The following is a 68,520-nucleotide window of genomic DNA, read 5'->3' on the forward strand; positions in this document are numbered from 1 at the left end:
TGCATCATTTGAATCTTTTCATTTTTAGTAGGTTAGATTATTGAATAAATAATGAATAAATAATAAAAATAAAAAGATTAATGAGAAACGTTAGTGATAGATTCATGAAGTGACATTGATATCTCTGTAACAGGGGCTCATATGAAGGTTTCCTCATGCTGTCATTTTTCTCACTACCTGACATCATACTCTACCTTTATTCTCTTGTTTTAAGGTCCTGATTTCCACTTTCTGTTCAGCCACTGAGGCAGTCAGCTCTCTGAGCACAGCATGGATTTCCTGTGGACAGGGTTGTTGGTTTGAAATCTGCTGGTCAAGAATTTCATTATCTGCCTCTGTCTGATTTGTGGAAACAGAGCAGACCAGAAGCAACAGCGAGAACTTCAGCGTGATCTCCATTCTGTCAGTGAAAACTCAATAGTATCTGTGTGTCATCTGCAAACCTGACTGACTTTTATATTACACAGTACAGAGGGGAGGTCACTGTAGCATTAGATTCAACCTTATTCTAGTGAATCAGTGACTAATGTAATCTTTATGACTTCAGATGCAGTACAAGGAGAAGAACAAGTGAGTATCAATGATTGTCAACTGATAGTAAAACATGAGCATGTGTGTTTCCACCAACTGACCAGAGCTTAGAGGACAAATATCAAAATGTGTGCTCAGATACAGATGTTTAAGCAGCTGTGAAAGAACATATCTGGAAGTTTTTGGCACTGAGGAAGTAATTGCCTTTGATTATGGAATTCCTCTAATAACTCAGAGCAAAAATACTCTAAGCGACAAAATGCATAAAGTAATCTTTACAACTTTTACAAGGTACAAGACTACAAAGAGATAAACAAGTGAATGTCAATGATTATCAGCCGTTCATAAAATTAATCAGCACGTGTTGTTTTAGAAAATCCAATGTGAATGTAGGAACCATGAAGGTCACTGACATGGTATAACTTGAAGATGAACTTCTACTCTTCATGTGTAACATGACACTTGGTTGACCACCCTTCCCACTCCAGTTCAATAAAACCACAGCTGTGCTTTTTTGTTTCTTTCTTCTCTGACCACTTAGGTGAGAAAGCTAGTGTTCAATGCTTTTCAGAGAATGAATTAATCTCTGACCCTTCCACTCCAAGCACTCCTCCAGATGCAGTGAACAATCTTATAAGCAATACAAGAGCATGCTGAAGAGTCTTGGTTGCTAAATACAGCAAAAGTATTCGGGCCCCTTGAATTTTTCCACATTTTGTCACATTACAGCCACAAACATGAATCAATTTTATTGGAATTCCACGTGAAAGACCAAGACAAAGTGGTGACCACGTGAGAAGTGGAACGGAAATCATACATGATTCCAAACATTTTTTACAAATAACTGCAAAGTGGGGTGTGCGTAATTATTCAGCCCCCTTTGGTCTGAGTGCAGTCAGTTGCCCATAGACGTTGCCTGATGAGTGCTAATGACTAAATAGAGTGCACCTGTGTATAATCTAATGTCAGTACAAATACAGCTGCTCTGTGACGGCCTCAGAGGTTGTCTAAGAGAATATTGGGAGCAACAACACCATGAAGTTCAAAGAACACACCAGACAGGTCAGGGATAAAGTTATTGAGAAATTTAAAGCAGGCGTAAGCTACAAAAAGATTTCCCAAGCCTTGAACATCCCACGGAGCACTGTTCAAGCCATCATTCAGAAATGGAAGGAGTACGGCACAACTGTAAACCTACCAAGACAAGGCCGTCCACCTAAACTCACAGGCCGAACAAGGAGAGCGCTGATCAGAAATGCAGCCAAGAGGCCCATGGTGACTCTGGACGAGCTGCAGAGATCTACAGCTCAGGTGGGGGAATCTGTCCATAGGACAACTATTAGTCGTGCACTGCACAAAGTTGGCCTTTATGGAAGAGTGGCAAGAAGAAAGCCGTTGTTAACAGCAAACCATAAGAAGTCCCGTTTGCAGTTTGCTACAAGCCATGTGGGGGACACAGCAAACATGTGGGGGACACAGCAAACATGTGGGGGACACAGCAAACATGTAGGGGACACAGCAAACATGTGGAAGAAGGTGCTCTGGTCAGATGAGACCAAAATGTAACTTTTTGGCCAAAATGCAAAACGCTATGTGTGGCGGAAAACTAACACTGCACCTCACTCTGAACACACCATCCCCACTGTCAGATATGGTGGTGGCAGCATCATGCTCTGGGGGTGCTTCTCTTCAGCAGGGACAGGGAAGCTGGTCAGAGTTGATGGGAAGATGGATGGAGCCAAATACAGGGCAATCTTGGAAGAAAACCTCTTGGAGTCTGCAAAAGACTTGAGACTGGGGCGGAGGTTCACCTTCCAGCAGGACAACGACCCTAAACATAAAGCCAGGGCAACAATGGAAGGGTTTAAAACAAAACATATCCATGTGTTAGAATGGCCCAGTCAAAGTCCAGATCTAAATCCAATCGAGAATCTGTGGCAAGATCTGAAAACTGCTGATCACAAACGCTGTCCATCTAATCTGACTGAGCTGGAGCTGTTTTGCAAAGAAGAATGGGCAAAGATTTCAGTCTGTAGATGTGCAAAGCTGGTAGAGACAGACCCTAAAAGACTGGCAGCGGTAATTGCAGCAAAAGGTGGTTCTACAAAGTATTGACTCAGGGGGCTGAATAATTATGCACACCCCACTTTGCAGTTATTTATTTGTAAAAAATGTTTGGAATCATGTATGATTTTCGTTCCACTTCTCACGTGTACACCACTTTGTGTTGGTCTTTCACGTGGAATTCCAATAAAATTCTGTCTGGACAATGTCATATCATGAGTAATAATTAAAAATAATCCATATACATAAAACAAACACATGCACACACACACAGTGACATTTTAGACCTTCAGAATACTGTATATACTTTGGGCATCTCAGTGCTGATCCAGAATCCTTACATTATTATTTATTACTAGAGCTACAATAATAAAGCAAAGAGGAGGGGGAAGTAATAAATATGAAATAATGTATTTATGATGATTCCATTTGTTTCACTATCCACTCTGTGCAGGGCAAAGCTTATTACATGTTTAAACTGTAGAGATACAATAATTTTACTGCTGTAAAATCCAAATTTTGTCTTATTTAAAATATAAATCTAATATAATCTGCTTCTTAATGTATGTTCTTTAAAATACAGTGTGGCGTGGGTGTGGTCTCTGGCCAGCTGCAGAGGAGGGGTGACGCAGTGAGCTCCCGGGGCGGTGCAGGGGCGGGGTGAACAGGTGTGCTGGGATCTGACAGTGATTGTGTCTCTTTATATGTTGGCAGTGACAGTCGGAGGAGGAGGGCGGACATGACAGCAGAGAGAGAGCGGGAGTGTCTGTGTCCCTGTACAAACGCACAGTATTAAATAAAAGTTCGGCTGTCGTCAAATTCGCTCCAGCTTATATTTCTTGGGTCCAATGTTACATACAGCTTGTGTTTTTTAATATATCATAATTATAATAATGCATAATTATGTGGACATGCATATTAGATCGTTTTTTAGTGGAATATAATCCCTCCAGAAAGGCAGGAAAAGCTATGTAACTTGCTTTAAAACTAAATATGTTCCCTAAAACGGTGACAGAGCTACAGACACATGACAGCCTTACACAGGTAGCCAGCAGCTATGACCAGCACTACTTGTGCAGTTAATAAAAGGACAGGTAATGTTTGTCGCGCTGTTGCACACACAGCACGCTCGTTTGTTTCAGTTCGTCAGCTATGGCGTTATTTTTGTGCCACTATTCTGAGCGCACGTAAAAAAAATTTGCAGGTGCAAGTGTTGCATTTTGAGGAGAAATTTATTTTGAGCGAAGAAAAGCTGAATTTGAGTGAACAAAATTCATTGCTGCATGCAAAAAATGTATATCCGTGTTTGCTATTATCCATATACACACGCACAATAGCAGCCCCTCTCGCTCAGTTTTTGCACTTGCGCTCGCTCGCAATGTGTCGCTCGCGCTCTCAACATTTCAGCCCGTGCGCGCTCAACTCGTTCTGTACACCGTTATATTTGTGCCACAAAACCAGCCAATCACAGACTTGGATGCAAAAAAAATCTGATTGGCTGTTTTCGTCTCCAACCAGCTCGAAATGACGAAATGCAATATCCCAGAATCCATTTCGTCCAAAACTCAAACGAGGCAGTGGCGGAGGAACACAGAGTGGCGGAGTTTGAAATATTACTCTTTGTGGGTCACAAAATAAACTTTTAAGATATTTTCATGCGAGAATGGTGCTGTGTAAACTTCTAATATCTGCTCGATTTATCAAGACATCACATATTTGCATAAGTGCTCTAACGTTTTTGGAGATGCCTGTTACCCACCAGCTGACCGAATACCTGGACTGGCCATTGGGCATTTACCCGGCATTTGCCCGGTGGGCCAATGGTGATTTTTCATTTTTATGTTAGTTTGTTTGTTTTTGTAATGGTATAAACAATGAAAGGTGGTGGATTAGCCAACTGGTAATAATCAACTCTGGGCTGGACCAATTACAATACATCCGTATTGAGGGGAAAAGACTTCAGCGAGAATAAAAAAGACACAAAGCTGGAGTTATTCTGTGTCTTAGCTGCCTCTTCTCTCCTCATTCTCCCTCCCTCTCCTGTTGCTACTTCAATCATGAAACTGATCAATGATCAGCTGATCGTCTCTCTTGTTTGTTTATCTCCCACTTTGCGCCAGAAACAGGAAACCAGCGGATGTTGCGCTAAACAACAACAGCAGCACGTTCAAAATTGATCAGCTGTTGTTAGAATTTATTTAAAATTAATTTCTAGTATCAGCTGATGTTTGCTGGAGCCACAGCTGTAAAGCTGGAAACATGAAGGTGATACAAATCATACATATATACCAACAAAACAGTGTACATCACTGTCACAACAGCGTTTGTTTTCGTTCAAAGGCTTTATGGTTTTTCCAATAATACCTGGTGGTGTAGTCGGTGATTTTTTTGTCAGTTCAGCCTTATATATTATGTTTAACCCGAGTTCCCACCCGGTCAGCTGGTGGGTAACAGGCATCTCCGAAAACGTTGGAGCACTTATGCAAATATGTGATGTCTTGATAAATCGAGCAGATATTTGAAGTTCACACAGCTACATTCTAACATGAAAATATCTTAAAAGTTTATTTTGTGTCCCAGAAAGAGTAATATTTCAAACTCCGCCACTCTGTGTTCCTCCGCCACTGCCTCGTTTGAGCTTTGGACGAAATGGATTCTGGGATATTGCATTTCGTCCTTTCGAGCTGATTGGAGACAAAAACAGCCAATCAGATTTTTTTGCATCCAAGTCTGTGATTGGCTGGTTTTGTGGCACAAATATAACGGTGTACAGAAAGAGTTGAGCGTGCACGGGCAGAAATGTTGAGAGCGTGAGCGACACATTGCGAGCGCAAATACAAAAACTGAGCGAGAGGGGCTGCTATTGTGCGTGTGTATATGGATAATAGCAAACACGGATATACATTTTTTGCATGCAGCAATGAATTTTGTTCACTCAAATTCAGCTTTTCTTCGCTCAAAATAAATTTCTCCTCAAAATGCAACACTTGCACCTGCAAACCTTTTTTACGTGCGCTCAGAATAGTGGCACAAAAATAACGCCATAGTCAGCTGCAACAAGACAACTTACCAACGTGTACGTAATAAGCTGATACTCCTGGGTGCTACACACTACAGTGTACGCTGTACACCTACTTACTGGTTGTGTCGCATCAGTCTGTGTCTCTGAGTTAACTTGTGTTTCTCCTACAGCTCCGGACCGCTAAAAATGCGCGTGCTCTTTGTGAGCTCGTTCCCGGCTCGTAACCAGCGCGTTCTGCCGTCAAGGGCGATCATTGGTTAAATGTGATCATGTGACTGATGCAAGCCAGATCCTTTCATTTAGCAAAACTGTGATTAATAGTTAAATATTATTGTTGAGGGGCACAGACAAGACTCCGCAAAAAATTTTTTAAAGTTGCCTCAACAAAAGGGCACTCTGGGCACCCATCAGGAAAGGGGCGGGTGCTCAAGCCCCTCCAGCCCCCCCCCTCTGCACGTGCCTGCTGTTACACCATCGTAGGTTATACAGGCACTGATCCAATAGGTGTTTTGGCAGCCATCTGCTGTGACTGGTTGGGGGTGACGGAAAAGAGACGAGGGCAGATGGCGACAGGATAAAAGACACACATCAGGAAGAGACAAAGTTTATTACTCCTACTGATTAAATATCACAAACAACAGCCAATACAAACTAAACAACAAGCTAACAGGGGTGCTGCAGTCTTGGAATAAAACTGCAGAGATGATCAGTCTATGAAACCAAAGGTGCGTTTTATATTGGGAGAAGTACCAAAAAATGTAAATAATGGGATATAAACTTGGCACTAGGACAAGCAAATGATTTTAAACTGGGCAGGAAAAATAAGATGCTTTTGAGTGGAGTCTCATGGGTCCCCCAAATATTTGTATCTTTACAAAAAATAATAATAACCAAAGCGCAAAAAAAGAGTAATATTTGGCATAATTAAAACTTGCCTACTAAGAATGACATAAAAATTACATAAAGTAGCACAAACACTTTAATATGCCACGGGTAAATTGAGCTGTGGCATTTTTCCTTTTTAAATCCGCCTTTTTTCTGAGCTAATTGAAAGCTGTTTAGAGATCCGTGGTTCTTTCACAGAAAATGATGCATTACTGTAAACTGAACACAATATAAAGTATTTAAAATGAGTTAAGCTTTACACATGTGCCGCAGTGACATTACTGCAGGTGTGATTCACTGACAATCACTTCCTCACTGAATGTTTCAGTGGTGCAGTTGCTCGGGCCTCTGAATCTCTGTTTTTTTGTATTTACCTGCTGCTGATGCTCCTCATGCTTACCTCTGGTCTTACCTTTGCTTCTTCCCCTCTGCTTGGATCTTCACCCATGTGCCTGTTGGACTGTCCTCTCCTCTGTAAACTCAGAGACCTCCTTGCCCTCCCCATTACACATTCTGGCTAAACTTGATAAAAAAAATACTGTAAACCAATGTGTCCTGCATTTGAGTCCAATTATCATGAACATAATTTCTCTCTTTTTAGTTAATAGATCAGATTGTGTGCTTTATAACATGTTTCCTTTATTTGCCTTTTCTTTCTGTGGTCATGTTAAAAAGCAGAGTGTAGTATATTGTTAGAGAATTGAGCCTGTCCACAGTAAAATAGTCACTTCTTTAAACTTAGTCCAAAATGGTGAGAAGAACCTTAACCTCACCTCAGAGTCTGACCTTAAACAACATTCAGTGTTCTGTTCTTCTTTCTGCTTTGTCCTCTCTTGTTTTCATCCATGTTTCTAGAGTTACATTTATTTATACTTTGTGTCGGCTCAGTGATTTATTTTTCTGTCTGCAGGTAGAAAAATCATTGACGTTTGCAGATGACACAGATGCTGTTATGTTTTCAGTGACTGAATGCACTGAAAAAAAGGGACTGGCCATCTCTTGGATTTATGTAAGCATCTTGCATGTATTTAACACAATTGCCTCATGTTTTAAAGTTAAATGTAACTATATAGTGTAAAAACTACATGATATGCAGAAAGGGTGTATTAAATTGTTCATATCATGTTCAGGTGAAGTAAGTCAATAAGATAGCAACGTTAAATCTCGTGAAACCACGCGTGATTTCATCTCGCGGGCTTTGGATCGTGGTTTAAAAAAGGCATCCATCTCAGTCAAGTCGAGCAGCCAACTCTACGTTTTTGGTATGTCTTGATTTTTTGAATTAATATTTACCATATTTCAGCCAAATGTAGTTAAACGTCTAGAGTGTCGCCATGTAACATGCTAAAAAAGAGCCGTTAGCTTATTTGCTGTTTTATCTGTTGTCAAAGAATTGGCGCTTTTTCATTTGAATTTGTCTTTGGCACAAGAGCCGTAATATCACATTAAACCTAATTACGAGGCACTCATAACATAATTTGGTTTTCTGTGTGAATAGATTTGCCAACTGACTCTTCAGTTACATTGTGTATTTACTGCACCATGGTGTTAGTGAGATTTTGGACATTGAACAGCTTTAGCTAATATCATCAGCGGCATTATGCTAGCTTACATCCCTACCCCTCCTGGCCTCACCTGCTGTCCTTTTGTTTTTGTTTTTGTTTTTTTTGCTGCACATTGAGAGATGACCTCTATTCTGCATTTCACCAGGAGTCAGCTGATGGATTGTGGGTTCAAGGTGTTATGGTAAGAAAGTATATTCTATTTTCGTTTCTGTAACTTAATTATAATAGGTTTTTTATAATTATTAGGTGCATGCATACTCACCCTATTAATACAACTGAGAAATCCAAAATCTGCCATAGGTTTAACTTATACCTGTATGTATTGCCAGAAAGGTGATTACTGGACTCGCATTAATGCACACTTGAACTGAAATGAGGTTGTAACTTGTGGGTTGTTGGGTTGCAAATCAGAAACAAACATCTTTGGATTTTTTTTAATCCCATAAGATCTGGAAACACAGTTTTTATTCAACAAAACATTACTGATTAACCAAGCACAGTGCCTGCTGTTATTTCAAAATAATTTTATGTCATTTCAGATAAAATGCAGCATTCCAGTGCATCCCAACCATGCCTTTACAGTCAAGGTTTCTGACGGAGCTGAGTTTCTCTCTGACAGTCTGCTGAAAGTGTTTGCAAAGTGATTGGGGGAACAGGGCACAAAGCTAAAGGATGTAGCTGCCATTATGACAGTAAGAACTTTAAAATTCTTTAACTACAAAGTGTATATGTATTGCATTAGGTCAGTAAAATTTTTATGCTACATCCATTGAAACAGTCAACTATTACCTGTGAGTAATGATTCCACTAAAAGGATGCCATAATTTTCGTCATGCATTTACTGGCCCACTGAGAAAAATTTATCTTTTTTTAAAAATAAATGTTCTGGAAACTATATATCCATAAAGTTGATGTCAAACAGGAACTTTTGATATTGCTTTGTAGATGCTGGTGTTGCATGTTGACTGGTTTAAAAAGTCAAGAGTTTTTGTCTGGGATCATTTTCTTCTGTGCTACTGAAAAGTTCACAAATCTCTGTTTTCTTTGTTATAATAGTCAAGGATGACATTAATGCTCGGAGTCCCTCATCAAAGTGCTCCGCATCTGTGTGAAAGACAATTGCAACATCTTGGTGCAGGAGTTCATGGTGAGTGTTTTATGAGTAGATTGTGGCTTTGCAACCTTTAAAAATGCATTTAGTTATCCACTTGATCCTCATTGGACTGGTTAGGACCAGTAGTCCTCTTTAATAATTTGAAGTTCACATGAGGCCTGGTAGTGAACTTGGCCGCCGGCCCTTGAGGCCCCACCCCCACCCCTGTATTAGGGGTCACATCAGTGTGAAAAAACTTTAAATTTGTCATTCTAATGAACAAAGGAAAATCCCACCAGTATTTACATTAGCTTTTGTTTGAAAAAAAAAAAAAAAAAGACCAACTGACCAACAGCTAACCAAATTGTGGGGCTGAAAGTCTAAATTCTAACATCTTCTGAGTGACATAGCCTGGATTTCTGATGGGCCGGTGTCTTTCTAACAAAAACTAATGTAAAGCATTTGAAATTATTATGTTTTTCACCCTCTCTTAGAAACTCTGTTAGACCATGAATGGCAGCATGGCAGGCCACTCTTTGGCTATAGCTATTTACTATGTTGCTTGCATTGGTTTAAATTACTCTAACATTAGAACTGGTAGATTCAAAAGAGATGAGTTTAAAAAGGAATCTTAAAGAAATGTTTTGTGTTTAACCAGGACTTGACTGAGGCCACTGCACAGATTGAGAAAACCACAATGAACATCTGTCTCCAGAGATGCGCCAGGCAATGACTTTTCTGATGTTGTTCTTCAAGATCTGGATAACGTGACCTTTGCAGTAGCCATGCTGTTTGGACCTTTTTTATTCCTTCAACATGAGTTACCCATCACAACTCTGCTACACTTTTGAGGTGATTCAATGGGTGGTAATGGAGTTGGATGCAACTCAGCTCTCAAGAAAAGCTCATAACTAAGACAAAACTGCTCCTGCAACGAAGCTCACTGTTATGCATGTGAGGTGACCAGCTCTAGGTGAGAGGACATTTAAATCTCACACTTGTTCTGCTGCATTTTTGAAGCTCAATTCCAGGAACGGATCGCAGGGTTCATTTTTATATACTCTGCAACTGCCATGAGGACGAGCTGTTTTTTGTTGTTGTTTGTTTTTCCTTTTGCTCTGTACAAGTTCTGTTTGTCTGTTTGGCAGCATTTTTAAATTTCTCTTTGTATTTTTTCTTTCTTTTACTAGCGAAGAGATGTAGCGTGAACAGTTATACAGTCTAAATATCCCATATGGGTCGTGTGAAATGGTATTTTCAGTTTCATTCAGTTGAAGTAAAGAACGTTGAATATTTCTAAGTGTGCTGTTTTGAACCAAGATGTCACAGTATGATCAGTGCTGTAATTTTTGACAGTCACTGTATCAATGTTATTTTTGCGTCTCTTGAATAAAGTTTTTGACCTGCAAGTGCTAATTTCTTTAGTTATTGGGGTAAAATGGGTAGTGTTAATAGGAAGGTGTTTGCCAATTCAGTAACCTAATTTAATGTTAATGGAAACTAACATTACCTCAAATTGTTTAGTTATAATTGTTGTTTAACTGAATCTTGATGTCAGAGGCCTTAAATAGAATGTTTTGTATTGTTCTTTCCCAACATTTTTCAAAAGAAACAGTCTAATTTCTTTGCTGCGATTGATTCCAGAGAACACGGAAGAACTGACATTATTTAACTGTTGATTTATATAGATTCAGTAGAGGAGTAATGTCAGTTTAATTCTTTACCTACTGCAGTGAAATTAGACATGTTGTTTTGAAAGGTTACTGGTGGATGCCAGCAACCATCTTGGAAGAGAACAATACAATCTGTTATAAGGCCTCCATTTGAAAATTGTGTATTTGATACTAGAATATAATAGCAAAATGTAATTTGAAGATAACATGTAGTATTTAAGTGACCAAGTAGTATTGGGTAAAAGTTATTGAATCGTGTTGGGATAACGTGAGAAAATTGTGAAGGATTAAAATATTCCAAGAGCTCAAATTACTTCATCAAAACATGTTTAAGTCACATTTTATCAACACAAATTGCACAGGTTTATTGAACATGAATAAATTGTGTTAATTTAACTCAATTGTTTAAGTTGCTGCCAAAGCAAAACATTTGTGTGCAACAAATGTCCACCATTGAATTAAGTAAATCCAACAACATATTTTTTTCAGTGTGGAGATCATTGCAGTTTTCTTTGTTCTTTTTCCACAGATCAGACCACGAGCAGACTGCACTCCAACAACCCCGTCCACACTACATTTGACTGGTACTCACACTGCCCTTGAACATAAACTAAACAACATGTTGATTCCACCATGTTAGAAGATTTATAGAACTATCATATCATCCCCTTTATGCCTCCGTACTTAAGTAAGTACTTAAGTAAGTAAGTACTCATTCACCCCTCTTTCTGTCATGGTATAAAAAGCTCAGGTTTGCACAGACACACATACTACGTCTGAAAAGAAGATCCAAGGTAAAGTGTTGGGTCGGGTAGTGAGACTATGCTTAATGGTAATTTGTGACATGACAATATTGCTGTAATTTCCAGAGAAATTGATGGCGGAAGGAAGAAGATCTTGCACAGTTCATTTTGCACTTGCATTAGAGCATGAAGCAAAGGTGGAGAGTCAGAAGACTGAAACTGACCAGTTGAAACAACAGCAGTTTTTTTTAATCATACGCACTGGACTCTAAACTAAAAAGTGATTATTAAATGTGAAAAAATGTAAAATTGCTGTACTGCATGGTAATTGGTTTGTTTCAGTGTCATGGAGCTGCAGATGTTTTAGAACATAAATCCTGAAAAATGCAACCAAAACCACCCCAAAAAAATTATATATATATATATATAATTTTTTAGGGGTGCAACGATACACAAAATTCACGGTTCGGTTCGGTTCGATACTTTGGTGTCACGGTTCGATATTTTTTCGATACAAAAAAATGTTCATGCCTTTTTAATTTGTCATTTATTAAAATTATAAATATATATTTTAACTCAAACGTGCAGTTTTTAGATTTAATGTTGCTGAAACAACAAAGGGATAAAATAAATCTATCTGATCAAGAAATCACTCATCTTTGGAAAAGAGAGTTTATTACAGAGAAATGTCTCTTTCCAAAATAAAAGCTATACTATACGCTTCTTCTGGGCTATATTCTCAGCAGCATATTAAACATATCAGGTCCCCATAAGGAGAATCATGTGCTAACGGCTGTCTAAATGACTCGGGTAAAGTTTGTAGCATGCGTGCTTGTTGTTTTTGTCTGCTTCCACTTGTCTTTGCACTAGGATGATGTCGGCGTCAATGTGCAGTCATATTCGTTGTGTTCTCACTAGTGCTGTCAGCGTTAATCTCGTTGAAATGACGTTAACGCCACAACACGGCAAATCTCCGTTAACGAGCTACAGCGGATCGCCCCGTGCGTGGGGCTGGACGGCGTCAACACGTTAACAAGCAAACTGCGCTTCACCTCTTCAGTTCTGAAAGCTGATGGAGAGTCTCGGGTGTTTAACTCCCAGTGAGGTTGTGATGCTGGCGGAGGTCCTGAGAGTGGATGACCCACCCTGCTGTCAACTGAGTTACTGAGGTCACATGGCCCGGAAGTGATCCCAGGACTATGTTATAGGTAGCCAACACTTTTTCCATGTTTGAACTTAATGTGACCACTAGAGGGAGGTATGTGCCTCTTAGTGCCATAAGCCAGCTGTGCAGCAGGCAGGTTGTTTGGCTTCATTTTTGCACAATGGGAGGAGGCGCTGTCGCGTCGTCCATGTTTTCTACAGTCATTGATTTGGACACAGCCAATGTGTTTAGTTTTACTCTTCCCCATGTGATGTCATTATGTCCATTTGTGTCAGCTTTTTTCCCAGGTGCCTCCACTTCCCCATCACCTCATATGTGTATGTAAGTCTTCTGTCTCCCTTTGTTCATTGTTGCTTCGTCTGTGTTCCCACCCCCATGTCCTCATAGTCACAGAGTCATAGTGTGTGTCATAGTGCCCTCATATTATCACAGTATGTCATAGTTGTTCATAGGTTTCTTAGTTCTCCTGTCACCAGCCAAATAAAGGCTCGCTTTTGGTTTCAAGTTCCATCTCTCTGCCTATGTCTGTTCGTGGGTCGTCTACATACACTCCACAACAGAGACAGGAGAGGAACCTGATAACAGCTGAACGTTCTTTTGTTCACACGGAAAATAGGTGTGAAAGGCAACATTATAAATTGTTTCCAAAAAAAATTAAATAAAGCTGTTTTATTAAATGAATATATACATAATGCAAATGTGCTCATAAATGAGTTGACTCTGTGTTTTCAGAGTTAACAGATTCATTCAGCGATATTGTCTGGATCTGAAATATTGCAGGTACACGCAGAGTGCAGAGGATTTTTACACATACACTGATAATTGTTTTCTATAAGTCTCTGGGTCAGGAAGTCCAAACATGACGTCCTGAACTGGGCCTTAGAATAAGCTGAAGGATAACATTAGATAATCAAGGCAGGATGTGTTTTTGTGTCCATGTGTTTCTGATTCCAGGAGGAGCAGATACCAGGGGAGGTCAGATGTGGACGGGGAGGATTCGCAGCAGACTGCCACGTTGGATTTGGGAGAAGATAATAATATTTTGTCATTGTCAAAGTATAAAAGCTGTACAGCCCATTTCAGGGTTAGGGTTGGGGTCAAAGTGAAACTAGAAATATTTAGAATCACAATGAGTTCAAAGCGTGAGGAGGTCTGATGTTCCAACAGTGTTCAGGATGAGAATTATTACCTGCAATGCTCCAGTTTGACCTCATGGTGGCAGTGCCGTCTCACTGTTATAATGGCTACACTCAGACTACAGGAGAGAACAAGAGGCTGTACTAAAACTCTGATGTTTTATCGTGTGTTTATGACATCATGCTGACGTCAGCCTGATAATACCTGTTGATTCAACTAAACAGCCAAGGTTTCCAAGGTTCTTAAATGAACCACAAACTACAGGGTAAGAGTGAGCTGCTGAAAGTCAGATCTGTTCTTCAAAGCAGACTTTCAGCTTTATTACAAACTAAGAGTCGGATCAGCACAAATACTGACACAGAGATGGCTGCTGGCACTGCGCTGCTCTGCTGCACTTTGCTGTTTGTCCTTGTCTTCGTCTCTGCAGGTGAGATTGAACTAAACTGAGGTTCTCTCTGAGATAACAAGAAGTACAGGAGGATTATTTTCATCTGGATTCAGTTTGTCTGTGTGTGAAGGAGACACCAGGCTGGGTGGACACTTAACATCTGTAATCCAGCTGTGACAGAGACAAAGAAGTGTAATGTGTGTGTCAGTGTGATGTGTTGTAGTGTCAGGAGTCAGGATGCAGCTACAAAGCTTTTTGTTCAGTGTATACAAACAGCTGTAGCTCCATAAAGGCAGCATGCAGAGACTCACAGTGTCTTATAATGAGAGGCTGCTTTCTCTCACACATTATGTTCACTTATTATCAGCACATGTTGTTGTTTGTGGAAGCTAACATCTTGTAGTTTCTGACACTTTGCATGTTTAGCATGAGGCTAAAATTCCCCCTCAGTGGGTCACTGGTGACCTGCTGGATGTTCAGAGGTTCATTAAATCCAACATGACTAAAAACTCAAATGTCAAAGTGTTGTTTCCTCTTTCAGAGCAGAAAACCATCACAGCTGAGTCTGGACAGGACGTCACTCTGACATGTCGAGCTCCAAACAACAACATTAGAGTAATAAAGTGGGAGAGATTTGACCTGGGAGATGATTATGTGCTTTTGTACCAGGATGGTCTCCCTGATTCAACACACCAGCATCCATCTTTTAAGAACCGGGTGGATCTGCAGGACAGACAGATGAAGGATGGAGACGTGTCTTTGATTCTGAAGGATGTGACGATTAATGATGCTGGAGCATACGAGTGTCGTTTCTTCATGGAAGAAACTCGCTCATGGAAGTCCATCAGCAGCCTCAACCTGATTGTTACAGGTGAGTGAGTAGAGTTGAGTGTGTGTGTGATCAGAGGTGAAGCTGCTTCCTGGTTGTTGATGTGTGTTTGTTGTATGGATGAGCTGGTGGATGTCAGAGGTAGACAGATGTTTCTCCAGCTGTTGTCTTTGTGGCTGGTAGTCTAGAGTTGTAGAGCAGCATTGTTTGGTTAGAGCAGAAACAAAGACATTTATGAATCCGTCTCTTCTTCTCTTGCTCTCTAACTCGTCTGTAAACATGTGTGGGGAAGCTCAATGTTAAAGCCTACAGCTGGAGGGGGAGGGGAGGGGTGAAGCTGGTGGTGAGTCTGTGAAAGTGAATCACAGTCAACTACAGCCCCTTAAATTGCCTTATTACACAATGCTGAGAAAGCATTCGAACGGGTGGAGTGGGATTATCTGTTTTATACTCTAAATAAATTTGGATTTGGCCCTAATTTCATTTCATGGATTCAGTTACTTGACTCCTCACCTATGGCACGTGTTAGAACAAATTTGTTATTCTCTTCTTATTTCCCACTTCTCCGTGGTACGAGACAAGGATGTCCCTTATCCCCTCTCCTTTTGCGTTATCAATTGAACCATTGGCGATTAAAGCCAAGCTGACAGCTGACAGTTGCATTAAGGGCATCTTCAGAGCTGACCAGGAGCACAAAATATCCGTATATGCTGACGATCTCCTGCTGTATATGTCAGAGCCTTTATAACACTGAATAAGCATATCCCTGCATTTATTTGGAACGGCAAAAGTCCATGAATTCGTAAAGATTTCATGCAGAGGACTAGGCCAATGGGTGGATTAGCCTTGCCAATTTTTCAGTCTTATTATTGGGCAGCAAATATTCAAAATATGCTGGATCAGTAATTTTACCACAGAGACTCCAGCTTGACTCCAAATTGACTCATCCAATTGTGGCAAAATGTGCCTATCAGCTTTGTTGAGTTCAGCTCTCCCATTAGAACTGTACACCTATAAATGTAACCCTTTGTTGTATGACTCGCTCAGAATCTGGGTGCAATGTAAGGTTTGGGTTACACTATCAGCTCAAATCATATGTTCCCACCCTCAATGATGGATTCTGCCTTTAAAATATGGGAAGGTAATGGACTTAGAAATATCAAAGACCTTTTTGCAGATGGAATTTTTCTCATTCACGCAGCTCCTGAAGCAGTTTAATGTTCCTCGCAAACATTTTTTCCGCTATTTACAAGTTCACCACTTTGTAAAGAGTCGATTTCCTTCATTTCCAGAAGTACCTGAGGAAACTTCTTTGGATAAAATTATTAATATAAACACTCATAAGAGAGGGGCGATTAAAGAAATGTATGCTATATTATTAGATCTTCAATCTCCTTCTCTCTCCATCCTTAAAGCTCAGTGGGAGAAAGACCTTGGGATGACTTTAACAGATGAGCTCTATGTTTTCTCCATAGGGTACACTCTTCTTCTATATGTGCCAGACATGGGCTGACCCCCTGTGTAACAGATGTAAAGCAGAAACAGGTTCACTCCTTCATAGTTTTTGGACATGCCCCAATCTTCATAACTATTGGGTGTCTACCCATACGGAAAAGATGCATATAAATCTTATAAAGTTTGTATCGGTCTTGTGTGAAGCTTGTATGAAAAGCATACAAGAGTGAAAACAGATTAAGATCCCTTGAAAATCATATAAATGAAACTTGTATGTTTTGGATATTTACTAAAACAATATAAGAAAGTAATGAGAAAGTGGCCACTTTCATGAGTAAATCATATAAGCCTTATATGATTGACTGTATGAAGTAGGCCACATCTTATGCAAGTCTTATAAGTGTTTTCTATTTCTTTTCCATATGGGTATATTTAACACCTTTTCAGAGATATATAACGTTAATTATGATCCCTCTGCTCTAATCTTTGGGGTGATACCTCAAAACATCACTTTGCCAAAATACTATTCAAATTCTTTGCTTCACTCATTGCAAGGCGCCTTATACTTTTAAGATGGAAGCAGGAAGCTCCTCCCACACATGAACAGAGGCTTGCAGAGCTCATGAAGTTTTTGCATTTAGAAAAGATGAGATATACACTGGTAGGTTCAACCACCAAATTTCTTGAGGCATGGCAGCCTTTTCTAATGTACATGGAAACATTTAAAATGACCACATTGTCATGACCAGATACCATCCATCCATTTTATTTTTGTTGTTGTTGTTTGTTTGTTTTTTGTTTTGTAGGGGTTTCTTTAGTTTGTTTGTTTGTTTTCTTTCTGTTATCTTTTGGGGTATTGTAAAAACTGAACAGCAAACTACTGTATGTTCAAAGTTTTGCTATTAACATGCTGCTGTAACTGAAAATAAAATGAAAAAAATAAATAAAACTCAAATGTCAAAGGAAATAAACAAAATATTTAAAGTCAACCATTCTGATCATAATTGCACTTTGACCTTTAACCTCTCTGCTCTGTGTTGTTTCATCTTTCAGATCAGAAAACCATCACAGCTGAGTCTGGACAGGACGTCACTCTGACATGTCGAGCTCCAAACAACAACATCTTCGCTCTAGAGTGGGAGAGAGCTGACCTGAAGTCAGGAAATGTTCTTTTCCGAGTTGGTTGTGATATTATTCTATACGACCAGCATCCATCTTTTAAGAACCGGGTGGATCTGCAGGACAGACAGATGAAGGATGGAGACGTGTCTTTGATTCTGAAGGATGTGACGATTAATGATGCTGGAACATACGAGTGTCGTTTCCTCATGGTAGAAGCACGCTCATTCAAACACAGCTTCATCAAACTGGTTGTTGATCCTCCAGGTGAGTGAGTAGAGTTGAGTGTGTGATCAGAGGTGAAGCTGCTTCCTGGTTGTTGATGTTTGTTTGTTGTATGGATGAGCTGGATGTCAGAGGTAGACAGATGTTTCTCCAGCTGTTGTCTTTGTGGCTGGTAGTCTAGAGTTGTAGAGCAGCATTGTTTGGTTAGAGCAGAAACAAAGACATTTATGTCTCTTCTTCTCTTGCTCTCTAACTCGTCTGTAAACATGTGTGGGGAAACTCAATGTTAAAGCCTACAGCTGGAGGGGGAGGGGAGGGGTGGAGCTGGTGGTTGTGAGTCTGTGAAAGTGAATCCTGCCGGTGCCATAGCTGCTGAAAACGTACTTAGTGCAGACACAAAACGTCCATCAGCTTCAAAGTGTGTTAGAAAAATGTCCACATGGTGACTGATGGATGAGAGAGGTCCCATTGTTGTTGTTGTGCACAAATCATTGAACAACACAAACACTTAGAGCTGCTTTCAGTGCTGCCTGTTTTGTTACTGCACACATTTCTGATGGTCCTACAGTCCAACGTAGCAAACGTCTCCCTGAAGCCTCTTCTTAGAGACCAAAGGTTGGATCAGAGCGAGCAGCTGAAAGGACACATCTATGAATGCAGTCAGAGACTTTCTCACAACCTCACACTTCATCTGATCACATTTACACTCAGGTTCTCTGTTAGTCACTGAGATTACAGACTCGCACATTTAAAATAATCTGAATGTTGGATCAGATGAAGTTAATATTTTTTATTTCTTGAACATATGTTTAATTAGCATGTTGCTAAAGCTTTAAGTAATGCACTGGTGACCTGGTGTATGTTAACAGGTCAATTAATCAAATCCAGAATAACTCAAATGTAAGCTAAACAGCATAAATATTAAACATAAACAACATCATATTTCCCCCATGGCACAGTCCACTCAGCACTTCCTGGAGTTTCTCATTTGATCGTTCATTGACACTCATGACTTACAGAGACTCTGATCATCAAACACAGGAATAAAACAAGCAGTGAGCACAACAAAGGATTATTAAAGAAGGAATATTAACTCTATTCTAACTCTAGTAACTCTACACCAGGAAACCACCAAATCTTCTGCAAACGTGATTTTAACCAGTCAAAATGTTTTTGGATATTTATTCAGTGTAGAAACCTAAAAAGTCAGTTTTTTTTAGATGTTTGGTTGTTTTGAACAATTATATCAAACTGTAAGTATGATGTTTGGTATATAGTATTATATATTGCATGGTATTGATATATTGCACTGTTTGAAGTGCTTGGTATATAAAAGTAGTAAACTGTGTACACAGTGTTTGGTGTGACAGAGCTGTTGTCACTGAATCACAGGTTCAGATGTTTCAGCCTCATAATAAACAAACACGTTTTCAGAGACTCGAGGATTTGACCTTCCAAAAGTCTCAGACATGTTTTAATGAGCTCTCACAGTCTGCAGCCAAACAGGTCAAATTATAAAGAACAGCTGGATCAACCCAACATGACCTCTGACCCCGAAGCAGCTGTTAGACCTGTGTATTTGAAAAAAATTATGATTTTTTTATGGTGAAAGCAAGATTCCAGACTGCAGTTTTGGTCAGATCATGTTTTTAAATAAAAAGCAGAAAAATCAACATTAACATTTTCTCACTTTATAAATGTTATGAATGATTTTTTCATCTAATCTCCTGAACTAGAAGAGGACACCTCACAGCTGTTTCTCACCTGCAGGTCAGCCAGGAGGACACAGAGATGAACTGTGAGTCGGACGATCTGAGGACAGACAGAAACTCTCCTGAACATCCAGCAGTCGACTCTGATGATCATCATGTTCAGACTCGGACCAACAGTGTGTGTCTGTGCTGTCAGTGACTCTGAACTACAGTTTATTCATCTTGTTCATGAGATTTACTGACACAAAGTCAAACTGTGTTACAAACACACATGAATTTCTGATCTCAGAGTCAGTGAGTGTTGGAGCTTCAGGTTAGGCAAATTAACTATTTTATGTTGGTGTGATTGTTTATTAGCTTCATGTGACTTTTTCTTCTTTAAGTACAGTCCACTGGAAAACACTTTGTATAAAAATCATCTCTTTGGCTGACATTGTTTTTAGTTTGTAAACCAATCTTACCCAGTTTAACAGATTGTACAAACTGTTAACGTCTCTCTCTGATCCTGCACTGAGAAGTTTGACAACCTCTTCAACTTTTCTTTAACATGACACACTGTTCAGCTCAGATTTAAACTGCTTTGACCTTTGACACCAGCAAAACATCCTGAACAACTTTGCTGGGTTGAGACCTGATTACTTTTCATAAACAGACCCATGAGACTCAAAAATATGAAACATATTGTCACATTTATACTGTTGTATAGATGATGCAAACTTTTGTACACTGGTGCTCTTTTGGGTGAAGTTTGACTCATTTGTTTAGATGGATTTTCAGATCCACCAGTTTGGCTCAAGTTAGAAACATTGTGATTTTAGGGAAAATTGCCACTCATAATGTATAAATATACACATCATGTTTGTGTGGATTTGTAATGAGACAGCAGTGAAGCAGTGAAGTCATCCTGTTGCCCACAGAAACAGACTGTGAATTAGTAAAGTAACACATGGAGCGCATGAGGAACAAAGGTCATACATGTATCTCCTGAAGTGGATTCTGGGTCTCTGACTTCCTCCCACAGTCCAAAGACATCAACGGGTGTTTTTTATTTATCCGTGTATGCTGTGTGTGAATGTGTGGTTCCTACAGAACTTAATGGTCAGTAACACTAACATGTAAACATGAGTACATCACATCAGCACATGAAAGAACAACAGTGTGGCATTAATATTACAGCAGTGAGGACAGTGTGATGAACTGATGCTCTGATCTCTGGTCTGACCAAAGCTTTAACTCCAAACATCTCTCCACTGTTAGAGCTTCTGCACTGTTTCAGGTTCAAATCATGGTTCATACTTTCATGGCCTGATGGTGTGACGCCTCCACCTACATCACTGAACTGCTCCACTTCTGTACTCTTCTCTCTGTGGCCTTCTTGAAACGTCCTCTTGGTGTTTGTGGGGTTTTTCTCAGTTCATGTGTGCCTTATAAGAGTTTGTTTTTTAAAGACAATGACAATCAGTGAATTCCTTCTGTGATTGAATGAAATATGAGCACTATGTAAGTGTGTAAGTGTTAATAAAGATTTACATGTACCTGTTGAATTCTCTTTTCATTGTTTTTGTCCCTCCAATAACAGACAAACCTCTGTTTCTGAAGTGCCTTAGAGCAACGTCTTCCTCTGTAACTGAATGCTGTGGGTAAACATGTCTTTACTTCTGTGCCTGAAAACAACATCTCCCTGTAGAAAGTGAAGGCTGAGCTCACTCAGATCACTCAGTCAGATCAACTGAGCTTAGAAATAAACTGATTTGTTGATTTTACAATGCTGTGATTGCAGCTATTCCACAACTCTCTCTGTTAATGGTGTACATGGACACTGATTAAATGGTCATTGATCAATCATCATTATTCTTTCGGATAGCGATTGAGATTGCGGATAGAAGTGGCAGAAATGGGCTTCCTCCAAAGAGTGGTTGGCCTCTGCCTTAGAGATAGGGTGAGCAGTTTGGCTATTGGAGGGGCTCAGGGTAGAGCTGCTGCTCCTTCACATCGAAAGAAACCAGTTGAGGTGGTTTGGGCATCTGACGAGGATGCCTCTTGGGTGAATTGTTCCATGCATGTCCCACAAGAAGGAATCGAATGGAACTGAAGAAATCACTTGGAAGAGTGACAAAGCATTTCTCCAATTGAATGCGTCCAGATAAACAGAATCAACCTTTTGTGACACTTTTATAATGTTCAACACGATTACTAACAGATAACACACCCAGTGCACTAAACTCACTGTGTGCAGGACTTTGTTTGGTGTTTACATAAACGGTAAATGGTCTGAATTTCTATAGCGCTTTACTAGTCCCTATGGACCCCAAAGCGCTTTACACTATATTCAGTCATCCACCCATTCACACACTGGTGATGGCGAGGCATACAGTGGGGCAAAAAAGTATTTAGTCAGCCACCGATTGTGCAAGTTCCCCCACTTAAAATGATGACAGAGGTCAGTAATTTGCACCAGAGGTACACTTCAACTGTGAGAGACAGAATGTGAAAAAAAAATCCATGAATCCACATGGTAGGATTTGTAAAGAATTTATTCGTAAATCAGGGTGGAAAATAAGTATTTGGTCAATAACAAAACTACAACTCAATACTTTGTAACATAACCTTTGTTGGCAATAACAGAGGTCAAACGTTTACTATAGGTCTTTACCAGGTTTGCACACACAGTAGCTGGTATTTTGGCCCATTCCTCCATGCAGATCTTCTCGAGAGCAGAGATGTTTTGGGGCTGTCGCCGAGCAACACGGACTTTCAACTCCCGCCACAGATTTTCTATGGGGTTGAGGTCTGGAGACTGGCTAGGCCACTCCAGGACTTTCAAATGCTTCTTACGGAGCCACTCCTTTGTTGCCCGGGCGGTGTGTTTTGGATCATTGTCATATTGGAAGACCCAGCCTCGTTTCATCTTCAAAGTTCTCACTGATGGAAGGAGGTTTTGGCTCAAAATCTCACGATACGTGGCCGCATTCATTCTGTCCTTAACACGGATCAGTCGTCCTGTCCCCTTGGCAGAAAAACAGCCCCATAGCATGATGTTTCCACCCCCATGCTTCACAGTAGGTATGGTGTTCTTGGGATGCAACTCAGTATTCTTCGTCCTCCAAACACGACGAGTTGAGTTTATACCAAAAAGTTCTACTTTGGTTTCATCTGACCACATGACATTCTCCCAATCCTCTGCTGTATCATCCATGTGCTCTCTGGCAAACTTCAGACGGGCCTGGACATGCACTGGCTTCAGCAGCGGGACACGTCTGGCACTGCGGGATTTGATTCCCTGCCGTTGTAGTGTGTTACTGATGGTGACCTTTGTTACTTTGGTCCCAGCTCTCTGCAGGTCATTCACCAGGTCCCCCCGTGTGGTTCTGGGATCTTTGCTCACCGTTCTCATGATCATTTTGACCCCACGGGATGAGATCTTGCGTGGAGCCCCAGATCGAGGGAGATTATCAGTGGTCTTGTATGTCTTCCATTTTCTGATGATTGCTCCCACAGTTGATTTTTTCACACCAAGCTGCTTGCCTATTGTAGATTCACTCTTCCCAGTCTGGTGCAGGTCTACAATACTTTTCCTGGTGTCCTTCGAAAGCTCTTTGGTCTTGGCCATGGCGGAGTTTGGAGTCTGACTGTTTGAGGCTGTGGACAGGTGTCTTTTATACAGATGATGAGTTCAAACAGGTGCCATTCATACAGGTAACGAGTGGGGGACAGAAAAGCGTCTTACAGAAGACGTTACAGGTCTGTGAGAGCCAGAGATTTTCCTTGTTTGAGGTGACCAAATACTTATTTTCCACCCTGATTTACGAATAAATTCTTTACAAATCCTACCATGTGAATTCATGGATTTTTTTTTCACATTCTGTCTCTCACAGTTGAAGTGTACCTCTGGTGCAAATTACTGACCTCTGTCATCATTTTAGGTGGGGGAACTTGCACAATCAGTGGCTGACTAAATACTTTTTTGCCCCACTGTACCTACATTGTAACCACAGCGGCCCTGGGGCGCACTGACAGAGGCGGGGCAAAATGAAAACAAACTACAAACTGCTGAGCTGTTGAACAGGCTGATCCAGCCTTTAGTCTGAGCTGCAGTCAGTCACACAAACGGGTTGAACAGGGTGTGTTCTGTGCAGCACCTGCATGTAAAACAGAAGCAAAGCTGTTCCTGTGAAATGAAACTGAAAGCCTGTCTGAGCGTCTCCCTGTAGAAAATGGAGGCTGAGCTCAGTCAGATCACTCAGCCTGCAGACAAATGGAGGCGTGTTTGAGACGTGCAGATAAACAGTCAGCTTTGTGTCGGCCTCTGAGGGCTCAGGGCCGTCCTGATTTCATGTTATCAAGTGCATGACGGCTCTCTGCAGACACTTTGAGTCCTTATGCACATTTTCACGAGTCCTCATCTCTGTGGACCTGAAGGGATTACCCACAGTTCATAGTGCTGTGATGGTGAAAGCATTAAGAACAAGGATGGAAAATAAATAAATAACCAAACTGAAGGTTCAGAGGAATGTAGCTCATCACAAATGCTTCATGATGAAGTTTTCACAATGATGAATAATTTGATTATTTTACAGTTTCTTCCTGTAAAGTTAGAGCCTGAAAACAGACAAAATCAAACACTAAAGTCAGATCACACGACGAGGTCTGAGGGACCACGACAGTTAGCATCACAGCAGAGGTGACAAAGTGCTTTCTGTGGCCTGTTTATCTTCAGTTCTTTGAATTTAATTAGACATTAATTTCATTAATTAGAATTAATTTCAGTACATTAAACATTAGCAGAAGGATGGAGAGCGTGCTATATGTATTTCTTGCACTTGCACAAACACAAACAGCAGCTCTTCTTTTTTTTGCCACTCAATCTAGAAGAGAATTTAGATCAAGAAATTTCCACGATCATTATGATTTGATTTGATTTTATAGGAAATGCAGTTTGACGTGTTTCCAATACTGAGGATGAGGATACACTATAAAAAATTTAAAGCTACTGTTAGTTTTCCTGTCTTGTAAAAAGTAAAGTTTTTGTTCATGCACAGAAAATGAATATTTTTCAGATTTCAATGGACTTTCTGTCATTTTTGTTTTGTTTTGTTGGGGTTAAAACGATGCCACCTTAAAATGAAACTGAAAAATAAATATTGACATTAAGACAAGAAAAAAGTTTTCACACTTACATCTTTTTTTTTCTTTTTTGCTTACAGTTTTTTTTTTCAGTTTCAGTTTGCTGGCACTGTTTTGGCGTCTGGGGGCACGATTGTTAATAACAAACACACAAATATTACATCTTTTGAATCTGTGATGACATGTGACAATATGATGAAGTTCACATGATGTAGCTTCTCTGCCAACAACACAAATGAAAGAATAAATAATTTAAACCAAAGTAAGAGTTTATTGTTCAAATACAGAGACACTCTCACACTGACCTTTGTTGTTTGTTCTCTGTCCTTCATACAAACATTTGGGGCTTACAGACTCTGTGAACACTGAGTTTTCAGGCTTTTCTAATGCTGTGTGAGCAGCAGGAAAATACAATCAGAGCATAAACACACATACATACAAGGTCAAAGACGAGTAGCTACACTTTTTAAACGCAATAACTGATCACTTATGTGAAGTCAGCGAGTACCGAGGTGAACTTTTCTTATCTTTGAGATCTATTGAAACAACTACATTAAATCATACTGCTGAGTGACAACAATAGCGTTATCTAAGGTTAGAGGGTTACCTAGGCAACCAGGGATGTGCATAACCATCTGTCAGCTACAAATTGATGCATGAACGATGGGATGAGTTCATACTTGGATGTAATTTTAGTGAAACAGCTGATCGAGGATTAGTGTTGTTGAGGTTTTGTGGTCCACAGCTCACACTCACATAATGAGGTCATATTTGATCTTATAAACAAAAACACTGATCCCAGGTCTGTAACACTGTTCATGGATACTGAGGGTAAACAACACACACAGCTCACAAAGATAAAGAGAAAACTGAAACCAGATCTTGATGATTGAAACATTCAGGTGTGAAAAACTTCATAAATATGTAATCTGAGCTCAAAATGATGTAACTACAGTCAGTGGAAACAAAACCATCAAAGTGAAAAATGTTCAAGTGTTGATTTCATTTGTTTGAAGAGTTAAAAGTAGGCGTGCACAACAAAATGTCTCAGTGAGCTGTGTCACACTCAAAGTCAGAGCTTTCTGTGTCAGAAAGAGGCTAAATCACCATGGTAACTGATGGTGAAAGATCACCTGGTCAGGAGCATTTCATGTTCAGAGTTTTGTTTTTAAATCAGCTGTTAGAGCCACGTTTTCACTGTGATGTCGATTCTCTGCTGGAGGAAATGTTTCATATGTGCAGCTTGTTAAACTGTAACTTGCTGAAGCCACTGAGTGAAGCTAAACTGCACATCACACTGTTACAATGTACCTGTATTCATGTAGTGGAGACATTGGTGAAGTTATCAGTGAGTAACGTCTCTGATTGGACTGGGTGGCGCTCACAGGGACCATTTTGTGTAGAAGAAAAGTCACATGATACATGAAACGCTCCTTTTCATCTGAGCGTGCTCAGAGCCTGAAGCAGAGAAAGGTGATAATCACCACGGTGATACCTGCTGTCTCTGACTGCAGTTTCAGGTTTAGTTGAGCCAGCTAACACAAAGAAAGCCTGACTGTGTTGAAGTTGATTTGTAGTCACAGCCCTCTGGATGTTCCAGTTACTATGAAATGTAAAGACTGTTTTTAAAGATGAAACTCGTCCACTGAGATGAGCTGTCAGCAAAAACAGAAGCAGCCATTAAAGATAAAACTGAAATAAACCTACAGTGCTGTGGGCCTGCTGTCTGTGCTCAGTTCATCTGTTTCTGCAGGATTTTAAACACTGACAACACCCAGAACTCTGAACAGCAGCAGCAGACTCAAAGCTGGAAAAACCTCTGAGACATTTTAAACCTGCTGCACTTAAACAGGAGGCTGGTTTGTTTCCACTCTCTGCTGTTGTTTATGTTTTCTGTAGATCAAAAAACCAACAACAGCAACAACAACAAGAAGCAGAGCAGAAACTGACAGACCAACAATCAGTCCAACAGATCCATCCTCCTTCTCTTTGTCTTCATCCTTCTCTTGTCCTCCTGTCAGACCTGCAGGTGAGAAACAGGTGTCAGCTGTCAGGTAGGTGATGAGTGAAGAACAGAACAGAATCCATTTGCTCTTCAAACTGCTGTCAGACATTATCTACTGCACTCTGATCACATCACTCAGACCAGCTGCTTTCTACAAAGTCTCATCAGCAACATCTTTAGAAACAAACATCAACAACCAGGAAGCAGCTTCACCTCTGATCACACACACACTCAACTCTACTCACTCACCTGGAGGAACAACATGAAGGTGGATGCTGCTGATGAACTTCCATGAGCGTGTTTCTTCCATGAAGACACGACACTCGTATCTTCCAGCATCATTAATCGTCACATCCTTCAGAATCAAAGACACGTCTCCATCCTTCATCTGTCTGTCCTGCAGATCCACCCGGTTCTTAAAAGATGGATGCTGGTCATCTGGAACAAAGTGACCGTCCCGGTAAACAAGCACATATTCATCTCCCAGGTCAGCTCTGCTCCACTCTAAAATAATGATGTTGTTGTTTGCAGCTCGACATGTCAGAGTGACGTCCTGTCCAGACTCAGCTGCGATGGTTTTCTGGTCTGAAAGAGGAAACAACACAGAGCAGAGAGGTTAAAGGTCAAAGTACAATTGTTCACTTCTACAGCAGCCAATCAGAAACACACAATAAAAGATTGTCTTCTGTTATTAGATGATGATCTTTGATTGTGTTTCTTCTTGTGTCCCTTCAGGCGTCACCACAGCGAGTCTTCTCCTCCTCCTCACCTGATCCCGAGCATCTTCATCAGGGCTGATTTGTGACAGAAGGACAGCAGCAAGAGTGAAAGGGAAGGTTTGAAGATGGCAGTGAGCTGCTGTCATGTTTGCTTTGGAGACTCTGACACAAAGACAGGAGGCCGAGCTGAACATGTTCAGATTTTCATTGAGAGCAGAATGGACGAGATTATGAACGAGTTCATCAGAGGGAAGCTCAGGCTGAGACGTTTGGAGACAAAGTTCATGAGCAAAGACTGAGACGGATGAAAAACATCATCTGAAAAACAAATCTTTGGTTTTAGAATCTGTTAGTTTGATAAAATGTTGTTGATGGACGAGTTCATTGAGACTCTGGATGTCTGTCAGACTGAGTCACTGCTTTTTATTGTAACAGCTGTACTGATGCTCCTGAATCTGGCCTCTGACACAAACCTCCAAACAGTAAGAATGAAAAAAGAATAAAACTATTAAAACTCTTCAAGCAATAAATAATCAAACCTGAAAAAGAAGAAAATCATCTGGAAACTAAACTGAACTAAACACAAAAAGTCCAAATGGAATAAAAACTCAAACTAATGAGAAAAACTACAATAACTCTGTTCCACAAACAACAACATGTGCTGATAATAAGTGAACATAATGTGTGAGAGAAAGCAGCCTCTCATTATAAGACACTGTGAGTCTCTGCATGCTGCCTTTATGGAGCTACAGCTGTTTGTATACACTGAACAAGAAGCTTTGTAGCTGCATCCTGACTCCTGACACTACAACACATCACACTGACACACACATTACACTTCTTTGTGTCTGTGCTGCAAACTGCACCAACACACAGACTCCACCCAGCTTTGTGTCGATCGCAACACTGAATGAGTAACAAACTACTTCTTAGAGAAATATAATCAGCATGTAAACCAGACTGAGACTCTTTATCTCAGAAATAAACTCAGTTTAGTTTCTATCAGTTAAATCTCACCTGCAGAGACGAACAGGACAAACATCAGCGTGGAGCAGAGCGACGCAGTTACAGCAGACATGTCCGTGTTCTCTGTTTCTGCTGATCTGACTCTTAGTTTGTCCTAAATGTCTGAGTCTGTTGGTGTTTTCACTGAACAACTGGACCTGAGTTTAAACCTGAACACATCAGATTAAATTAAAGGTTTAAATAAAGCTAAAGCTGCGGCTCAAACTCTTCCGTGTCTTTGAGGACGTGGCGTTAGAGTGACGTTTGGTAGGTTGGACTGAGGATGCGCAGAAATGAGTGCGTCACAACAAACGAGGCGAAGTAGAAAAGTTTTAGTGTTCAGTTGTTGAACGATCTCCACAGAACAAAATCAGAACCTCTCATGTGTCGTCATGTACGAACAGTTTGTGTTTCAGTCGCTGAAGCAGAAGAACGTTTTGTTTCTGACGGCAGTTTGATTCTTGTTTCATCGCCACAAACAGAAAAACTGAAATAATATGAAAATAAGTCTCAGGGAAATATTTTTACTGTGCAGCCAAAACTTCCTGTTTTATCTCAGAGTTAAATCTCACCTGCAGAGACGAACAGGACAAACATCAGCGTGGAGCAGAGCGACGCAGTTACAGCAGACATGTCCGTGTTCTCTGTTTCTGCTCATCTGACTCTTAGTTTGTCCTAAATGTCTGAGTCTGTTGGTGTTTCACTGAATAACTGAACCTGAGTTTAAACCTGAACACATCAGACTAAATTTAAGGTTTAAATAAATCTGAATGTCCCTGAGGGTTAGAGCTGATCTGTTGTTCAGCTGCTCGTTTAAACTCAACACTTTGAAGATGCTTTGAAAGTCTGATATGTTCGACCAATATAATTTGAATTTTCTACCAATGATCTTTCAGGCTTTTCATGGTTAACATCCACTGAAAATGAAATTATATTTTAAATTTAGTTTCACTCGTTTTTGGAGTTTCTGTTCAAATATTTTTGTGGGTTGATGTTAACCAAACGTTAACCAAGAAAACTGAAACGTTTTACCTAAAAAACTGAAAATCTCTGTTCTTTATGGAGAACCAGTGAGTCCTACTTCCTGTGTCTAGTTTTACTTCGTCTGTCTCGTCCTCTGTGATTGGCCCATGAAGGTTATAGTTTCAGATGGTGATGAGTAGATGACACATGGAGTGTGTGGCACATTCACTTTGCTGTGTTGACACTGTGTTGGTGTGACACTGAAGGGCGATTAATTAATAATTGCCAACAACCTGGATAAAGAGTGTGAGACTAAACTTGGGTGATTCATTCTGACAGCTCTGTACTGTACTGTGTTACACGAGCGCTGATGGCTCACGTCTGCTTGTAGATCAGCTGATCACAGCCTGGAAACAGCTGGAGCTCACAAAACAAATGATTCTGACTTATTTCTTTATCCCTGCTGCACTCAGTCGTAGAGTTCCTCTACCTGCCACATCCACTTTAACCCCAGACTACCTTTTACTGAGTACTACGGTAGGACCTGAGTACTTTTCAGAGCCTATAGTTTTCATTTTTACTTCAGTAAAGAAGTTTAATGAGTACTTCAGCTATTACCGGAGTATTTGTACAGCTTGAGTATCTGTACTTCTTAACTACAGATTTTTTTTTTTTTACTTTTGTCCCTCTGAAAGTGTCTAATTATCAGTAATTATCTATTATTTACTGAATAATATGTAGAATATAAAGCAGAAGCTGTGGATGACTTACTGTAGTCAGGAGTTCAGGAGAATCCTCAGAGTTTCTGCTCCTCATCATGATGGAAACATGAAAACATGTTGATGCTCTTTGAGCTGGAATCAGTCCAAAGCAGCCGTGAGTGTGAACCAACAGACATCATTATAATAAATCTGACATGAATCCTGATAGAAATCCTGCTCACTGACCTCTCTAACTGTAACTCTGTCACTGACACATCTGCCAACATCTGTTCCTGTAACAGCTTAGAGGAGGAGTTCAGCACTTTCTGATTATTATCAGAAAAATCAGAACAGGAGGGGCTGAAAGCGGCGAGGCAAGTTTATTTATATAGCACAATTCAACAACAAGGTGATTCAAAGTGCTTTACAGAGACATTAAAAAACAAAAACAATAAAAAGCATGATTTAAAAAAACTGTAGATAAAATCAGTAGTTAAAATATAAGTTTTGAACTTTAAGCTTAAAAGTGTGGATTTGGTGCTTTATTTGTTTCAGCTGATCTGAGGCTTTCTGGGAGTTTGTTCCAGATATAAGGAGCATAAAAGCTGAATGCAGCTTCTCCGTGTCTGGTTCTGACTCTGGGAACTGATAAAAGACCGGATCCAGATGACCTGAGGGATCTGGAAGGTTCATACTGGGTCAGGAGGTCACTGATGTATTTTGGTCCTAAACCATTCAGAGCTTTATAGACCAGCATCAGAACTTTAAAGTCTATCCTCTGACGGACAGGCAGCCAGTGTAAGGACCTCAGAGCTGGACTGATGTGGTTCACTTTTTTGGTCTTAGTGAGGACTCGAGCAGCAGAGTTCTGAATGAGCTGTAGTTGTCTGACTGATTTTTTTAGGTAGACCTGTAAAGATGCTGTTACAGTAATCAAGCCTACTAAAGATGAATGCATGGACTAGTTTTTCCAGGTCCTGTTGAGACATCAGATCTTTTATCCTTGAAATATTCTTGAGGTGATAGTAAGCTGACTTTGTTATTGTCTTAATGTGTTTTTCTAAGTTTAGGTCTGCGTCCATCACTACACCCAAATTTCTCGCCTGGTTTGTGGTTTTTAGATGTATAGATTGAAGTTCTCTGGTGACCTGTAATCGTTTTTCTTTGGCGCCAAAGACTATTACCTCAGTTTTGTTTTTGTTTAGCTGGAGAAAATTTTGGCACAACCAGTCATTGATTTCCTCAATGCATTTACCAAGAGCCTGTACAGGGCCTCGGTCTCCTGGTGACATTGTGATATATATTTGTGTGTCATCTGCATAGCTGTGGTACTTTATTTTGTTGTTCTTTATAATCTGTGCCAGTGGGAGCATGTAGATGTTAAACAGAAGGGGTCCCAAGATGGAACCTTGGGGAACTCCACGTGTGATACTAGTCTGCTCAGATGTGAAGTTACCTATTGATACAAAGTATTTCCTGTTTTCTACGTATGTTTTGAACCAGTTTAGTACAGTTCCTGAAAGACCTGTCCAGTTCTCCAGTCGTTTGAGTAATATGCTGTGGTCAACTGTATCAAATGCTGCACTGAGATCCAGTAAAACTAGGACTGACATTTTTCCACTGTCTGTATTCAGACATATGTCATTAAACACTTTGGTCAGAGCGGTTTCAGTGCTGTGGTTCTGTCTAAAACCTGACTGGAAGGCATCGTAGCAGTTATTCTGTTTTAAGAAGTAACTGAGCTGTTGAGAAACTGCTTTTTCAATGATCTTACTTAAAAACGGGAGATTTGAGATCGGCCTGTAGTTGTTCATTTGTGTCTTGTCAAGATTGTCCTTTTTCAGTATAGGTTTGATTACAGCAGTTTTTAGTGGTTCTGGAAACACACCTGATAATAAAGAAAAGTTGACGATCTGTAACAGGTCTGACTCTAAAGTCTTTGAGACCTTTTTGAAAAAACTTGTTGGCAGGACATCTAAACAGCAGGAGGAGGAGTTCAGTTGACCTAAGATGTCCTCCAGGTCTTTGCTGTTAATCGGGTGAAACTGTTTCATGGTGTTTAAACAGTTTTTCGGTGGACACAGTACATATCCTGGATCTGCTGTTGATGTACCAATTGCTTGTCTAATCTTTTGGATTTTTTCTGTGAAGAATTTGGCAAAGTCATTGCAGGCCATGGTCGAATGAAGTTCAAGCTCAGCTTTCCTACACTCTCTTTTTTCATTTTTCACCAGTGTGGAGTTTCTCCATGGAGACTTTTTCCTTCCAGAGATAACCTTCACCTTAATGGGAGCAATAGTGTCCATTACATTTAACATGTTAGCATTGAAGCTATTGACGAGCTCATTGACTGACCCTTTGGACAGGTCAGGTGTTAATGGGAAGACCTGGTTAAAGATCTCACTACTGTGTTCAGTTATACACCGTTTTGTGATCACGGCTGTTGATATATTTGTGTGGGCTGAGATTTTACTTTCAAAGAAAACACAGTAATGATCAGACAGGCCCACATCAGACACAGTAATGTTTGAAATGCTCAGGCCCTTGGAGATCAGTAGGTCAAGAGTGTGTCCTCTATTATGTGTGGCCTCTGTTACATGCTGAGTCAGCCCAAAGTTGCCCAGAGTGTTACTCAGGTCTTTAGTCCCTTTGTCCTGAGGGTTGTCCACATGGATGTTAAAATCCCCAACAATAATTACACAGTCGAAATCAACACAGATCACAGACAGCAGTTCACTGAGGTCATTAAAAAAGTCTGTGCAGTATTTGGGAGGCCTGTAAACATTAAGAAACACAACTTTGGATGGGCCTTCAGCTGTAAAGCCACATATTCAAAAGATAGCTGCTTACATCGAAATGATTCATAAAATAAGACAGCAAAATAATTATTCTGTCCTGATTTTAGTTTTTATAAAAAAAACCCAAAATCCTCAGGAATAAAAACTGAATATAAATAAATAATAAGTAAAATATATTACATATAATCAACACACCGTACTAAATGAAAGTTTATATAAATCACATTTATAACAAATAAATTCTAATCAGAAGCCTCTTTATGATTATGATTTCCCCACCATCTAATAAAACAGAAGAGATAAATGCTGATTATAGATCTTCTTTTGTTGTTGTTCCTTAAATTATTTATTTATTTAAAATATTCTGGAAACATCCAGAGGATGTGTTTTAGTTACATTTTTGGTCATGTGTTTTTTAAAACTTTATTTAAATTTAATGTTTTTCTCAATAATTACTCCAAGGTTTTTTTTGTCCAAATGTCAGCTTGTTGTTGTCATAGTAACAATGTCAGTCAGTGTACTTACTGCTTTCCTTGGGTTACTGTGTCTATAACATAGCTAGCATTGTTTTATCCTATTAAACAGAAATGAGGCATCTTTGGCACAATTTTGGTTTTAGATGCTGTGATTTGAAGCATTGGGTTTTGCATTATGTCCACTGACATTTTTACATGGTGTTCAAAATTACTGCCCAAATATCTGCCCAGAGATGTATGCAACACAAAAAATGACTTCCCCATTCAAGCACCAATGCCACAGCAAGTTTTACAGTTTCACCAAAACAAAATGTTTTATTTGTCTTTAGAGGAACATCAGAGGGACACATCTAACACAACAAACAAAGCCTTGTAGAAAGGAAACAAAAATGACGTAAAAGGCTTCCCACTCCTACAGCTACAAAAATGTATAATTAATTACAATAATAATAATTTCTACAAAAAACTAATTTAGCTCTTCTAGATGCAGAAACTTCATCACACAAGTAAGCACAGCCTGATTGGAAATGGGACATAGGTAGGGACAACCAGTCTTGTAGTCGTCCCCATTCAATCTCCAACCGATGATCACCTTCCAGCTGGAACTTACATAACCATAAAGGTAAGGAAAGGAAAAACTCAATGCTTCATGGGAATCCCCCGGCAGCCTACGTCTATTGCAGCATAACTAAGGGAGGATTCAGGCTCACCTGGTCCAGCCCTAACTATATGCTTTAGCAAAAAGGAAAGTTTGAAGCTTAATCTTGAAAGTAGAGATAGTGTCTGTCTCCCGAATCCAAACTGGAAGCTGGTTCCACAGAAGAGGGGCCTGAAAACTGAAGGCTCTCCCTCCCATTCTACTTTTAAATACTCTAGGAACAACAAGTAGGCCTGCAGAGCGAGAGCGAAGTGCTCTAATAGGGTGATATGGTACTACAAGGTCATTGAGATAAGATGGGGCCTGATTATTTAAGACCTTGTATGTGAGGAGCAGGATTTTGAATTCTGGATTTAACAGGAAGCCAATGAAGGGAAGCCAGTCTCAGACCGACAGAATAGACCCAGCAGAAGAAGCTACTTCCATTTAGGAGTTTTCACGGCCTCTGAGGATTTCCTCCAGTTTTTATCCATCTATTGGTATCAAGACTGCATCTGTGAGATTTTCTGCCACAGAGGGAATTTTCCACGACTGCTACAGCTGCCAAACGCCTCGATGCATGCTCAATCATCCAGGTAAGTAAATCTCCAAAAGTTGATTCTGTTCATCTGGACGCAGCGTTTTGTGGGAGAAACGTTTCGTCACTCATCCAGGTGACTTCTTCAGTCTCAGCTGATTCAGGTTTCCTCAATCTTATAAACAGAACATTTGCATAATGACTGAAAGCAGCCCACTGAAGGAAGAATGGGCTGGGAGGTCAGAGATCAGTGGGCTTTGGTCAGTGGTTGTTGATCATGAACTGACAGATCTGTATCCTGTGTGTGCACCCACTGTGGGCCTTTTCTGTGCTTAGTGTCAGCCTGAGCTCCATGCAGGCCTCAAAGGCCAAGCAATTCAAAAGCTTCACCAAAACAAGGCACCACTCAAATAGCTGGACCCAGGCTCGCCGCCCTTATGGAGGAAAACATAGAAGATGATCTCTGTGAGTTATTTTTACTGTCATATTATAAAATGTGATGTTCTAGCATCATGTTCTTCTTCTTAAGCCTTTGAAAAGCTTCCTCTGTGTCCATTAAACTGATGACTTCAGTGCTGCTGTCTACTTGTTACATTTAGTACTGTTTAATTTTCAACCTAGGAAGATCTGTAAGAAGGACTCACAATATAACATAATACTGTAAGATTACTTACAGGTAAAATACTCAGATTGTACTTAGATAAAAGTATGTAATCACAGACTGGCCCAGCCTGACTGCCTTGAAGCTCAGGTGTCTTCACTGCCTCCTCTGATAAGAGCTGGAGACCTGAGTAGGTTCATCACCCATCAGCAGCAGATCACCTCTCGATCGGGCACGTTTTCATCTGGGAGGCTTTTAGAGCTCACTGCCCTCGGCGTCGCTGCTGGAACAACCAAGTTTTGCTATTGAATCTTTGACCTGCTGATCTCACAGAGGCAGGAGACCCAGAACATCCATGCCAGCTTCAGTTTATGCTCTGTCCTGTCATCCAATCAGATTTGCATGTAATACACTGATATTCAGCCCCAGCCTGGTGTTCTCTCCATCTCTGACCTTTCACACAATTTAAACTAACAAACTTTCTCTTTAAAACTTTTTGTCAATCACAATTTACTCGATTTATTATTATTCTATCACATATTTATATCAGTCATAATGAACTCAGTATGATCTGAGCTGTAAACCTGTATTGATCATCACAAACCTTTATAGCGCTTCAGAGCAGCTCCTTCAGTGGCTGCGGCACCCACGATGTGGGACGGAGAGATTTCCTCCCCTCTGCTGTCAGACTCCACCACAAAGACTTTGCAGCTGATCAAACACACACATGTGCAATAGGACTAAGTGTAACACTCTTTTTCTGACAACGTTGTATTTGTACTCAGTTGTATATAGCATGTGTATTCTATTTTTATCCTATCATTCTATTCTATTCTACTGGGTACAGTTGTGTACAGTTTCTTATTCTATTCCAGGGTTCTCTCATGTTTGCTATGTAACTGCACTGTCCACTTCCTGCTGTAACAAAACAAATTTCCCACATGTGGGACTAATAAAGATGCTCTTATCGTTACTGTATAACCACAGGTTCACTTCACATTTGGTAGAATATAAAAGGACAAAGCTGGACAATTGTCATCACATTTCTCATTAGTTGCTGTTAGCACAAGCACACAAAGAAAGCAGAGCTTTAGCTTTAGCTCCCTACATCACTTTTAAGCCTGGATGTTGAGGCTTTTGCTTCCTCTCAGCTGTGATGACATCTCTGTCTGCTCCATCTCACCCAACATCATCCATCTGACCTGATGCTACCTGACAAACTAAAGATAAAATATTAAATTCATTTTGCATCACTTACATTTAAAATACATTTAAGGTGGATTTCTTAAAAGGGAAGGGACTGACCTGACTGTTGTGTCGAGACAGGTGTGAAGGGAGTTAAATCCAGTCTTATACTACGGACGTGTTTGGTTTTGGTCTGTAATACGTTGAGTTTATTATCTATAAGTTAACATAGCAAATCCTCCATCCAGAGGCTAAAGTGATATCAGAGCTAGACTACTTTAAGTGGAAACAGATGATCGTCTGAGCCTTAAATGAAATAAGGTTAAAAAGAAATGCTGCTATCGACAGTGTGAGGCAGTGAGCTCTGTTATACCATATTTTTTAATTTTCTTTATTATTATTATATTATAGTGTTATTACCTTCCTGTTACTTCATAATAGAATGACAGTTAATGGTAAAAGTCTTGAATAGTTTTGAATTTATTTTTCCATGATCACATTTCATTCAATCACTCGTGGACTTGTGTGAATGTTACGTGTTATTTTCACCCGTGGATTTACACAGTTTTCATTTTATCCAAAGGCAAAGTTTTACTTGATGTCCAACTGATAAAATCACTGACAGACAACAGAAGCAGGAGCTCAGAGAGAAATTCAATTCAACTTTATTCATAAAGAGACAAATCACAACGTTTGGTTTTATTTTACAGAAACTTCAAACTAAACCAAATTCAGGACGTGTATTAAACCTGCAGCTGATCCCTGTCTGCTGTTCACTACCTTTGATTTCTGTTACCAGCATCATCTCATGTTCCCCAGGTTCACTGACAACGCTGAAACCACCAGCGGGAGACTAAGAGTGCTGCTTTAAAAAGATTCAGACATTTTATTTTGCTGCAGCTCAACATGAGGCTGGATCCTGATTCTTTGTTGTTTTTGTTTTCTCTACATGAAGAAAACAGCAGCAACAAGAAGCACAGCAGGAACTGACAGGCTGACCTTCAGTCCAACAGATCCTCCTGTGTGACCTGCAGGTGAGAAACAGGTGTGAGGTGTCAGGTAGGTGATGATGAAGAACAGAACAGAATCCATTTGCTCTTCAAACTGCTGTCAGACATTATCTGCTGCACTCTGATCACATCACTCAGACCAGCTGCTTTCTACAAAGTCTCATCAGCAACATCTTTACAAACCAACATCAGATTGTGTGTTTTGTGGTCTAAAGTTTTGTGCCTCTGGTTTCTCATTGGCTCACACTCTTGCAGAGCCGTAACACGCACATGAATGAGAGGTGGTGAGTGTAGTTCCTGTTAACAGGGTATTGCAGACCATCCCGCTAATTGCTGAATTTACTTTTGTCTGTCATATTTATGATGAAAAACAAATGTAATCAAATTAGATATTGATATTTTCATATGGGAATTGATCCTGCAACATGAAACGCTGGGATTGGAAGTTCAGCATCGCTCCGCACATCATACCTGTGAGATGACAGACAGCAGTGTGGAGGAGAGTGCGACACAAAACACAGAAATATGACTGACAGCTGCAAACGAAGCAGCATCTGCTGCAGGTGAAAGATATTGGGACTAGCAGAGCAGAGTGGCTTCACTGTAAAACAAAATTAGCAGTGAGTGTGAAAAGTTTCTGTGTGTGGAGTTCAACACCGTCCACTCAGAAGCTGCATCACTGGATGGTAGATTTAAAAAGCTTGCATTCAGTGACAACAGAGCTGTTGATGAGGCACTTCAGAGAATAACTGCAGCAGCAAAGTGCACTCCCACCCAGCTCCACCATTACAGGGCCAAGTGAAGGAGGAGCCACAGACGTCTGCTGTGTGGAGCCTCTTTGATGAAAGAGCTACAGGAGATGCTGCAAAGAGAAATACTACAGCTGATGTTATGATGGAGATGAAATGTTATCTTGAGGAGCCCCTCATCCAACAAGGAGAAGGCCCACAGAGCTGGTGGGAGGCCAAGGCCACAGTCTTTCCTTACCTGTTGAAGGTGATGGAGGGGAGACTGTGCATTGTGGCAACATCTGTTCCTTTGGAGGGTCTTCTCAAAAACTGGGCAGATACTAAGGAGAAACCACATCAGCCCATCCAAGCTGAGGCATTTGCCAAGTAAAGCTAAAGTATGAGGCTACAGAGGATAATAACTTAAGAGACATTTGGGAGCCACGAGACGTGCAAGATAATCCAGAGCTTAGATCTAAATAAGGAAGTCTTAACTCAGTAATGGAGAATATCCTCACACATTAAGAAGCACCGAGGGAGGGAAGTCCTTCATTACTCTGTCAGTCAGGTAGGTGATCAGTGAAGAACAGCACAGAATCTATGTACCTGCATGTTCAGCTCAATTTGTGGATGCAATAAGAAGTAAAGTGAGAGTGATCAGCTTACCAGTGACTGTGATATTAACCAGGTTACTGATGGCACCATTACTGGACTCACACCAGTAAACTCCGGTGTCGTGAGGCACCAGCGTACTGATTGAACATGATTGATCACGTTGCTGTTGTCCCCGCCCATCTCCACACTCAGCCCTCTGCAGTTTGCTTGTGTTTCTCCTCACAGTCCAATCAGAAAAGCTTTGGTCCTCCTCACAGATTACAGTCACAACATCTCCCTCAGAGAAATCAGAGCTGTGAGGAAGAAGAGAGGTTAGATATCACTCACGACTGAACTTCTGGGACCGCTCCGCCCCCTGGTGGCCTGATTTGATAGTGAAAAATTATTTTCTACCAGGCTGATGTAATAAAGCTGTGGAATCAGGACTGAGGTTTCGGGCATTTCCCCTCGGCTATTTGCAAGTAAGAAGAGCAAACATCTGAAGAGGCACAAGCTCCAACATTTTAGTAATATGAAGAACAACTTTGTTGCTTGACCAGCACGTTGTGGCCTGCAGCCTTCATAGGTTTAAGGTTTAAAAACATTTTTAGGATTATTTGGTTCAGTGGAAACTACTGCTACTGACAGTGAAAACATTTGCAGACCTTTTCAGAGGATGAGCATTTGTTCGAGGGTCCACTTTCTGCCCTGAGCCTGGTTCTGCCGGAGGTTTCTTCCTGTTAAAAGGGAGTTTTTCCTTCCCACTGTTGCCAAAGTGCTTGCTCATAGGGGGTCATATGATTGTTGGGTTTTTCTCTGTATCTATGAAGCGCCTTGAGGCAACTTTTGTTATGATTTGGCGCTATATAAATAAAATTGAATTGAATTGAATTCTGCCAGCTCTTCATTTCTGTGTATGCACAGGATTCTCTCCCTTTCCTCTCCTTTCACTGGTGGGTGAGAGGAAGTGGGCAAATTCTACAAATGTCATTTAAAGATTAAACGACTCACTACATGTTAGCTAGATAACACACATGTCTTAAAGATATAAAGACCTGGATGGCCGCTAACTTTCTGCTTCTTAATTCAGATAAAACTGAGGTTATTGTACTCGGCCCTGAAAATCTTAGTAATATGGTATCTAAGCAGATTCTTACTCTGACATTGTTGGGGATCACTCCTGAATTTACTTAAGCCTTAGAAAAGTAAAGTAGCCTAACAAAGTAGCTAAAATCGTGGACGTACAGCATTTGGACAGAGAGAGTGATATTAATTTTCTTTGCAAACAAACAAGAATCTTCAGGGTGCAATGTGTGCTGGGCAGCAGCCAGGAGCGAGGTCTCTGGTGAACCAATCCCTCGCTACAGATTCTAGCGAAGGGACGAGGCGTGTCACATCTCTGGTGGGGATGGAGCCTCAGTGCTTCTTTTAATATCTCTGAGCTTTCCCAATCACAACTATCTCTACTGAACTTTGGCTCCGTCTAAACAGTTCTTTGAATTACTTACTAAAACAATATATGACAGTAATGAGAAAGTGGCCACTTTCATGAGTAAATCATGTAAGCCTTATAAGATTTACTTATATGTAGTCTATGTTGTGATTCTACTGGTGTTACTGGTTCTGCTGGTGAGACGATGTGTTCACAGGAAACTTGAAGGTTTGTACATATTCATTCTTATTCATCGTGGTATTTTGTTTCCATTCTGTCATCATAATTTGGTCCATTTAGATTCTTAAATCATAAAAGTGTTTACTTTAACTCATTTCAGCAGATGGAGAAGATGACATCACCAGTGACATCACATACAGTGTTGTGAAATCATCAAATCCTCAACACCCTCCAGTCAAAGAAACCAGAGATGGAGGTTTGTGTGTTCACCCAGGTGTCATCCACATACCTGAACCAATGACTTGGTGGTGTTTCAGGGTACGATAGCAAAGCCCTCTTTCCCACGTCTTCCATATACAAGTTGCCCACAGTGGGTGAAACTGGGGAGCCCACGGCACACCCACGTTCCTGCCTGTAGAACTGACCCTTGTATGTGAAACAGGTGGAATTAAGACACAGTTTCAAAAGCAAGCACACCTGGTCCAACAGCCTTGTCTTGTTCTAACTGCTTCAGACAGTCTGTCACCCTCGTCCTGTGACCACTTCCTGGGTCTCTTTCAGTCTTCAAATATAAAGTTTTTACAGCTTATAGATTTTAAGTTCTGCTCCAATTATTTGGGTAAAGACAATAAACACTTTGATGGCCAATAAGTGAAAGTGAAAATGTGATAAACGAATAATATAATTAATAAATAATAAATAATTATATTTTTTGATAAGTGAAGTTCACTGAACTGAAAGGAAATTTTGGTTTGATGATGGTTGACATGTTTTCCAAATAGAAGTTTTTCCTCTAGTGAGGAGATGCAGGTGCAGCAGAGCATTGCTGGAAGAAATGATCCCAAGGGTGGAATCTCCTGAGAAACCTTCAGAGACCCAGCGAGAAGTAGGGACCATAGCTGACAGCCCAGGCAGGGGTTGAGGTCAAAGGTCATGCTGTTTGGGGACCTACTGGTCATCATGAGAAGATTCTGGAACCACAGCAATGACCATAAAGCTGCACTGGATGGAGAGCTGTGCCACGGGGCTTTCCAGAGGTAATCACGAGGAGATTGTGGACAACAGATGGAGATCTGAAGGATGAGGGGAGCGTTCCAAGCTCCAATCGACAGTGCAGAGAGGAAGTTCAAGGATGGCATCGTGATTCTGTGAACAGAAAGCAGAAGCTATGGTGGTGACGGGGAATGACTGACAGCAGTTTCCTATGAACATCACCTAATGCTGTGTCACTGTGCTATGCATGCTTTGACACTCTGAAGAGGGTCTTCCTTTGTGTCATTGTTGTTGTCATTTGCATCATGAACAAGACTGCTGAAGTGACTCAACAGGTGGGGTTACAACAGCAGTAAAATCATTGAATCCAATACCCTTTCCAAAAAAGGTTTTCTGCAGAGACGAAAGGACAATAGAGGAGTCATAAGTATCCCCCCACAGGAAGAATGCATGAAATGAGGTGATGAGGGTTGATAGAGGCCATAAAACAGGAGTGCTGACAAAGGCCTGCAGCCTTGAAGATAACTGAAAGCCACATTGACAAACAGCAAAACTAACTGGTGTGTTTGTTATACCCATGTCTGCATTTGGACTCTGGTCATATGGACAGTGATAGAAACAACAGGAAGAGACATTTATGAAGCTCTGAGGAACTCAAACCACTCTGCATGTGTGATTTACACACCTGGAGGAGATGCACCACAAAGCTGGAATGATTTTGCAAATGTTAATTTCTATGTTTGACTGTTAACATTCATTTGCTTACTTGGAGGGTGTCAATGGAAAATTGTATTTAGTAGTCAGTATAATCTTTTAGTGATATAAGTTTGCATATGGTAGAATGCTGCATGTAACATTCTAGGGTGTTCACCCCACATCCTAGGAGCATGAGAGAGGTCGTACCTTGTCTTATTGTTTTATGGTAGGATTAACGTAGCTATGTCTGTTTTAGTCTAAGTGCCTTTTGGTTTGATGAACTGCTGGACTTTGAGACCAGCAGGTTTAGGGAAGATCTTATGGGGCCACACTCTGACCCCCCCCCCCCCCCCCCCCCCCCCACACACACACACACACACACACCCAATGAAGTATAAAATAAAGACCGGGGCAGTTTCTCAGGCGCGAGTCTCTCAGTCCGGAGGCTGCCCTTGCTTGCAAGAAATTCTGTGTGTTTCTCTTCTCTGAGTCTTTGCTGAAGAAGTATTTTAGAATATATTCCTTAACAGAGAGAACGATGCTCGTCACAGTTCTCTCCCTCATGCACGAGCAACACAAAGAGCTCTGGTGACTTGTGTCTTGTCTTTGCCATTGTAGTAGAATTGTCTTGGCGTTCCAGGAATAGGTCTGTGCTAGATGAACGTATCAGCAACCTTCAAACACGTGTGGAGAATTCATTATTTCTTTGACAGATTCTTTACTAAATAACAGAAAAAAGAAAGTAAGAGAAAAATCACCTGCACAAGTGCCGAGGTAGGTCTCCCTGCAGAATTGGTTTTCCCTTCATCAGGAGCAGCGCTGGGCTGTTTAAATCACGGACAAACAGGATCCTACAGTTGTTTATGTTTTTAAACCCATTTTGCACAGAGAGGCATTTTTTGGAAAATGCATTGATAGTAATGTTGAATATTATTACACATCAAAAAACATAACTACAGTAAAATAATCACATCGTGACGCCTCTGCCTTTCTAAATGGAGGGACAGTAACTGTGTGTGTATGTAAGCGTGTAAAACCTGAAGATGGTAAGATTAACAGTATTTTGTCTCTATCTACCATTCTGCTATTCATCTCAACAATAACGTGGCGCACAGCGTGGCGTGAAAATAGCCACATGCAATGGAGCAAAATATGGGTGTGTGTGTGTGTGTGTGTGTGTGTGTGTGTGTCACCGTGGAGAACACTGTAAATAAATTCACTTTTGATTTGAAGAAACTTGTGGTCTGCGCCTGAGTCCGCTCCACTAATTGTGACAGAAGTAAAACTCAGTGTCCTGCAGTGACTTTTACACAACCAGATCAGATGAACCAGCTCACACTAAAACATTTTGCTGCACTCTTTACACTTATTTCTTTTCTTTCTGCTTTCTGAGAGAAAAGCTCTTTATCAGTAACTTTTACAACTTCTGGCAGGTTAATGTCTGAACTTTGGAGTGAAACACACCCTTAGTTACAGGAAATAACACCACTGTCTGTAACTAAGTGAATCCACCTTAACACCACCTGTGTGTGTGTGACTGCATTACACTCCCACTGCTGGGAACCTGAACAAGAACCAGAACAAAGTCTAAAATAGAAGCTGACAAACAGCTGCACCACCGAGTGACACTTTATTTTATAAACTTCACAACAGGTTTCATGTTGTGACCTGTGGAGGTGAAAAGACACAAAACCTGTTTCACAGCTTTTGAGCTGCAGGCAGGATTGAAACACACCTTAGTTAAAAGTCAAACAGCAACATTTTCTCCTCCCCTCACGTCACTCAAATGTGACAAACCAGGAAACAGGAAGTTCTTCGTCCTCAGTAAAGAGAGACGCACAGACGATCAGACTGAGCTCAGACCAAACTAGCAGCTTCCTCTGAGTGAGTCCAGCTACAGGAGAGAAAAGTGGAAAACTCCAACACTGCTGCTTCAAGCTGCTGACGCTCCACACACTGAATGTGAGTTTGAGCAGAAACACGACTCAAAGGAAGTTTCAGTGAAGGTGGTAGAGGAGGGAGGGAGCCAGGACTGACTGTACTTCCTGTCTGCTGTTTTCAGCTTCACTCACAGACTCAATGGCTTCCAGATCAGAGGAGGATCTCTGCTGTCCGGTCTGTCAGGAGGTCTTCAGAGATCCTGTTCTTCTGTCATGTAGCCACAGCTTCTGTAAAGACTGTCTGAAGAGATGGTGGAGAGAGAGACCAACACACGAGTGTCCAGTTTGTAAGAGAAGATCTTCAAGGGATGATCCACCTTTAAGTCTGGCTTTAAAGAACCTGTGTGAGTCGTTCTTACAGGAGAGAGATCAGAGAGCTTCAGAGGCTCTCTGCAGTCTGCACTCTGAGAAACTCAAACTCTTCTGTCTGGACCATCAGCAGCCAGTGTGTCTCGTCTGCAGAGACTCAGAAAAACACACCAATCACAGATTCAGACCCATCGATGAAGCTGCACAACAACACAAGAAGGAACTTCAGGAAACTCTGGAGCCCTTAAAGAAGAAGTTAAAGGTTTGTGAAGAAGTTCAAGTGAAGTTTGATCAAACAGCAGAACACATTAAGGTCCAGGCCCGACACACAGAGAGGCAGATTAAGGAGCAGTTTAAGAAGCTTCAGCAGTTTCTAGCAGAGGAAGAGGAGGCCAGGCTGGCTGCACTGAGGGAGGAAGAGGAGCAGAAGAGTGGGATGATGAAGGAGAAGATGAAGGCTCTGAGCAGAGAGATAGCAGCTCTTTCAGACACAGTCAGAGCCACAGAGGAGGAGCTGAGAGCTGAAGACGTCTCATTCCTGCACAACTACAAGGCTGCAGTGGAAAGAGTCCAGCGCTGCCCCCTGCTGGATGATCCACAGCTGCCCTCAGGAGCTCTGATAGACCAGGCCAAACACCTGGGCAACCTGACCTTCAACATCTGGAACAACATGAAGGACATGGTCTCCTACACTCCTCTCATTCTGGACCCAAACACTGCTCATCCAGAACTCATCCTGTCTGAAGATCTGACCAGTGTGAGACGAGGAGAGAAGCAGCAGCTTCCTGATAATCCAGAGAGGTTTGATTTTCACTGCTCTGTCCTGGGCTCTGAGGGCTTTAACTCAGGGACTCACAGCTGGGATGTCGATGTTGGAGACAGTACAGTGTGGGCACTGGGTGTGTTGGCAGAGTCTGTGCAGAGGAAGGGAAGCATACAGTCTGGATTTTGGACTATATTGTTATATAAAGGTACATACTCATCATGTTCACCATCAGCTCCTGTCACTGTTCTCTCAGTAGAGAAGAAGCTCCAGAGGATCAGAGTGAATCTGGACTGGAACAGAGGAAAGCTGTCGTTCTCTGATCCTGATACTAACACACACATACACACCTTCACACACACTTTCACTCACAGGATGTTTCCATTCATTCAAACTGGTGATGAAGTGAAGGTGTGTCCGTTGAAGGTGTCAGTGTCAGTGCAGCAGATGAGTTGAGGATGATGATGTTTCTAATGTTGTTTCCTGTCAGTGAGTTGAAGCTGTTAAACTGCAGCTGTCCTCCTGCTGCCTCGTTGTTCCAAAGCTCTTTGTTTCTCTTTTAGTTTCACTCTTTCTTTCTGTTTCTGCTGTCCACCTTTTCACATGGAAAATCATTTCACTGTTTCTCACTGAATGACTCCCCAAACTAGATTTGAAATTCTATCAAGTTTCTAATCATTACAAGTGATTCATGTTTCTATTTGATGTGTAAATGGAGATGATTTAGTTTGCTGGGATATGGACTGACATGTGTTGAATGGGAGGAGCAGTTTGTTGTTGTCTTCTTGTCTGTTTATGACAACAATAAATATGTTGTTGAAACAATGATTCATGTTTAACTCCATATATGAAATGTTTCTGATCTTTGAATTCTGTTTGATTAAAGACTTTCTTCATGACACAAATGAGATTTCAGTGTATTAATAGAACTAAATAAGCTCAGAGTTGAAAGGCTGGAGTATTATGTACGTGCTTCACTGTCAGGATCTTCAGGGGGATTCAAAGGGAAACATCAAACTGCTGTAATGAGATAAACTAGTTGGGCTGAACACACTTATCTGTAGTTTGTCTCCATCCAGGATCATCAGAATATAATGAACATGTGTGAAGAGCCACAAAATGCTGCTGCCCTCTCAGCATGATGAGCTCCAGCCTTTGTTAGCAGGACAACAGGAAACATGAGACAACTTTCAGAGACAGTAACCAACTGTGGCCACAAGATGGCAGCAGCTGATCTGAGATCCTTTATTGGACAGAAGGACTCTGCTCTGTGACGTCATCAGAGAGACGGCCTTCACTCTGATAGATCTGACGTCATGTCTGCACTGCGATGATGAAAGCTGATAAACACATTGTTATTGATCCATGAAATCACCTCTGTCCTCTCAAGTGTAGCTGTTTACAGAGCTGAAGAAGTCCTTCATCATCAAAACAGACAAACATGTATTTCCTGTATTAAGTGACGTCATCCTCACTCTGACCTCTTACATACATTCTGTTCAGTTTTCCTGCTGTAAGAAATAAACTGTGTGAAAATAGAAATGCAGGGAAACATCCATTAATCACAGCTGAGCCGTTTGTTTCTGACTCACATTCAATGAGGCTTCAGGTGTAAATACCTCAGAAGTGTTTGTGAGTTCAGTAGAAGCAGACCCAGTCGACCATCATGGCCTCCACAGCACTACACAATGCAACAGAAAGGCCTTCATCATCTGATGAAGCACCTCTGAACCACGACGCTCTCCCTGCATCTAAAAGCTGTTAGTCAGGATGAGATGCTGCTGTGATCGCTCACAATTTACCTGTGAGACCTTTGTAAATATTGTCTTTGTTTCTGGAGGAAACACCTTTAGTCTGTTTGTATTTGGAGTGCAGATCTGGGCGTCCATCACTTTAACCTGCACACGTTTAGTTATTGAGTGTAGTTGATGTTTGGCAGCATTTTATAAGTGACAGTTCATGAACGGTGAAGGAACAGAGGACGCCTGACCATCCTACCTGTGTCAGTAAGAAGACTTTCATCACAACTTCACAACTTAACACAACTGAAACCTGAATCCAGTGTTGCATAGTTTACTAACAGTGTGTGCTGACACTGAAGTTAGCAGTTTGTTTCCTAAGAGCTGCTGGGACAAACCACAGTGACCGGCTACAGAGTTTAGTTAAGGTGGTTCTAACATGTGACCTGTTGAATTATTTACAGGGATTTATTTTTCATTTAAAGCATCATTTGTGAAGTTTTTATGAAGTTTACTTCTTTTATGTTCTTTGTGTAACGTTTAGATTTTCTTCTCTTGTGTTTTAACTCTTCAGGTTTCCTGTAACAGAGATGTAAACCACCGTTTTCTGATGCTGCTGCACTGGGACATAAACACGGCCACTTTATTAGGCACACCTTGCTGGCTGCAGGTTATAACCCCTGCTGGAAACATCCCCACAGATTTGGATCCTTATTGCCATGACAGCACCACACAGCTGCTCCAGATGCTGCAGGATGCTGGTCAGGGCTCTAACAGTGAAACTTTACTGAAAGTAAGAAACCTGAGAGGAAATAAACTTTGACTTTAGTAAGCTGAGCTCTGAAGCTGTGATGGAGCTCAGTCGGTGTGAAGGCGGCTGCTGTGTAACAAGTGTTTGTCTGAGGTGCTGCGACTGATCGTGGTCATGTTTATTTAAAGAAGTCGGTGATGAAGCAGGCTGTGCAGTCCGAGCTCTTCATCAGTTAACAGTCCTCCAGAGCTGCTGCAGGGAGCTGACTGTCCTCCAGGTGGCGCTAAGTGAACAAAGTCCAAAGAAATAAACTTGGACTGTTTTTTGAAGCCTAAATAAAATGTGAATAAACTTTATAGATACATTTGAAACCAGCTACTCTGTGACTTTACACACTCACACAGTAACAGAGCTGATTCCTGATTGGAGCAGCACAGAGTTAGACTTCTTTTCTGGCTGTGGATTGGTTCGTCAGGATTTCCCCCTTTACAGGTTTAAAAACAATCTCTGTTTCTACATTTTTTGACCTCCTTCTTGTGTCTAAAGGTGAAGCAGCACCAGCCTCCTCTGATCCTCATGTTGTAGCTCTGTGTGTCCAGCAGGGGGCAGAACACCTCCAAACTGTGCCAGCAGCTCTCACTGTGAGCTCAGACGTTTGTGGACACTCAGTTTGTTTGAACATAGTAAATAATCAGAGCTTCTCACACTGTTTATGGGGACACCACCTGCCCGAGGGTGTACTGTGTCAGAGAGGTGGTGTATGGTGCTGGGTGTAGTCTCTCTGCTGGTTCACAGTTTTTACTGAGGAGCTGTGTTCATGTCAGGAAGGTTTCGTCTGATCACTGTGGTGCAGTTTGGTTTACTCTGTTTCTGAGTGTTTGTAGGATCAGTCTCTGCAGGTCACCTGATACCTGGCAGTGAAGTGTTTATGAATCAGCTCCGTCAGATTTAATCCAACAGAATAACATGTAAAACACTCCAGGGCTTTTACTCTGAAACTTTCTCCAGAGCTGTCTGGAGTTTTCTTACATTAAAATATTCTGGGATTACCAGACTGTCCACATCATGTGTCCTACCAAAACTTTCATCCACAAATATACCCTGACATTAAACCCAAATAGATCTGAGAGCGAGTCATTAGTATCAGTACTGTGTGTGTGTGTGTGTGTGTGTGTGTGTGTGTGTGTGTGTGTGTGTGTGTGTGTGTGTGTGTGTGTGAGAGAGAGAGATATTCAGGTAACTTACTGGGTTACTGCACATGCTCACACCTTTTCAGCACAACAGGTGCAGTTTGGTGTTTTACTGCCTCCTGCTGGAACAATGATGGCAGCTCTCAAGACTTTATTGGTTATTGTCATTTCGTGTTACACAGCCTGAAACGAAATACTGTTCCTCACCAGCCTCTACAGTGCAATAACCAATATATTTTAAAAAGAATAAATACAGTTTAAAGGGAATAAGTTTAAAAAAGAGCAGCAAAAAAGGCATAAATCGCTTAAAATCTAAGTTCTAAAAAAACCTCCAGTTTTTGTTAATATTTTATTATTTATCAAATTATTAATAATTTTTTTTTTCCCTGTCCCGTTTGGCTCTTTTGCCATCAGAATTATTGTCTAAAGGCAAAGAAAGATGCCCAACGGATTTACTTTACCAAATTGACCATCCCAGCCTTGCCATAATGGTCCATTTGATTCACCTTTTATTGTTTATTTTATTTTCACTTGCTGAATACGGGACAGACTTGACTGGAGAAAGAAAGAGAATCAGCTGAGAAGAGGGACGGGGGAGAAGGGCAAAAAAAAAAAAAGAAAATGCATCTATCGATCACCTGGATCACCTGTTGAGAAAGAAAAAAGAAAACAAGCAGAAGAGAACAAGACTAATAGAATAAACAGCATCACAATGATATATGGGAATATGACAGTAAATACTAAATATTAAACATTATTGTGCAGCACATAAGATCAACAGAACACAGTGTGCTTTGAGGTAGGAGCCAAAAAGGGTGTAGTTTGTGGGTGTGATCACCCGTGTGTACACCTGTGAGCATGGACGCGCTTGTTTTTTTAAAAGGTTCCTTCATGTAATAATCTGCTAGAGGGTGTGGGGGGGCCACAGCCCCGTCCTCCAGGGTATGAAGCAGGTATGGAGGAGATCAAAACTCCAGACATCCAGAGGCCCCCAGAACACAAGAGACCAAGGAAGACCCACAGAGGGGCAGCCGCACCACTGTCCCAGAAAGAGCTGAGGAGAGTCCCAGATGAGGGCTCACTCAGCAGCCGCGGAGCAGAAGCCAGGGGGAGTTGCAGTGACGCGCCCGTGAGCTCCGCCGGCAGCCAGCTGCGCCTGAGTGACCGAGCCCCAGGCCGAGAGGCCGGGGGCACCCCACCTCCGAAGTGGCCCGAGCGAGCCCCAGGCTCCAGGCCCCGATAAGCGGCCGCCAAGGAGTGAGCCGGCGTGTACCTGGACGCCCATCCCCGGACACAAAGAACCACCAACGCACCGACACCTGAGGGAGTCCGCCACTGGCAGGGGAAGTGGTGGTGGGGGGAGATAGGCCTCCAAACCTTGGAAGGCCCGAGATGTCCCCAGAGAGGTGGCGTCTGATACCCAACCTGACATATAGACACAGACATACAGGCACACACAGACACAAACATCCATTCCCCCCCTCATGCTCTCATATGCACTTACTCCACACTCAACCAACGTGGAGACAGACATAAAGAGACGCTGTACACACGATCACACTCCCCAAGCGTACTCTACGAACCGGGTCTAGGTACCCTTGCCCCTGGAGGGGGGAACTGCACCCAGACCCAGGTGGTGTTACCCTTTTCCCTGCGGTGGGGAGAGGCAGACCGCCCCGACTCCGCAGCAGCAGGGAGGCCCCACACCCCAGACCGCAGTCGGACGGCCAACTCCTCCTCCTAGCCCCCCCGCTCCAGCAGGCCGCAGAGAACGGGGGTGAGAGAAGACTCCAAACCTCCCTCCACCCGCTCATTGTAGTGTTGATGCATGTGTGTTCTAAGGTGCAATTAAAACCCAGGAGGGCATGGAGCTACCTGCCAGAGAGCAGCAGGTAAGCGCATTGTCCCTCCTGCTAGCCCTCAATGTCTACGTGTATTTAAAATTGAGAGGTGGGCGACAACGCCAGGGGTGAGGTGTACACCCTGATGGTAATTTGGACTCGGTGTATCGTGCCCACCCCCAAGATCCTATATGTATGTGTAATGAGGGTGTGAGTAATGTGAATGTCTAAGTTGTGGGATAAAATTGAGGCAGAGGCAGCCAGAAGGGGACAGGGGGGGGGGGGGGGGGTAGCCTCCTCTGCACCCTGGTGACATACCCCTACTCCAAGGCCCTGCATGTGTGGGTGGTTGTGGTGGAGCGGGAAGAGGGAGGCAGCTGGAGATGGGGAGGGAAGGAAGGGAGGGGCAAGTGACCCCTCCCTGGGGCCAGCTCCCCCGCTGACCCCAGTAGGCACCCCCATACTCCGTGACCCGCCAGGGAAAGGGGGCCCAAGCCCATCCAGACCGGGGCCCAGTGCAGCAGCGCCTCCCGGCCCCACAGAGCCCGGGACAGTCCACCCAACCCCACCACAGAGAAAACTGCACCCACCCCACCATCCACTCATCTTCCAGACTACATGAGACAATAGACGCCCAGGCTGAGATCTTCCTCCACCTCTCCTGTATCTCCCCCTCCTGCAGAGAGAGTCCCTGAAGAGAGGAAAGCTCCAGTTTTTATTAATATTTTATTATTTATCAAATTATTATAAACTAAAAATATTTTTTACGTGATAAACGACTTCAGTGCTTCGTCCATGACCTCCTGAAGGTAAAGGGCCCAAAGAGCCAATCAGCAGCTCTGAAACAGGAAACATGACTCATGGAGAAGTTCACAACAGTTTCAGCTGCCAGTTGTGCTCATCACCATGGAGACTGTCTCCATGGTGGAGGCAGAGTGACAGTGTTGTAGATGCTGCATTTTGAAGCCTCAGTGTTTATATTTTTGTTCACAGCCATGTAGACAGAGAGGCAGAGAGAGACAGTGCTGTCACTGAGCTACATGTGTCAGAGCTCAGATGAGGCCCACACATGTGTGTTATCTGTTGTTGCTACACACACTTAAGATATGGAACATGTGAACATGAGACATATGAAGAGACTGAACAGATAAAATGTCCTTTATATCCATCAGTGACTTTTTATTCTTTTAAACTTGTGCTGCTTCTTTTTGACTCGAGTTAGTGTGACACTGATGGAGCTTCTTGCTGCAGTGTGTTTGGGTTTGGCTGATAACACTGGTCATGCATGTTTCCTTCATGCTCTGTGGTAAAAGTGCATCAGTCTGCAGCTCTGTGGCCGCCCTTCTTCTTTTTCTCAGAAACATCCTGATTTCTTTGTTCTCACTGTTTTGCAGAGGTGTTAAGATTAAAAAATAAAAACTGTGAAAAGTTGCTGCTATTTATAAAAAGACACCATTTAATGTTTTTAAAAAGTATAAAAGAACAGAATGAAATGTCTCCATCGCTGTAGTGTAATAATATCACAGCACTGTTGCAGTAATTTTAATGTGTTTATTGTACAGAGACTGATTCAGCTGTGATCTACTCAGCAGTGAGAACTGAAGACGTCCGTTATGGACAAACAACCATCAGAACAAGGAGGCCCAGGTACAGCTGCTCTTTATCTTTGACTGTGGACAGAGACAAGCTCGCTGCTCACAGCCATCATGCTAAGCTAACCAAACCACATTGTGACTCAAGCCCAGAGCTCAGACTTCAAAGACATCAAACTCTCATCTTTCTGTCAAAAAACAAAACAAAAAGATTCCCTGTAAATTTGACCTTTTCCTTAAACTTTCCTTAAACTGCACTTCAGTTAACTTCAGTTTTTTTTCTAATTTAAAATTTCATATCAGGTTTAAGTTTCAAGTTTTATTGTCATGTACAGATAAAAAGCGTAGTCACATTTACCCATTATGAAATTCTTTGGCTCGTGCTCCTAATAAATGTGTTTATTTATTAGATCTACTGATACAGCCAAAACATATAGTCACAGCGTGAGGAGATTCTGGACCCAAATGCAGGCACAGCAGCAAGGGCAGATGAATAACAAATGGAGAGCCTTTATTTTAGAGGCTTAACAAACCATAAATAGAAGGCAAGGAACAGGAAGGAACTAACAAAACATAGACTGGGAAAGCTAAACTAAGGAACATGAGGAATATGTAAAACAAATTCAAATTCAAATTCAGATTTTATTAGTCAAATCTTAAACCTTAAAGGGTTCAGCAGCATTTACATCCTGGATGGAAGCATGTGCTCCCAATCACAAGCTGAGAGGTTCACCAAATTCAAATCAAATCCAGATTTTATTTGTCACATACACAGTCATACACAGTACGATATGCAGTGAAATGCTTACACGACTGCTCGTGACCTAAAGAAGAAAGAAAAGGCTATGAATAAGATAGGAAATAAATACGAAAATTAAAAAGGGTCAATTTAACTAGGAAGGAATAAAATTAAATATAAAAATTTAAGTTAAAAATGAAATGACTGTACAACAAAATACACAATATAGAAATATATAAGAATGTATGAAGAAATATAAATATATATGTACAATAACAGCAGCTGTACAGTATTAAGTGGAAATGAAGAAATATAATGTCCAGTGTTGTGGGGTCATTACACACAGGCTAGAAGTGCAAGTCACTCTTTACTGACACATTGTAAATACGTTTAATGCTGGATGGTTGAAGTTTTTGTACAATGGTTTAGCCACAAGCATAATTTCCACTTCTGGATAAAGATCATTCGATCTTCATGCTTCTTAACAAATTAAGAGTGTAATGTCTTTATTAAGTTGTTATTTATTAATGCATACATAATAATGTGCTCAGTGACATAAAGGTCCCCTTTCAAGAGTTTGTGTGCTGCGTAGTTTTTTTCTTTGTTTTAGTTGTTTTGTTTTTCCATCTTCTATTCACAACCCAGTGTTTAAAATGTTTAAAAGGTTAAATAATATGCTTATTTAATAATGTTCTACAAAGAGGTCAATGTGTTTGGGATCTTATTAGATCTCTCAGAAAAGCTGTCAGAGCAAAACTTTTTTTCTTTCATAATAACATCTTAATGTTAAACCGCTGAGTCCATCTAAAACATGTTTGTGCATCAGGACCAACCTGATACATAGAGTTCTGCTGGAGGATGTTGCTTAGTGGCAAAACATTGGTCTGATTGAGCTTTTTGGTTGTTCAGAACTCACTCAGCCTTTGGAGTTAGTTTTTAGGACATCCTGATAATAATGAACTACATTAGTCCAGCCTAGAAGCAATAATAATATTACTTTAAGATAATAATAACAATAATATTTCAGGTGAATACCTCATGAAGTTCCTCAACAGAGTGCCAAGAGTGTGCAAAGCAGTAATCAAAGCAAAGGTCGACTATTTTAAAAAATATAACATAAACATAACCAAACATATTTATTTATAGTTATTTCATTCTTTTTTCTTTACTACAAAATTATACATGTGTTCATTTAGAGTTTTGGTGCCTTCAGTGACAATCTACAAAATAAAGAAGAACCATAAAATGAAAAGCTGTGTCCAAACTGTTTGTGTGTATTATGTAGAAACGTCTCCACTAGTTTCACATAAGCATGACCTCACAAAATAATTTTTAATCCAGCAGACCTGATGTTATTTTGTCCCTCCAAAGCGTAAAACACAACAAAATCATCCTGATTCCTCACAGGATTGTGGAATAATATTACACAGAATCTGACACCTCAGCTCTATAGAAGATGGATGGACTAAGCAAATTTAATCCATCCATCTTCCTCTGCTTATCCAGGGACTGTCACTAACCAAATTTTTAAGCAGGAGAAAAAATAGCACTTTTAAGGACATGAAAAGCTTTATCGACAAAAACAAGAAACGCTGCCCCTGTAATCTTTTATTTACAATATTGTATTTGGTTAAAATGTTCTGATGGTTCAAATATTTTCTTTTCTTTAGTTGTTGCAAAATAATGTGTGTGCCAGTCTCCAATGAGACATTTACAAGTGTGTAACAATATACTATGTCTATATATTTGCAGGTAAAGAGATAAAAACAGTAAATAGCTTGACCTTGGTCTAAAGATAAGTCCACACGGTTGCAGGGAATGTGTGAAAGTTGGCTGTTAATTCCCATTATGTGTGGTTACTGTATATTACTGGTAGTGATGTAGATTAGCCATGATGCTACAGATTAGCAGCTGGAGCTAATTTGCCCGTTCGTGTGGAAACCTCGTGGCGCTGTGGTGGATCTCCACCTGTACTGGGCTGTAATCACAGTGGATTCAGACCTGGGAATCACATCTTCTGTTTATGTTTATTTCATCTATGCTACTGTAAGAAGTATCGGTGTTTCGAGTTTGAAACAAGCCAGGCCACTCACCATAATGCAGTGCGCCTAAGAAACTGTGTACAAGTGTATAAAAGTGTTTTTATATATTGCAGAAGATACAGTAAAGTCAGACTCACAAAGCTGCCTAATTCTTTTTAATCAAAGTGTGTAACATATGACATTTTAAAGAATTCTTCATGTGGACATTATCCATGTTTTATTTGTGTAACACAAAGTCACTCATAATGTGACCTCTGTGTTAAATGTAGCAGTGTAGTTTTCATCTGTTGCTTGCAAAGATAAACAACAAACTGGGCAAAGATGTAAGGCTTCACGGGGTCCATAGCGCAGTGCTTTGGGTCTAGATACTTAAATACTAATTAGAAATCTCCACAATTAAAGAAGAATAACAGCCGTGTTGCATTATTCTTTTAATCCTGATCTTGCTGAGCGACTGTTTTAAAACTTCTTTAAAGAACTGAATTGTTGTCTTATTAATTGCGTTCATTTGATTGATATTTCAGCTTCATTAAAATTTCTCTCTTGGCAGAGGTGGAAACGTCTTTTTTCCCTCTCTCTCTATGTTTCCCTGCTTGGCTTGTACTGTACGTATAATTATGTACACATGTTGTGCAACTGGAACCAGATGATGTTTGAAGATTTGTAATTATCTCGCTGATATTTTCCAGAATTGAATGATTGTACAACATATATCTTTAGATTCTTAAAAGAACAAGACTTGGGTGCACAGGTATACATTTATTTGAGATTTTCTCTAATCCACAAGGCACAAAAATTCTTCAGGCTTAAATATCTACATAGACTCACTTAAATCTTTTAAGAAGTGGTGCTAAAGCTTCTACAGAGCCAAGATCAGCTAAAACAGTTGTGTGTCAGTACAGGTTAATCTGATGTGTCACCAAGACTGAAGCTGCCACATTCAAATGAACATTGACTCTACATCTACATCATCAGTGTGCGTGTCATTCATAGAAGCTGCTGGGAGAGTTCAAGTAACATAATAATGAGTATACACACTTTGTACGTCAAAATGTTTTAGAAATGTTAAAGAAAACAGTATAAATGTATAAAGGACTTAAAGAAATTAAAGGAGCAAATTTTAAAATATTTGAGGAAGGGTAAAAAGTAAAGACTGTTATTCATGAAACTATATTTTCATCCAACTCTTGGTAAATAAGTGGTTTAAAGAAAAGTGGACTGTGATCTTTTTCCCGTCAGCTAAGAGAAAAAGACCAAAGAGATCAGCGGGGACACAAAAAGCAGGAGGTGGGCTGTTGTACTGCTGGCTCTGTTGCAGAGGTCACCCTGGCAGCAGCTGATTTTTCCTCCAATGTCTGCTGAGAGCTGTTCAGTTTGTGAATGTGAACAAATCGTCTTGGAGGCACAGCCCTTTACTTTAGTAGTTGTCACTCCTGCATTCACTGAGAAAACAAAAATTATTCAACTACAAGTTTGAAAAAAGAATCACTGAATGTTCCTCTAAGCAGAAAAGAAGAAACATGCAGAAACGTAATGCTGTAGGCCCATTACCTGCTGCTGAGATGCAGTAGTCCTCATTTCCATTGCAGGTGAGAGTTTTGGTGCAGTCCTTTTCATCACACTGGAAGCACTTTTTCCCATTTGGAGAGGAGATGCTCCAATCTATGAAGCACAAAAATATATGTCATATTTCTTTCATTGATTATTTCATCAAGTGCCAAAAAACTTCAGATACACAAATACTGGATTCTTTCTCATCAAGTGAACTTGGTGAGTGAAAAAATAAACAGTCTTAAACCTCATTTTGTAACTTTTTTCACATAATTAATAAAATCTAGTTATTTATCACAACAGGAAATACTATTCCACAATACCAAGAAACATGGTATGAATTACCAGGGACATCTTGAGAGTTGCAAAGATCAGAGGTGCAACACATGGTGTTAATTACAGCTTGGGAAAATCCAAGGTTGAGTGAGCCATTGAAGCACTGATCAGGTGTAAAACAGGTTCTCAACACACGTTTAGTTTCCAAACCACCTGAAACCAAAGAGGAACCACTGTAAACTCAGTAAGGTCAAAAAAAGAAAAGAAGAAGAACTATAAAATAAAATCTTACCAGTTTTTGAATTCATTCTGGCTGAACCACAGCGAGTATGGGACGAAGGACAATCTATTTTTGTCTCAGTGCAGCCTCCAGATGTTCCAGGTATGCAATCATAGCATTTCAATGGGCAGGCTGATAAACCACAAAATATTTTTAAAAAGAGAGTTAAATCATGTTTTCTTGCATTAACTGTGTGGATAAATTATGAAACACTGACTAAAATACACTGAAAAAAAGGGACTGGCCATCTCTTGGATTTATGTAAGCATCTTGCATGTATTTAACACAATTGCCTCATGTTTTAAAGATAAATGTAACTATATAGTGTAAAAACTACATGATATGCAGAAAGGGTGTATTAAATTGTTTATATCATGTTCAGGTGAAGTAAGTCAATAAGATAGCAACGTTAAATCTCGTGAAACCACGCGTGATTTCATCTCGCGGGCTTTGGATCGTGGTTTAAAAAATGCATCCATCTCAGTCAAGTCGAGCAGCCAACTCTACGTTTTTTGGTATGTCTTGATTTTTTGAATTAATATTTACCATATTTCAGCCAAATGTAGTTAAACGTCTAAAGTGCCGCCATGTAACATGCTAAAAAAGAGCCGTTAGCTTATTTGCTGTTTTATCTGTTGTCAAAGAATTGGCGCTTTTTCATTTGAATTTGTCTTTGGCACAAGAGCCGTAATATCACATTAAACCTAATTACGAGGCACTCATAACATAATTTGGTTTTCTGTGTGAATAGATTTGTCAACTGACTCTTCAGTTACATTGTGTATTTACTGCACCGTGGTGTTAGTGAGATTTTGGACATTGAACAGCTTTAGCTAATATCATCAGCGGTATTATGCTAGCTTACATCCCTACCCCTCCTGCCCTCACCTGCTGTCCTTTTGTTTTTGTTGATGCACATTGAGAGACCACATCTATTCTGCATTTCACCAGGAGTCAGCTGATGGATTGTGGGTTCAAGGTGTTATGGTAAGAAAGTATATTCTATTTTCGCTTAAGGTTTCTGTAACTTAATTATAATAGGTTTTTTATAATTATTAGGTGCATGCATACTCAAATAGACCACCCTATTAATACGACTGAGAAATCCAAAATCTGCCATAGGTTTGACTTATACCTGTATGTATTGTCAGAAAGGTGATTACTGGACTCACATTAATGCACACTTGAACTAAAATGAGGTTGTAACTTGTGGGTTCTTGGGTTGCAAATCAGAAATAAACATCTTTGGATTTTTTTAATCCCATAAGATCTGGAAACACAGTTTTTATTCAATAAAACATTACTGATTATTAACCAAGCACAGTGCCTGCTGTTATTTCAAAATAATTTTATGTCATTTCAGATGAAATGCAGCATTCCAGTGCATCCCAACCATGCCTTTACAGGTTTCTGACGGAGCTGAGTTTTTCTCTGACAGTCTGCTGAAAGTGTTTGCAAAGTGATCGGGGGAACAGGGCACAAAGCTAAAGGATGTAGCTGCCATGATGACAGTAAGAACTTTAAAATTCTTTAACTACAAAGTGTATATGTATTGCATTAGGTCAGTAAAAGATTTTTATGCCGCATCCATTGAAACAGTCAACTATTACCTGTGAGTACTGATTCCACCGAAAGGATGCCATAATTTTCGTCATGCATTTACTGGCCCACTGAGAAAAATTGATCTTTTTAAAAAAAAAAATGTTCTGGAAACTATATATCCATAAAGTTGATGTCAAACAGGAACTTTTGATATTGCTTTGTAGATGCTGGTGTTGCATGTTGACTGGTTTAAGTTTTGGTCTGGGATCATTTTCTTCTCTGCTACTGAAAAGTTCACAAATCTCTGTTTTCTTTGTTATAATACTTTAGGATGACATTAATGCTCAAAGGGAGTCTCATCAAAGTGCTCCGCATCTGTGTGAAAGACAATTGCAACATCTTGGTGCAGGAGTTCATGGTGAGTGTTTTATGAGTAGATTGTGGCTTTGCAACATTTTAAAATGCATTTAGTTATCCACTTGATCCTCATTGGACCAGTTAGGACCAGTAGTCCTCTTTAATAATTTGAAGTTCACATGAGGCCTGGTAGTGAACTCAGCCGCCGGCCCTTGAGGCCCCACCCCTGTATTAGGGGTCACATCAGTGTGAAAAAACTTTAAATTTGTCATTCTAGTGAACAAAGGAAAATCCCACCAATATTTACATTAGCTTTTGTTTGAAAAAAAAAAAAGACCAACAGCTAACCAAATTGTGGGGCTGAAAGTCTAAATTCTAACATCTTCTGAGTGACAAAACCTGGATTTCTGATGGGCCAGTGTCTTTCTAAGAAAAACTAATGTAAAGCATTTGAAATTATTATGTTTTTCACCCTCTTAGAAACTCTGTTAGACCATGAATGGCAGCATGGCAGGCCACTCTTTGGCTATAGCTATTTACTATGTTGCTTGCATTGGTTTAAATTACTCTAACATTAGAACTGGTAGATTCAAAAGAGATGAGTTTAAAAAGGAATCTTAAAGAAATGTTTTGTGTTTAACCAGGACTTGACTGAGGCCACTGCACAGATTGAGAAAACCACAATGAACATCTGTCTCCAGAGGATGCACCAGGCAATGACTTTTCTGACGTTGGCATCATCATCGAGGGTATAGTAGTTCTTCAAGATCTGGATAACGTGACCTTTGCAGTAGCCATGCTGTTTGGACCTTTTTTATTCCTTCAATATGAGTTACCCATCACAACTCTGCTACACTTTTGAGGTGATTCAAAGGGTGGTAATGGAGTTGGAAGCAACTCAGCTCTCAAGAAAAGCTCACAACTAAGACAAAACTGCTCCTGCAACGAAGCTCACTGTTATGCATGCAAGCTGATCAGCTCTAGGTGAGAGGACATTTAAATCTCACACTTGTTCTGCTGCATTTTTGAAGCTCAATTCCAGGAACAGATCGCAGGGTTCATTTTTATATACACTGCAACTGCCATGAGGACGAGCCGTTTTTTTGTTGTTGTTGTTGTTTGTTTTTCCTTTTGCTCTGTACAAGTTCTCTGTCTGTTTGGCAGCATTTTTAAATTTGTCTTTGTATTTTTTCTTTCTTTTACTAGTGAAGAGATGTAGCATGAACAGTTATGCAGTCTAAATATCCCATATGGGCCGTGTGAAATGGTATTTTCAGTTTCATTCAGTTGAAGTAAGGAACGTTGAATATTTCTAAGTGTGCTGTTTTGAACCAAGATGTCACAGTATGATCAGTGCCGTAATTTTTGACAGTCACTGTATCAATGTTATTTTTGCGTCTCTTGAATAAAGGTTTTGACCTGCAAGTGCTAATTTCTTTAGTTATTGGGGTAAAATGGGTAATGTTAATAGGAAGGTGTTTGCCAATTCAGTAACCTAATTTAATGTTAGTGGAAACTAACATTACCTCAAATTGTTTAGTTATAATTGTTGTTTAACTGAATCTTGACGTCAGAGGCCTTAAATAGAATGTTTTGTATTGTTCTTTCCCAACATTTTTCAAAAGAAAGAGTCTAATTTCTTTGCTGTGATTGATTCCAGAGAACACGGAAGAACTGACATTATTTAACTGTTGGTTTATATAGATTCAGTAGTGGAGTAATGTCAGTTTAATTCTTTACCTACTGTCAATGCAGTGAAATTAGACATTTTGTTTTGAAAGGTTACTGGTGGATGCCAGCAACCATCTTGGAAGAGAACAATATAATCTGTTATAAGGCCTCCATTTGAAAATTGTGTATTTGATACTAGAATATAATAGCAAAATGTAATTTGAAGATAACATGTAGTATTTAAGTGACCAAGTAGTATTGGGTAAAAGTTATTGAATGGTGTTGGGATAAAGTGAGAAAATTGTGAAGGATTAAAATATTCCAAGAGCTCAAATTACTTCATCAAAACATGTTTAAGTCACATTTTATCAACACAAATTGCACAAGTTTATTGAACATGAATAAATTGTGTTAATTTAACTCAATTGTTTAAGTTGCTGCCAAAGCAAAACATCTGTGTGCAACAAATGTCCACCATTGAATTAAGTAAATCCAACAACATATTTTTTTCAGTGTAGATTCAAACAAAGAACAAAAAAAATCCTTTACAGGAAGTAGACACATTGCTGGGTTGTACATGTTGTAAAAGCAATTTAAAAAAGTTTCATTGAATATTAGAGTACACACTTCCTTTAAAAGAACAGATAACTGAACAAAAACTTGCCTTTGGGGAGCAGCACAATCCCAAGGATCAGCACAAGGATCTGCATCGTGAGATGATCAGACAGAAGTGAATTTTAGTTTAGTTTCTGTTCAGGTTATAAGTAATTCTTATTGGGGGAGTGGTCTCCTCTCTCTGACCACTCCTTAACTCTTCCTTTGACAGTGAAGGAGCCTGACTATCACAAATGTTTATTTGCACAGCAAATATTAGCCTTTCTTCAATTTGTAAATTAACAATCATACTGGCAAACATGTTATTTGAAAAGATCTTTGAACTTTTAGATGCTTCTGAGATCCTATGAAAGCTCGTAAATAATCAGTTCAAAGAAAAGGCTAGTCCAACATTAACACCTTGAATAATTTGAAAATGATTTGGTTAACTTCAATCGGTGACTAGCTTTGGGAAAAGCCACTAATGAAATGTAATCAGTTAAAATCCAGACAAATACAAAACTCTTGTGGAAAAATACTGTACAAATATTACTAGTTTACTAGTGGACTAGTTGCATCAAAGGTCGCACTTCCTGCTGTCGCTGCTGTATTGTCAGGGGTTGACATTTGTTCTATCACAAATAAGAGAAAAAAGACACTGCAGACCAACTCAGAGAGTTTTTAAACGTGCGCACGGGTGGGTGCCTCTGAGAAGACACACACACCGATTGCAGGCTTGCTTGCTTTATTTATAGGGCAAAGCAGGTTACATAGTACTTCCTCTTCTGCGAGAAGTCGGGGAGAGTTTAGGCATTAGCTCAGCTTATCTGACCTTACACACACTGGAGTAAAGAATACAGAAGTATATCATGCTTTATCTGACATCACAGACACTGAAGTAAAGAATGCATCATGTTCTCTTTAACAATAGGCTCGGTTATGTGAAAATATATGAACACTTGAATATAAGGCACACTTGATTATATTGTATTTCATAAAAATCCTCTTACATGTATAAAAGTAAATGGGAGGAGAGAGACCACTTCCTCTACACTGAAAAATCTGCACTTGTTCCACAGTGTTACGACCGGGCTCAAAAGCCACAAAATAAACATGGAAACTAACCCTGGAATTTGACAGGGAAGAGGGTGCAACACACGGGGATTAGCGATGGTTTATGTGGGAGCTCAGTGTTTAAAGACGTTCATGATGTCTTTGTAAGCAAACCTATTTAAAAGGTAAACATGAGACGCTGAAAGAACGTCTTTCTACATTCATGTTGGTTGTCCTGTTTTTTTAATTCATGGATTTTTAATGGTAGCAAATGAATAAAATGGCCTAATCAGTTATTCTAAATGTGAATAGAAGTTTATAATGTTTACCAGTTTTTCTCAGTGAGAATAGTGTGTGACAGCTGACAGCGGCATGGTCAGTATTCGGCTGGAGCTTTGAAACCATGGTGGAGGATGCAGGGTGTCCTCTATAGCCGGGGAGCAGAGAGAACAGTGGGTATGCTCCTGACCCAACATGCAAAAATAATTTACTTCTCACACAACACACGAGAACCAACTTTAGTTTTACCTCATGAGAAAAAGCATTTCTGTAACCTGCTGTGGTCAAATTATCCTCACCAGCATACTGTCCTTGGTTGTCAGAGAGTCCTGCTCCAGGACTGGAAAAATATTGCAGTCAAGCATGGATAATGTTTCTGAGAAAAAAACATGTTATAGAATAAGAAAAGGTGTGGCCTGCACCTCAGACGTGCTGCTTTGTTTACAGCAGTGGTCTTCAAACTTGTCACAATAAGTACCACCTTATAAAATATATGGCTCTTAAAGTACCACCTTATGACCGACATTATAGTAGTATTTAACACCAAAAACTTGACTGGATTAGTGAGAACCAGAGAGTCACTGGCTGCAACACATCAGGTGTTCAGCAGCTTCCTGTAAAGCACATGACTGTAATCAGAGTACAGGAGAGTGACTGAGTTCACTTCCTCTTTGTGATGGAGGTGATTTTCTTCTTTATATTGTGTCAGATAAAGTCTGACAGCTTTTCTTGAATTCATTTCATATGATGTGTTTTCACAGATGAAACCAGACAACAGTAAATCAGATGTTTACACTACCTTCACATGACCTTCGTCTGTAACCAGTAACCCCTTCCTGTTATTCCCAAAGGATCTCTGAAACTCTCAGATACTTTGAATCCATCTCCCAGTTTTCAGGTCAAAGCAGCTTTGAGCAGCAATCAGCAGGATTTCTCTGCTCTTGGCTCTTGAGAGGCTGTCACACTTTCTCCTTCTCCGTTATCTTTTCTGCTTGGCTTCTCTTTGTATAGTCTCACTTATCCTCTAACCCTAAGAGAGTCTCCTAGACGTGTTCTCTAAAAACCTGAAGAAGAATTATAGATTTGATCAACTGGTCCCTTAATGAAACTGACACCCTCCTGTTCTTGGGAGATCCCGTCCTTGTCCTGCAGAGACGTTTGCTGCCGGATACTCGTCGGTCACATCGCGTGTCTGGCAACAATCTCGATGGAGGACATTGAATGACATCTACCAATTCAGAACCATGATGACAGAGTTCTGGCTGATTGGAGCTGGCTTATCGAAGAACAAAAGCGGCTACAGCTGTTCAAAATCCCACAAGTCTGGCCAACATGATAGACGATGGGCAGGGCTGTGAGCACTCAGACAGTGTTTATTGAACACAATATGGATAAGATGTTGGAGAAGAACAATGGGAATTGAGAGACCTGGTGACCAGTGACAGACATTAGACCAACTGTAAAATTGGAAGCAGTTTGTTCGCACTGACCAGAACAGCTACCATCTTCATCTCATGCAGCCCCCCTGGCGCCAGCTGGAAGCTCAAGGCAAAAGCTGATGGGAATAAAGTATTTTAAAGTTTTTAAACTGAACTCAAACACAAACTACAAACTGGTCAGACATTGAAATAAATTGTTCCTCTGAGTATTTGAACCTGCTGTTGTGTTGCTTTTGTGTGCTGGTGTCACTGATGGCTGCTGCTGTGACAACAGACACACAAACAGTTTGATGTCATCAGAAATCCCTCTGCATACACTGAGAGAAAAGCTGATTTACTTTCACACTCCAACACTGTTATTATGTCCTGCAGTTTGAGTGTGTAACAGCACTGCCCCGTGTGGTCAAACTGGAGCATTGCACATGATAATTCTCATCCACCAACCTTTTTAGACCTCCACACACATCTGACCCTGATTTAGTGGAGTCTTTAGAAATTCCAGTGTTTCTAAAGTCTATTTCCTTTCTTATGATAATTTTAATTACTATTATTTGTTTTTGTTATTTTATGTGTCATAATCTTTTATTTTGTAGTTGTTTCAAAATGTTTTATTCTTTGTATCTGTACTTTATGAACTAATGAGGGATCAAAAATGCTGTAAAAATGAATAAAAAGCTCAAACATAGACCCTCCTGTATGTACTCAGGTCTGTAAAGCCCAGCAATGACACCTGGTGGCAGAGAGGGTAACTGCAGTCACGTGACCGTCCTCTTTTTGCTGTGCAGTACAGTGTTATTTTTGTACCACTATTCTGAGGGCACATGAAACATTTGAGCGCACGTAAAAAAAAAAAAAAAAATGTGTTGCATTTTTAGGAGAGATTTATTTTGAGCAAAGAAAATTCATTGCTGCGTGCAAAAAATGTATTTCAGTGTCTGCTATTATCCATATACACACACAATAACAGCCCATATGGCTCAGTTTTTGCATTTGCTCTTGCTCAGATCTCTGCGGACCTGCTCGCTATGTGTTGCTCGCACTCTCAGCAGCTGTGTCCCAAAACGTCGGCTGCATCCACCGGAGGCTGCATTTGAAGGCCGATTAAGTTACAGTCAGGCGACGAAGGCTGTCCCAATTCATAGACTCCTGCAAATGCGTCCTTCACTTCCCCGAATTTGAAGGATGGGTTGGGTGTGTCCTTCGTGGCCCACCATATCCCAGAATTCAAAGCGTGGCCCAGCCAATTTCAGTTTCCAACACTGGCGGCCACTACTAAGGTTTTAAATTACTTTTATTAATCTTTCTTGGTCACAAAATAAACTTTTAACATATTTTCAGGTGAGAAAGTAGTCGTGTAAATTTCAAATATTTGGTTTATCAAGACATCACATATTTGCAAAAGTCCGCTGATGTTTTTGGAGACGTCTCTTACCCACCAGCTCGATAGGGCTTTAGAGCGTGATGTCATGGGAGGAGGCGTGGTCACGATTTTTGGTCGAGCCGCCATGTTAGTAGGCCAAACAAAGGGCTACAGGAGCGAAAGCAGATGGAAACATCAGCTATGGCTTGTACACAGCAAATTCAAAAGTGTTAAATTTTTTGGTGTTAATAGTCTCCTTGCAAAAGTAGAGTTAATTTTACTCTAAGTAGAGTCACATTCTTTTAATGTAACTCTGAGGTGTAAAATGATAGTAGTTAAAATCGAGTGTTAAAAATGAGTGTTTCTCTGTCAAATCTGGAGGTGTTACAATGGAAACATTAACTCTTGACCTCTTAACTCTGAACTCCTACAGGGGCTATGACACCAATAGAGTAAATTCACAGACTCCGCCCCCAGCACGGCTCCAATCGAAGCTGAAGTGAAGCCGTTTCAGAACATTTTGCTCTACATATTTGAGTTGTTTGCCATGCTTGGTAAGTCATTTTTTCAAAGATTGTTTCAATTATTATTATGAGCTTTTACTTCTGTGGCTCTTTGGAGTTGAGACAAAGCTGTGTGAAAGGCATTAGCCATGTTGCTCGGTGATAGCATAATATTCTGTCTTAGCTAGCTGAAAGGTATTGTTTGCGGGCAAATACCACAGCCTTGAAAAAAAGCTTGCATGTGAATTTTCAGTCAAACTTTTGGTCAAATACACCTAAAACAATGTCTAGAATGTGAAATGTTGGTATAATGGTGCTACTTGAAGCCTGAAAACGATCGCCCATAAAAAAAATAAAAAAACGAGCAAACAGCAGTAGCAGACGTCCTGACTGGATTCTACGTTAGCATAGATCCCTCCAGAGTTTTGTGCACACGGTTTAGGTAAAAATGAAAAAGGTTGAGGTTTTACATTTAGTTCAGTATTACCTGTTGCCTGTGTCCTTGTCTTTTGGGAAAATACTTTACACAAGTAATGGCTCAAAGAGGATTCCTTTTTTTTTTTTTGCTGTGCTGCAATTGTTTACTGGATTATTTGTGCCATTAATTAGTGTCAGCTAATTTTTATTCAATCTCCACACAGGATATGCTTGTGAAGATGGAATATGGGGGAGAGCAGAAGTGCGTTGAAGTTCCACAAAGGGATGAATGAAGGACATGCATATTGTATTGAAGAAATAAGTGATGAGAATGCTGTTATTTGCATTTACCATGTCAGACCTTTTGATAAACAAAATTCTAATGAAAGTGAGAACATGTATACCGTTACATCTTTCAGAAAATGTTTTGAAATTGTGGTGCACAGTTCAGAATAAATGTTTTTCAAAAACCATTGCATCTTTTTAGTAAATGTTTATTTCCAAAAGAAATTTCTAGAAGTTCAGAACAGTAAAATTCCCGCTTTTTAGAATGAATTAGAAGATAACTCTTACGTAGTTAAACTAAAATACTCTTTGAGAGTTAATATATAAACTCTTAACACCAAGTGTTAAATTATCAACTCCAGACAGATTTGGTGTTTAACACTAAATCAGAGTTAACGTACCAACTCTCCAAAAAGAGTTAAATTAACACTCTCTGGTGTGGACCCATATAGACACTTTAATAGTGTTGAAATCAAATCCGACAGTGTTAATTTGGACATGCTGGATTTGCTGTGTAGTTTAAGGTGTTCTGCACATGTGATATATATTTTTCCCTATATGAAGTCATTCTTTTTTGAACAAAACTCAAAACAGAGCCTATTAATCTTTCAGTCATTTCTAAACACCCGGGTGTTTCAAATGTTTGGCTCCGCCTCTGTGTTCTGTCCTCATTCTGCATCTCTCTCTCTGTTCCTCTCTCTCCCTCTCTCTCCCTCTCTGTTCCTCTCTCTCCCTCTCTGTTCCTCTCTCTCCCTCTCTCTCCCTCTCTGTTCCTCTCTGTCCCTCTCTGTTCCTCTCTCTCCCTCTCTCTCCCTCTCTGTTCCTCTCTCTCCCTCTCTCTCCCTCTCTGTTCCTCTCTGTTCCTCTCTCTCTCTCTCTGTTCCTCTCTCTCTCTCGCTGTTCCTCTCTCTCTCTCGCTGTTCCTCTCTCTGTTCCTCTCTCTCCCTCTTTGTCCTGACAATCATCAAATAAACAGTTGAAACCAGATATTTATGTACTCTTCAGATAAAAACATTATTTATTTATTTTTTCTCAAATCTCTTTATTTGGTTTTCCAGTGTTCTTTATCATAAAGGCTACTAAGATTCAAATATAAATGATTGCATATATACAATAGGAAAAAACAAAGTAAAAACAAAACAACAACAACAACAAAAAAAAAGGCAACAACAAACAACGTTGGACAGAGGATGCTATTTATCGAACTACCAATAAGGCTCAGTGACCATTTATATCTGTACAGTATTGAAGAAATCTATAAAAGGTTGCCAGGTTGAATGGAATTCCTCCAACCTCCCCTTTAGTAGGAGTTTAATTCTTTCCAGCTGCAAGTGTCTCAATACATCTTGTATTAACGCTGATGTGGTAGGAAGCACCTTTTGTTTCCAGTTTAATAGAATCAAACGGCGTGCCAGCAGCGTCACAAAACGTATCACATTATTTTGGGTGGCTGATAGGTCTACAACAACCGGCTTCACTCCAAATTATGGACAATGCCAGGCATCCTCTGCACACGGCCATTAACAACCAGAAGAGTCTGTTCAGTGACAGGTTGCTTCTCCCAAAGACAAGAACTAACAGACTTAAAAACTCCTTTGTCCCACACGCCATCAGACTGTTTAACTCCTCTCTGGAGGGGAGAGGGAGGGGAAACAGGAGGACAAAGGAGGGAACAACTAAGCTGTAGTGCCTCTTCACCTCACTGTACAATACCTTGTGCAATACTTTTGTAAATAGTCAACGGTGCAATAGACTCAATACTTGAAATGTGCAATTCACTTGTATTTTTATTTTTATTCCTATTTATTCTATTTATCCCCTTCGTATATTTTATTTATATTGTCTCTGTATTTATATATATGTGTGTGTGTATAACTCTGTAACTTCTGTCGGTGCTGTGCTTTTTTGGAAATCGAATTTCCCAGAGGAACCCACCCGAGGGATTAATAAAGTTCTATCTTATCTTATCTTATCTTAAATAAAGCACAGATTGGGTCTGGCTTAAGTGTTTTTTTT

The 68,520-nt window shown here is 40.5% G+C and overlaps 4 protein-coding genes and 4 long non-coding RNA genes across 12 annotated transcripts; 5 read left to right on the forward strand and 3 right to left on the reverse strand.

Annotated features, from left to right (window-relative positions):
- Nucleotides 1-7,464: 7,464 nt before the first annotated feature.
- On the forward strand, nt 7,465-10,455 carry LOC146712914 (uncharacterized). Of its 4 annotated transcripts, none has more exons than XR_014917438.1 (5): nt 7,465-7,511; nt 7,633-8,248; nt 8,607-8,759; nt 9,124-9,214; nt 9,819-10,455. It is a non-coding gene; the product is annotated as an uncharacterized LOC146712914 (long non-coding RNA). The 4 variants fall into 4 exon arrangements; XR_014917440.1 differs by having other exon boundaries at nt 7,488-7,764; nt 8,185-8,248; XR_014917441.1 differs by having other exon boundaries at nt 7,488-7,764; nt 8,213-8,248.
- A 3,585-nt stretch (nt 10,456-14,040) lies between these two features.
- On the forward strand, nt 14,041-15,399 carry LOC146712915 (butyrophilin subfamily 1 member A1-like). Its single transcript, XM_085445595.1, has 2 exons — nt 14,041-14,305; nt 14,808-15,399. Exons 1-2 carry the CDS (start codon nt 14,125-14,127, stop codon nt 15,143-15,145), a joined length of 519 nt encoding a protein of 172 aa, XP_085301721.1. The 5' UTR covers nt 14,041-14,124; the 3' UTR covers nt 15,146-15,399.
- A 2,063-nt stretch (nt 15,400-17,462) lies between these two features.
- LOC146712916 (uncharacterized) lies at nt 17,463-20,259 on the forward strand. Its single transcript, XR_014917463.1, has 2 exons — nt 17,463-17,936; nt 19,665-20,259. It is a non-coding gene; the product is annotated as an uncharacterized LOC146712916 (long non-coding RNA).
- A 4,719-nt stretch (nt 20,260-24,978) lies between these two features.
- On the reverse strand, nt 24,979-28,602 carry LOC146712917 (butyrophilin-like protein 2). Its single transcript, XM_085445637.1, has 3 exons — nt 28,472-28,602; nt 26,985-27,320; nt 24,979-26,753 (listed from the first exon to the last, which is right to left on the reverse strand). Exons 1-3 carry the CDS (start codon nt 28,530-28,532, stop codon nt 26,575-26,577), a joined length of 576 nt encoding a protein of 191 aa, XP_085301763.1. The 5' UTR covers nt 28,533-28,602; the 3' UTR covers nt 24,979-26,574.
- An 8,405-nt stretch (nt 28,603-37,007) lies between these two features.
- LOC146712918 (uncharacterized) lies at nt 37,008-38,998 on the reverse strand. Its single transcript, XR_014917454.1, has 2 exons — nt 38,763-38,998; nt 37,008-37,386 (listed from the first exon to the last, which is right to left on the reverse strand). It is a non-coding gene; the product is annotated as an uncharacterized LOC146712918 (long non-coding RNA).
- A 5,060-nt stretch (nt 38,999-44,058) lies between these two features.
- LOC146712919 (nuclear factor 7, ovary-like) lies at nt 44,059-45,839 on the forward strand. The gene has a single exon (XM_085445545.1). It carries the CDS (start codon nt 44,071-44,073, stop codon nt 45,457-45,459), a length of 1,389 nt encoding a protein of 462 aa, XP_085301671.1. The 5' UTR covers nt 44,059-44,070; the 3' UTR covers nt 45,460-45,839.
- Nucleotides 45,840-55,641: 9,802 nt separating this feature from the next.
- On the reverse strand, nt 55,642-61,301 carry LOC146712920 (phospholipase A2 inhibitor and Ly6/PLAUR domain-containing protein-like). The gene is made up of 5 exons (XM_085445626.1): nt 61,239-61,301; nt 57,017-57,136; nt 56,794-56,937; nt 56,449-56,559; nt 55,642-56,339 (listed from the first exon to the last, which is right to left on the reverse strand). Exons 1-5 carry the CDS (start codon nt 61,282-61,284, stop codon nt 56,137-56,139), a joined length of 624 nt encoding a protein of 207 aa, XP_085301752.1. The 5' UTR covers nt 61,285-61,301; the 3' UTR covers nt 55,642-56,136.
- LOC146712921 (uncharacterized) lies at nt 57,153-60,328 on the forward strand. 2 transcript variants are annotated; one of them, XR_014917435.1, is made up of 5 exons: nt 57,153-57,519; nt 57,928-57,991; nt 58,368-58,515; nt 58,877-58,964; nt 59,548-60,328. It is a non-coding gene; the product is annotated as an uncharacterized LOC146712921 (long non-coding RNA). The 2 variants fall into 2 exon arrangements; XR_014917431.1 differs by having other exon boundaries at nt 57,158-57,991.
- Nucleotides 61,302-68,520: the final 7,219 nt, after the last annotated feature.

Source organism: Copadichromis virginalis, linkage group LG3, assembly GCF_057382275.1.
Source record: "Copadichromis virginalis isolate Kocher_CV1m ecotype Utaka linkage group LG3, C_Virginalis_male_GT1.1, whole genome shotgun sequence".
NCBI classification, from domain to species: domain Eukaryota; kingdom Metazoa; phylum Chordata; class Actinopteri; order Cichliformes; family Cichlidae; genus Copadichromis; species Copadichromis virginalis.

Bases quoted from the DNA above. Each gene is read 5' to 3' on its own strand.
- LOC146712915 (XM_085445595.1), top strand. From the start codon at position 14,125: ATGAACCACAAACTACAGGGTAAGAGTGAGCTGCTGAAAGTCAGATCT. The intron at 14,306-14,807 runs GTGAGATTGAAC...TTCCTCTTTCAG, and splicing joins CCTTGTCTTCGTCTCTGCAG to AGCAGAAAACCATCACAGCT.
- LOC146712917 (XM_085445637.1), bottom strand. From the start codon at position 28,532: ATGTCTGCTGTAACTGCGTCGCTCTGCTCCACGCTGATGTTTGTCCTG. The intron at 27,321-28,471 runs GTGAGATTTAAC...TTCCTCTTTCAG, and splicing joins TGTCCTGTTCGTCTCTGCAG to ACCAGAAAACCATCGCAGCT. The intron at 26,754-26,984 runs GTGAGTGAGTAG...TCTCACCTGCAG, and splicing joins CCTTCATGTTGTTCCTCCAG to GTCTGACAGGAGGACAAGAG.
- LOC146712919 (XM_085445545.1), top strand. From the start codon at position 44,071: ATGGCTTCCAGATCAGAGGAGGATCTCTGCTGTCCGGTCTGTCAGGAG.
- LOC146712920 (XM_085445626.1), bottom strand. From the start codon at position 61,284: ATGCAGATCCTTGTGCTGATCCTTGGGATTGTGCTGCTCCCCAAAG. The intron at 56,938-57,016 runs GTAAGATTTTAT...CTTTGGTTTCAG, and splicing joins CAGAATGAATTCAAAAACTG to GTGGTTTGGAAACTAAACGT. The intron at 56,560-56,793 runs GTAATTCATACC...TGTGCTTCATAG, and splicing joins CAACTCTCAAGATGTCCCTG to ATTGGAGCATCTCCTCTCCA.